We start from the raw sequence: 72,089 nt of genomic DNA, 5'->3' as shown, positions 1-72,089 counted from the left end.
TGAATTGTTGATAGGTCCTGATATTGCTGCAGCTTTGGCATCCTTGTGTTGTATCATTCCTTTTTCAATTGCTTTCCCAATGATATCTTCTAATCTGCAACTCCATTTAGTTACACTTTCATCACCTTTTCTGACTCTGTAGAACAGAGTAAGTAGGTCTTCTTTCTTTTCTTCATCTCCTTAAATGTGTCCAACTTGTGTACTAGTATAATATCTGGTAGACTGGCTTTTGGACCAAGGTGCATAGCAATAGTTCCTGCTTCTTCTTTGAGTGACTTGCGTACAGCATAGTTGATGTTATCTTTATCGTGTCCATGAGTCCACAAACTTCATATCTCAAAAAGGCATAAGTGGCTTCATGCTTGCTGTTGGATCCTGAAAACGTTGAATCTTTGGTGGATCTCTCATCTAACATGTCTAAGTATGTGTGACAGTTTCCTTGGTTTTAGATGTGTCCTTCTCTTTTGGTTCTTTTTTCGGTGTTACTATTTCTTCACAAGTGACTAAAAATTCTTTCATCCACTTTTTTAATCTTTGAACAACATCTCCTCTTTTACTTCGTTCTTGAGTAATTACAAGAGTGTGAAATCCTCAGATGATATTGCATTTTCTTTTGACATGATCATGTAGTATAAATCCAAGTATAACTAGTGTGAAATAAAGATATGTCAAGTACTTAAAGACAATCTAACTTAAGCCAATAAAACAAATCAATAAATAAAAGACAAACAAAAAGTTAAATCACAAAAATACTGAACTCAGAGGAAAATCTAATTGGAAAGTCCATAATCACATGGCAAAATCACATGACAAAACACATAAAAAACGAATGGACAAGAACTGTCATATTCCTGACTTGGTACAGACATTTTCAAATGTAGAAAATGATGGATTAAACCTGGTTTCATAGCGCTAACCCTCTCACTTTGATGACAGTCTCGTCAAATTCCATTATATTTACAATGATGCGTGAACAAAACAAACATAATAAATAAAACAGTCAAAATATGAGTACAGCAGTCATCATCGTGTAACAATTTTAAAAGGAAAATGTTTTTATCCTCATTGTTTTCAACACTTAAAATAACCAAGTTTATAAATTTATGTTATTGACACCTTGTAATTGGTCATCCACAACTCATAACTGCAGCAAGATGACAGATATCTAGCATGAGTGAAGTAGGTATGTCGCTGTGATAATTGCACGTATTGTTGGTCATCACCATAACACTATAAGTAGTTTTGAGAATAAAAATCAGGCAAGAAACGATGCTAAAGACCTTCAGAGGTCAAAAAGACCCCCTATAACATCTGCTAGGGAAAATAAAGCATAATGAAGGTTGGTCAGAAGAAAACCCATTGCAAACAATAGAGAATGATGACCATGCAGGAGACTTTAAACAAGAACTGTTCGAGATCGCCTCATCGCTATTGGTTATCGTGCGATAAAAAATTTCGGGGACCTTTGCTTACGAACAGCCACACAGATGCCCGTATCCAATATAGTGCAGGGCTCGCAAAAGTTGGAAATTAGCGTCGTGGAGGAAGATCCATTGTTCCAATGGAATTCGGTCTATCTTCCTTGGCCCAATCGTAGCCCAAATTTAAACCATATTGAGCATTTATGGGACATTATTGGGAGTAAAGTGCATGAAAGTCCGCCCCAGTCCAAACAAGTCATGAAATAAACAATACTCTTCGTCAAGAATGGTTGCTGCTAGCTTAGCAACAAATTAGTCGACTTATGGCAGGAATCAGAAGACATTAAAAAGTAAAATCACAAAAATACTGAACTTAGAGGAAGATCAATTGGGAAAGTCCATAATCACATGGCAAAATCAAATAACAAAACGCATCAAAAACGAATGGACAAGAACTGTCATATTCCTGACTTGGTACATGCATTTTCAAATGTAGAAAATGGTGGATTAAACCTGGTTCTATAGCGCTAACCCTCTCACTTTAATGACAGTCTCATCAATTTCCGATATTTTTACATTGATGCGATAAATAAACAGACACAATAAATATAATAGTCAAAATATGGGTACATCAGTCATCATCGTTTAAACCATGCGGTTATCCGTTTGAATGGAGACTATGCACAAAGTACTAATTCTTTGGCGTATAACGATCAACCATGATGTGAACAATCATCTAAAGATTAATTTTGAAATGTCTGACATTGTAAAGTTCGACTACAGTAAAAGTTGTAAAATGCATTTTTTTTGTACAAAAAAGACTTCATTTTGTTATAAAAATTTTGGTTAGATAAAGCTTCTTTTTTTCATACATTTTTTGTTCGTTTTAAAGCCAATGTTATCATTAACTCCGTTTCAATATTATTTTACAAATATTTTATCATATTCCATCCAAAATAAGAGACTGATTTTTCAAGTTTTAAAAAATCAAGGTGTTGCAATACTTTTTTCCATGTGTATATTTCAATTCACAATTTGAGTTATATCAATATGATATACAACAATGAAACAATATACAAATATTCAACATAAACACAATGTACACTAAGTATCAAAACACAAAAGTCAATATAAATGCACAGTGATAATATAATACTATACCACATTTGAGCATTTAACACAAATAGAGTTCAAGTACCCACTATAAGGTATGGGGTACTAGGTATGCTATGTGTATGTTAGTAAATCTGCACAAGAAAACAAATAACAGTTACTGTAACTGCGTATGTAATAGCTACCTTTTGTACAATCAAGCATGAGTGTATTCATTTTTGACTTTATAATGTATATCAAGACTAAGTTTAACTTGTAAAGTGTGTAAAAATATTTTAAATGTACACCCTAAGTGTATGTGTGCATGTACAAAGTCAGTTTCAGCTGTACAAAAGTACAACTACAAACACATCATATATAAATGTCTATATACAATTATCACTATTGCACACTAGCTGTATGTAACAACTATATCAGTTAAACCAAATCGTAAAATTTCAAACGAAAAAAATCATTTTTTTTTTTTTTATTAAAGTTCGATTTTTTAAAATTTAAAGTTAAAAGCTATATGACATATAGTATATGTACACATGTATGATCATGTATAGAACAAACAACAAACAAACTCAACAGTGAACAATGACAGTGATCATAGTTACCATAAAACTGCAAAATATTTTCACTGAAAATCCATGTGTTGTAGACATCCAATTCTTGACTTCCGGATATAAACAAAAAGTTTAATATACGTATGTCAACCAGTGACGTACAACTTCTGTGACTAATGTTTATTATGTAATAACGGAGATCCCTCCACATGTAATGAAAATCGTTGATCGTTGATAACACAGATGAAATCTACGTTGGGCGCCAGAATATAGTCATGTTTCCTTGTATTTGAATAAAACACTAACACGTTGTATAAGTGGTGTAAATATTCTCACAGAGTTCGCGAAATCTTTTTTCCCCTGGTGGTCATTGAAGAAAATTTGCTGGTCCCCACTATTAGTTCTATTGAAATATACTAAAATTGTGTCAGTCCTATGCTAAATTTTGGTGGTAAAATCCTGAGGACCACCACTTTTCGCGAACTCTGTATTCTAATTAAAAAATTACCTTGAAATAATAACAAATATAATTCTTATACAATTCAATCAGTAGTAATTATCAATTACTATCCATATATCTATATGCATACAAATAAACTGTAGATTTTCTTTTCTCTTTAAAATAATAGTTTTACAGGCCACAAAAACGATGTTACACCATTTCGAATTCTGTATTAAATGAGTACATTATATATTTCTCTGTATTTCGTGCATTGTTAATATGCAACGACAAACTAAGTTCACAGCTAAATACATAGCTACGCTTGAAGTATCATACTAAAATTAGCTAGTTTAAAATAATGATGACACGCAATTGTAAGCTCAAACAAGATATTACGTTTTGCAACAGTTACACAAATCAGACAATATTATATGTAGGCAAATCAACATAAAAGTAACATGAATAATAAAAACTGTACATATAAACATACCTCACATGTAGTGCAAAGCAGGTTTGACCAACTATTTGAGTTGAATCAGTTTACATTCTTTATCAATATATATAATACCTAAGACAAAATCTGGAGGACAAAATATTTAAATTTAGAAACTTTATCCATACTGCTAGATTAGATATCTAATTCTTAAATCTGATTAATCAAATATTTACTTGTATTAACTTTATAGAAGTATAAAATCTCACGCATACAAACTGTTTAAATATATTATATTACTGTTAATAGAAATTTAAGTATAAATCATACTTTTACCAGTTTTATGCAGATTTTATATAGTTAATTAAATCTTATAAATAAAACTATATTATCAAGTTTATCTTTATTACTTCGTGTGTTAAGATAAGTTTACACATAAATTTGCTATTTAATCAATCACACACACCTTTCATAATACGCTCACCAATTCATTCAATTATACACTTATACATCACTCACTTTTGGACATTAAAACTGGAATATTGTTGTAATGAATATATTTGTAATAAACTGACCTTATATAAGAATATGATAGTCCTAGACTATTTTAATTCCAAGGGATCAAAAGAAGAGCAGCACGATTCTGCACAGGGGATTATAAATCAAGAGAAGAAGGATCGGTCACCAAATGCTAATAGTACTGGAACTTGGAGGCCTACAGTCGAAAAGAAAAAGCCAAAGACTGATATTTCTGTACAAAGTGATTTAGGGTTTGGTCCCAGCTATCAAACCTGACGACTTTTTGGTAAAAAGCAAAACCAAAAGACGCTTTGTAGACTTTGAAAGCACAAATATAGCTAATAACTCTGTGAAAAACAACTCAAATGCAATCCAAACAACACACTGTAAAACTGAGCATTTGAGAACTAATTATTCGTCAAGACTGTGATTCACTGGAACATGTGGAACCAACTGGAAAAAAACTTTTTGTGTTAATGCGGCGTAAAGCAACCAACCAACAATCAATCAATCATATAAAATACTTTAGCCAACCGCCCTAAACAAATCATAATTGACTAGGGTTTTCAGTTTTTTTATCGAAGGTCGGTGGTTTTCTCCGGGCACTCCGGCTTCCTCCACCAATTAAAACTGGCCGCCACGAAATAGTCTTAATGTGGTGCTTTAAAGTTGCGTTAACACACTAAAAATTAATCAATCAAAACAAAACAAAAAGTTGAACAAAAGATTCCCGCCTAAATCATACTGACCAATAAAAAGATATAATCAATAGGTACGTAATGTTCTACCTGAATAAACAAGCAGACTACAAGTTATAATATCTGTAAATAGAATATATCCAGTATACATTATAAAAACATAAAATCTTAATTAACATAAATCATAAAAATATAGCTCTACAATACATGTACATTATAAAACATTTCCATACACAAATATAGTTGACCCAGTGTTCTCCACAGGATTTTGGGATAGCACCAGGGTAAACGCGTGTAGGTAGCCTGGTGAAATGATTCATACATTGTACTATTAGTAACAGCTAGTCGCGCCACGTCCCTCAGCTATAATCCTAGTTACTGCAGTTCGTATGTCTCTTGTTTTGTTTTAATACAGTTACTAGTAGTGTGTTATGTAGACATTGAGTCAGAAAAATAATAGTAAAAAGGAGTATTACCGGTAATGCTCTGTGTCACACTTTTTAGTTTTTGGGAATTTTTATCAAAGTTTTAGAATATCAAAATTCCACGGTTTTTTTTAATTTTGATTTGATAGTTCCAGCTAGAAGATGGCGGAAGACACTTGAATGAATATATAGGCATCGATCATTATATAAACTTTTAAAACAACTGTCAATACAAAGAGATGTACTTGACCATCATTGAAATATTAACTGAGGAGCTGTCTCCCTTTCTGATGTTTTTATTTTTGTGTGAAATTTTTATGTCCCAGGTGGAATCTATTTTGCTGGGTTTTATCCACCAGTTTCGTATAGTTTATGCAGTTGTTTAGTTAAGGTTCATCATGACAAATGGACAGAAAATTAAAGCTATGGTTAGAACTCAAAACTTCTCTGAATACAGACTAACCTGTGCTCGTTTGAAAAGTTTTAAGGCCTGGTGTCCACTAGATATATATTATAAGTTAAATGCATTTTGTATTTCAGAAAGATAAATCCTTTTTTTTTTTTTTGTTGCACATTTTTTTATTAACTAATTAAGAAGGGATACAACTTTGAGATGCTCCCTCTGAGGTAAAAACTGTATTGTATTGTATTGATTGTCCTTAATTGGCATGGAAAATAGACCAACACAATTTATATACTCAACTATAGGTGAGTTAAAGGGTGCAACTGTGTGGATAGTATCAAAAGCAATTCAGGAGTTTGTTTATGTTGACACTTTTTGCAGGAAAGAACAAAACATGCTCATCAAAGTCATTTTTTTTTCTTTCCAAATCACAAATTGCATTTTATTTTTATAGTAAAACTCAAGTATTTTTTAATTATAGTGACAAGGGACTTTCTATTCTTTAGTATAGAAAGTCCCTGTAGTGACATGTGTAATAACAGATTAATAAACTGGTCTATAAGTCACTTTTAAATCATAAAACGTATATATCAAGTGGATGCTAATAGTTATCAAAGGTACCAGGATTAAGCTAAGCCATAAAACTTTTCCTACTACACATGCTAGTGTAGGTATTTCATTCCACCGTGTTTTTCACTAGAGAGTATTGGATGTAAATAATCAATCGGCAATCCGAGCAAATCCGCTATGAAGGTACGGAATCGGCCGAGTTGGGACGAATGGTAAATAGTGTGAAAGCGTTGATCTTTATTATGTTGTTCAACTTGAATTTGTTTATATTAGACTGGTTTATTGTTTACATAAATTAATAGGTTAAAAACTTAGAATGATAATTCAAGGAACCTACAGTTTGATTAATAGATATTGTCGTAAATAAGATACTTTTTATACCAATTAAAGGGCCCATGAAGAGCAAAGTAATGTATAACACTGATTTTTATAATTGACACAATAATGTTGATATAAATCATATATAAGTATGAATATAACCATCTCATTTCTTAGATGTTAAACCACAGCCAGATATGTCATAGAAGATATGATTTTATATCGAAGACTTCCAACATGAAAATGCAAAGACTTGTTAACTTCGGCAATTCAGTATATATAAATATTACAATTAATGGCAATTTTAAAGCACATGATTTGATGAATATGCATTGAAAAATTATTAAAATTTGATTCGTAAATAAATCCCTCGTACAAAATCTTGTTAAAACCCTAGTCCTATTAGACCACGATCGCACCACGCTAATTTTCGTTGATTTCACCATGATAGTACGTCCTCATCACGCTTTTACAACGATCCCGCTACGATTATACCACATTCTTACTACTCTTTTTCTATGATTATCAAGATCTTACTACGCTCATCACGTTCTCACTTTGACCATACCACGAGTTATCCAATTGAACACGATGTTACCACGCTTCTTTTGTGATTATAACACGTTCTTACCACGATTACATGTAACGTTCATATCGCGATCTTACTAAGTTCTCATCAATAACGTCAACATCGTGTTCCTTATAAATACTGTTCTCGGAAACAACAAATTCATGCCAACAAAAATCTACCAGAACACGTGGACGTGGTGGTAGGAGTAGATGTAGAGGCAGAGGGAGCTCTGATAGTAACGAATCCTGATAAGTAGAGATGTCGGACCGACCAATCAAACCTGAATAACAACCTCTTGGTCCATCAAGTTCAAATGACGATGTTTAGTGAACGATAGCAAGGATGTTTCAATCATGGTTGAGCTGTTGGTGAAAATGGACAAGAGGTCCAAATTACATACAGAAAAACAAAACCTGGAGAGTTTTTATATATTTCAGATGGAAATAACAATGAGCACTATGGTGGAAGTATGAACGTAGTCATGTCGTAAGAAGAGCGTGATGAGGACGGCATAGGCCGATAGTCATTTTTTTTCACAGATCGTAGTGCGATCGTGGCCCAATGTGACTGCGGTATTAGGTTCCACTGAAGTCAAAATATAGGACACTTCATCAACATATAAACTTAAAATCATTATATTAGTAACATTAATTATTCTGCATAAAGGTACTGAGGGATTATAGTGAATCACAATTTATTTGAATTTGTATCCTTTTCACTATTGTGAAGAAATTATTTTTTCAAAACGTATCTTTTTATTATGTATACATATATGACGACTTTAAATTAAATTTACTTTTTTACTAACTTCTAAGACTCACTTTCTTTATAACTTCTAGCTGCAATCGCTTCGGCTTCTTTTAAAGTTCGGTGTCGGTGTCGGTCACTACCAATATCACTGCGTATCAACTATACCGACAGAAAATGTTTGGACTCGCCTGTACTGTGATGGAAAATCAAAAGACAGAGAAAAGGTAAGTTTTTGCTTATTATTTTTTTTATTATTCTTTTTATAATATCGAAGAATATATATACGTATACAACAATTTTCTATTGTGAGATGTAATATTTTCTACAACCGTTCTAGATTAACTAGAGAAATAAGTAAAAATGCACGTCAAAATGACGAATTGAGTGAACATTGAGTTTGTTTAATTTCTCGTTAAATCGTTCACATTGTACCAAAAGAAAGATACTGACAAGATTACAAAACAGGAACTGTCCGGTTTTGTCAATGTGTACCACCTGGATTTGTCCCTGTAGGTTTCACAAAGCATAACCCGGTTTGGTCAAATAAAACAAATCTTTATGGCTCGTTGAAAAACAAGTTCTTTCAGAGGACAACTTATTATATGTTTGAATATGTAAACACTTGAATTCCTACCACAAAAATAATTATTATATTATTTTGCATTCAAATTTTTTAACTGCAAAATTGAAAGAATTGAAGGTGATATTAGTAACGTAAATTGAGGTTCAAGCTCTCAATTTGTGTTTTTTTTATATATACATTATGAAAATTTAAATGTTTCAACTTGAAATTAGAGTTTACGGTCTTAAATAAACTCATCATAGATACCAGGACTAATTGGTTTTTTTTAAAAAGCCCGCACATTTGATATGCGATTTTCATGCACAATAGGATGGTTATCTTTATAAGTAATCCAATCACACTAGGGATGTAATATTTGCTATAATCGTTTAAAATAAATCTTCAGAAGGACAAATATTCATTAGAATGCATGATAATAAAACAAATGAATATGCATGCAGAATCGCCATAGAAAATGAATTTTAATGGACAAATAGGATTACAACTATCATGCATTAAAAATCAAATCTATTTATCTATTTATCACTAATGGTAACTATAATACTAAGTATGAATTAGGTCCGTTTAACACTTTTTAATTTTTTCTTCAATTTTGAAAATTTCAACAAATAAATAAAATTTTAAAATCATAAACTTCGTTTTAAACTTTTGAATAGTTTAGATATTTCAGCATTCTTTTAAAATACTAAACTGAAAGTACAGTTATGATCATTTCGCTTTTTGAAAGTGATTATTTTGATTTTTGATCGTGGAAGTGGACTAAAAAGTGGATACCTGTTTCAAGAGTGAAACGGAACAATGGTTTGAATTTGCCAGTGTACTTTATCCGGTGGATGAAAATCCCTGGTGTTTTTTTTTATCCACCTACAAATATCCACTAAGGTTTTTATCCAGTGACGTTTCGCACAATATTGCGTCTCAAATGGTAACGTCAAATGTTTACGTTTTTACGGCGTTTTAAATTCGATTAAGATTGTTGGGGATTTTTTTTTTATTTTGCTTTAAATTTTTATATTGCACATCAATATGCATACATCTTTAAAACGTTTGATTGGACTGAATATGCATGAAATATATCCTTCTGAAAGTAACGTAAGCAACAAACAACAAAATATATCGTATTTGGGTAATACATAAGTCTTTATGAAATGAGAAGAAATGAGAAGATATGTATATACGGTATGATGAGTGCCAATGAGACACCTCTCTACCAGATAACAAATTTACATTAAACATAATAAAATGCAATGTTTCCCAATTTATATCCGAAAAGGAAGATATATATTTTACATTAATTAAAACAAAATTGTCGGGACTTACAAGTTTGACGGGTCTTGCTTATAAAATTCATTTTACATTTTTTAATAACGGAACAATTAGATTAAGAAATGAAACGATTGTCAGATAAAAAAGTTAATTATAATTATTCATCTCATATGTTTACAAGCTTTGTATGATATGGAGAGGTATATATACAGATGATCCACCACAAATAGCGTCCCGAATCGACAATGTTGAAAACGAACCAAAATTGTTCAGTGGACAATCTTGCAAGACGTCTCATTTCTTTGAAAACAAAGTCGTTTTGACAACTCATCTTATCAAAAAGTATGTAGCTGTTTTGTAGAGTTAAAGTACAATTACTGAAAAGCACTATTTAGCATGCAACAAATCTAAATTTTCAATAGATAACGTCGCAAATGACAGTTTTTTTGTAAAAAGCGGCGAAATCTGACATTGGACATTTCCTGTACGAACTGGGACGCCCGTATATGACACGGAAACCAGGCGTAAAAATCATACTTTATCCTGGCGGCATTGCAGTGTTTACAAAATGCATGTCCAGGCGTCAACCAGGCGTAAACTTGGCGTAAATAAGGCGTACCTAAGGCGTAAACCAGGCGTAAAATTAGGCGTAATATTTAAATGAGTACGCCTGGTTCACAAAAAAATAGGCGTAGTATGCAAATGAGTACGCCTGGTCAATAAATAAACCAGGCGTAATATCCTTACATAATACTACACTTATTTTAGTTCAGTGAATTAACCTAAGCTGTGTACTTTTGTGTATTTAATACACACTTCTGTACTGTTGTTTTTATTTCTTATTGTTTGACAAAAAACTTGTAATATTAACCATTGAAGAAGCTAATATAGAAATAAATACATTTTATGCAGACAATGGCTCAAATAAGTTTAAGTTTAAATAAAAATTATGACCATTATTTTTTCTTGAAATAAAAGTAGCATTTTAACTAAGTTGTTTTTGAAAATTGCTGTCTTTTGAACTAAAATATGATAATACTGCAGTTGAACTTAAGGTAAAAGATTTTAATTTAAATTATGCAAGGATAAAGGTTTTGGGATTTCAAAAATTCTGATAGAACATAATACTTACTTATACTCACATTATTATTATTTACCATGTATTACTTCTTTCCTTTTATTTCACAATTTTCATTGATTTATGTAATTCAGTATTTCCAATTTCAGATTCTTCCAAAAAGCACAAAACAAGCAAATTATCCCTGAATATATGAAGCTGCCATGTGTCCAACTCTTGCAAACTAAAACCAAAGAGCCAAATTTTGAAAAAAAAATCCCATGATCCTTTAAACAAAGCTTTATGGGTATTTCTATTTACGCCATACCAACAGTTTTACGCCCGTAAGAAAATTTACGCCTTGCTTATTTCAATTTACGCCTTGCTTATTTTAATTTACGCCAGGTTTCCTGCTTTTTACTACGCCCGTAAGGACTACAAATTTACGTTTCCTGCTCCCTTACGCTTGGATCTAGACACGTAACTACCACTTACGCCTGGTTGACGCCTTATTTCCAGGCGTAATACGCCTTATAATTTCGTACGGGTTTGCAAGACATTTGCTAGAAGCCGTTGCATTTTTATATGTGGTGTGAGTGCTGCAAAAATTTAATTTTGAAATAGTCTATCTATGTACTTTTAAAAGCATAATTTTCACAAACGAATTGTCATATAATCTTATATTTTAAAACCCATAAATTTTGATAACTTAACTGGCATTTTCCTAAATCTGACCATAATGAACACTATTTGTTTTTGCCAAAAAATATCGTTGGTCGTTACAGGAACGCATATTCAGTAATATTACAATACTTTATATATAAAGCAAATCATTCATTCGAATTTTCGCGCATATAACACTGTTTGAAGAACACAAACACCCCTGCTAAAGTTATTATTCGTATAGTCTGTTACGTCTGACACGCATTTTTTTTTTACCTATTATCAATATGTTGTCCTTATTTTAGACTATTGTAAAATATGATAGAACAATTTATTTAAGTCATTATGATATATTTCTATTATAAATTACAAAATACGTTGAACCACAAAAGTCAAAATCATTCAATCGCGTAGTGGAATTAACTATTTGTGGATTCTTATAAATTCTATATATATAACTTTTGGGCTTGTTTAAATCTCGGTCTCTTTCTGAAATTTATTCTTACATACTTTTGTTTTTTAACCCTGTATGCTAACATTGCCTATGTAAATTTTAAAATTGTTTGTATGCACAATGAACGACAAATATATGTGTGACGTATAAAATTTTCTGACGTCAGACACACTAATCAATGAATGTCCTTGTAGATAGATGTATTTGTGTTCTGTTAGGGGACGACCATTTGATATTTCGGGTTGGGGTGGGGGCGGGGGAAAGGAGGATTTTGAAAATAAATAACTCAGCCTTAATAATCACAAAAAATAAATGGTTTGCTCTGTGGTAGTTTGAAAATAAATTACCTTACTTGCAATGTATTGAAAATGAATAACTCAGCAGGTCTAACCGCAAGTATGAGATGGCACCAGATTCTTCATAAATTCATCCTGATTTTTTTGGGATCAATGTTTCTTCTTTATTTGTCTTTTGTTCATTGATTGCACTTCTGTATTCTGTTAGTGTTGCATTTCTTTTGTAATCTAGTAATTTTGTTATGAACTTGACCATGAGTTAAAAAAACAGCAGCCACAGATTTAACTAGTATGTAAAATCCATTTTTGCTTTATCATGCACATTGTTCTTTTGATGTTGTCCCTAGAAACTTAAGTTAAAATTATAAAACAAAACTTGCATTTTCAGATTAAGAAAGGGTTTGGGAAACACCTACTAAAAGAGCATGATTTTGCATCATTTGTCCATAGCTTCTTGGGCCTTCAGTGTCTCCAAAACCCTTTAAAAAATTTGTTGCCTCGCTCCGCTGGGCGAAATATGTTTGCCAATACTTATAAAGAAGCTAGTTACAACCAAACTTAATTTTCTTTTTCCAAATTCTTAATAGGTGTGCAATACATGTCATGCAGTTGGGAATATAAAGATTAATTTCTGCAGATGATTATGATTAATTTTGATTAAATGGTACATAATGACTTGACTATACATGTATTAGTTATAATAAACAAATCATTTAAAAAAATTATGTTCTCGAATATCATAAATATAGTTTGAAAATGAATAATGAGTCCCTTGCTTTAATGAAAATGAAAAATCTTGCTTCAATAGTGCAGAAAATAAAACATCTGTCCTCTTAGTTTACAAAAATAAATAACCGATCAAAAACAAATCCTCCTGCCCCCTCCCCATAATATTAAATGGTCTTTACCTTATAAAAGAAAAAAATTATGTACTGGAAACCCTTTTTGATACTGGAGTTTTGGAGGAGGACTACATTCCTTAAAACTGAAAGAGTTCATTCTATGATTTTTTTCATTAATGGTTTCTGGAGAAAATATCATCAATTGTCTTATCTAAAAACTTTCCTTAGTAGGTTTGTCCGCCTTTGACAAGCACCTCGTTGTGGTCTATGATAGTGATGGTAAGGTTTTTGGTTTCTTGTCAAGATTAGAATCAATTTATTGTGTTTTATCTATATCTATAAATAAACAAGTCTAAATCGTAAACAACGTTCAAACCTATGACTGTGTTGGATAAAAACCGCAATTTTTATACCTGTGCATGTAAAACCAATTTCGTTGTACAGGACAGCACAAACAACATTTTCTAAAAGATCAAAAAAGTAAAAAAGTATATTTTACTAAAACGCATTTGACTAACAGGTCGAACAACTGAACTGTTCTTAAACGCTGCCATTGACGATTGCTAAATAAATTGATCCCATGATGTAACAAAACGGATCTTTCTATTAATGTAATACCAAACAGAAAACAATAAACTTACGACGAGATGGTAAACCAATTAATGAGGTGCTAAAATTTCTACATCATATCCGGATTTCGACAATTAATGTCTCTTCAGTGATGTAAGGAATCGAAACAGTTTTTGGAAAGCCATATAATTTACCTCAATTAAGGATAGACTCTTGAATCTTAGAGAGTCGAATTAGAATGAACGGATTATATAAACCAGAGGGAAAATATAATACAAGTTCAAACGAAAAAATATAAACAAGTCTAAATTAAAAACAACGTTCAAACCTATGATTGCGTTGGATAAAAACCGCAATTTTTATACGTGTGCATGTATAACAAATTTCGTTGTACAGGGTTCTAAATATAATTTCAACTGATTAGTCGTTTATGACAGTGAAATGCGTCAAGATTTATGACAAAATGAAACACAAGTTGTTCATTTCTGTTAATCTTTTTGTAAATATTCCAGCTATTCTAATGTTTTACATGTACTGATGACATGTTCACATAAGTTCGAGATGAATACATCATTTCATAACAATGTGAATCTTTCAGCTCAATGAATTAACCTTTGCAGCGTCATATGCGACATTACGCACGGTATTCAGTCTATGTTTCATTTGACCATTTCTTGATGCATAAAGTAGGACAAAAACAAATCAATTCTACGTTTACTAAATAATTACTTGTTTTGATTCATCATTTGAATCGAAATTAAATAAAACTTGATTTTAATAAATTTAATTTTACGTATTATTACATAATTAAGCAAAAATCCCGTGTTCATAATGCCATTTTTGACGTGTAAGACGTAACAACAATTACTAACCATCCTGAAATGTGATTTTTTTTAAAGATTCGTTTAAGCCTTCAATGCTAAGGAAACACTAAATTTTTCATCAATTTTTATCAAGTTGTCCGTGTCTCCCCAAAATGTTACCACGTTCAAATTGAATGTTTTTTGCACGGAACGTCAATGTAAAGTAATATATTATAATTTTGTTTTCCATTGACTAAAAGTGTAGCATTGTTGTATTTTTAGCATTTGACCAGAGCTCTGGCATTTGTGCAAAGATATATTTTTGGAGATATTTTCTAATAATTTCTTTTAAAAGGTAATAAATCAACAAGAAAATTTGACTCCCATCAAAGTTTTGTAAACCATGCATGTGCTGATCTTAAAGGCGTCGAAGCTTTTTATGAATAATAAGTTTTCTATAATACCGAACCTTTCGACTTTGGAACATAGTAACAAGTATGTTTCTGCTAGTACGAATGTTTGTTGTATACACGAACAGTCATTTCCACGCATCCGACAAGCAGACCCATGTTAACATACTTATTCGAATTCAAGGACTGTAGATCACTTTTTAATTTTAAATAAATGAAAAATTCCAAACAGCCGTTTTCATTTAAAAATCTGGCGATGAAATTGAAATTATAGATCAAGCAAAGAGAAGATATATAGTAGCTGCTGCTGCCATTGACCCGAACGAGGATTTGGGATGTTGATAGTACGGATAAAAATAAACCTAAATCATTCTCTAACTGTAGTTCAAAAACTACAGCTGGAGGCGGGTTTATAACATTTATACTCTTAAACCCCTAAACAGCTTCGGTACTGGCTGTTTCCACGTGATGTATATGCCCAGACTTAAATACTTATGATGACGGAATCCTGAGCATCATAGAGGATCAGCATTTTGCAACAATTGACATGATTTGGGAAGTGACAAATATTTGAAATGTATACTTTCGTTAAGTTAAGATTATGAGGAAATAAAGTATATTTAATTGTCAAAAGTATACAATCAGTCATGTAAGTCTATTTTTTTTTTAAATGAGTAGTTAAACATGAAAATGCCAGCTGTATTAAACTAGAGGATCTAAAGAGCCTGTGTCACTCACCTTGGTCTATGTGAATATTAAACAAAGGAAGCAGCTGGATTCATGACAAAATTGTGTTTTGGTGATGGTGATGTGTTTGTACGTCTTACTTTACTGAACATTCTTGCTGCTTACAGTTATCTCTATCTATAAAGAACTTTGCCCCGTAGTTTCAGTGGAAAATGTTAGTAAAAATTTACAAATTTTATAAAAATTGTTAAAAATTGACTATAAAGGACAATAACTCCTTAGGGGGTCAATTGACCATTTCAGTCATGTTGACTTATTTGTAAATCTTACTTTGTTGTACATTATTGCTGTTTAAAGTTATCTCTATCCATAATAATATTCTAGATAATAACCCAAAACAGTAAAATTTCCTTAAAATTACCAATTTAGGGGCAGCAACCCAACAACGGGTTGTCAGATTCATCTGAAAATTTCAGGGCATATAGATTTTGACCTGACAAACAATTTTACCCATGTCAGATTTGCTCTAAATGCTTTGGTTTTTTTAGTTATAAGCCAAAAACTGCATTTTACCCCTAAGTTCTATTTTTAGCCATGGTTGGATGGCCGGGTCATCGGACACATTTTTTAAACTAAATACCCCAAAGATGATTGTGGCCAAGTTTGGAATAATTTGGCCCAGTAGTTTCAGAGGAGAAGATTTTTATAAAAGATTACTAAGATTTACAAAAAATGGTTAAAAATTGACTATAAAGGGCAATAACTCCTAAAGGGGTCAACTGACCATTTCGGTTATGTTGACTTATTTGTAAATCTAACTTTGCTGAACATTATTGCTGTTAACAGTTTATCTCTATCTATAAAAATATTCAAGATAATAACCAAAATAGTAAAATTTCCTTAAAATTACCAATTTAGAGGCAGCAACCCAACAACGGGTTGTCCGATTCATCTCAAAATTTCAAGGCAGATAGATCTTGATCTGATAAACATTTTAACACACGTCAGATTTGCTCTAAATGCTTTGGTTTTTGAGTTATAAGCCAAAAACTGCATTTTACCCATATGTTCTATTTTTAGCTATGGCGGCCATCTTGGTTGGTTGGCCGGGTCACCGGACACATTTTCTAAACTAGATACCCCAATGATGATTGTGGCCAAGTTTGGTTTAATTTGGCCCAGTAGTTTCAGAGATGAAGATTTTTGTAAAAGTTAACGACGCAGGACGACGACGGACGCAAAGTGATGGGAAAAGCTCAGTTGGCCCTTTGGGCCAGGTGAGCTAAAAAGGTGCAAAGCTTTGACGTTTTGTATAGAAGTCGGTAGAAAATAATTGAAAACTACGTCGAGTAACGTTACCATTACTAAACCGATCACTGTGCGTAACGTCATGAGCCTTTCAAAAACATATGTCTAGTCAGCAGTGTTCGAAATCAGATATAGAAACCCGAATAATTAGCGTTGAACTCTCGGCAATATATGGTGTTTCATAAGTCATTTTTAAGGACTGCATATGTTTTATCTGACACCAATAATTTCACCATGATCTTAAAATGTATAAAAGATATCGTGATTAAATTAGAAGGTACGTTCATATTTACTTTTTAGAATATGTTGCTTAAATTTACAAGTAACACATATGCATTTTCCCTATGCATACCTTTGTTAACGAACATATTATGTAGCTATATGCTAAATAACAGCCCAGCAATTTGTCCTTTACTAGTGCTGGTATCTGTTGTACACATGGCTGAGTTCCTGTATGTGACTGTTACACCATTACTGGTGCATGTTGTTTTACAATCCTTCCCAAAATAAGACGTAAAGTTTATATTTTTTACCAATAATGTGTATGATGTATTAGCTTTCAATAAAAATGGAGAGGCTATTTTTACATCGTATGTTTCGCTTGGAACCGATGAATAAATTGAAGCTTTCATTTCAAAACACTTTTCGCCTGCACTATTTAGTAGTAATATGTTACTATTACTAGCAAAGGACATTGACGTGGTGCCAGGCTGAGTGCCATACCCATCATAAACTATTATCCCTTTCATCCATATTGGTTTGTCTGTTCGAATTCCTAGTGCATCAATTTGATCTGTATTTCGCCTGGAATTCCCTACTGAACGATGCCGTACTAGACGATACGATGTCCTATCAGAGACTGGAACTCGGGCAATTGGTTTAAACAATTGTTTTTTATCCGTAAATGGTGCTGTAAACATACTTATAATTTCTTCTTCTTTTAAAATGTTCAACGGCATAAAGTTCTTCACAAAGTATTCCTTTTCAACAAGCGGAAACCTAACCAAAAACAATAGGTCATTCAAAATAGAACGTAAGTTTTCTCCAGTAATTTCTTTCTCCGAGATGGTGCACTGATGCAATGCCCATTCAAGTATAAACTGGCAAACATCAGTTTCAGTGCAGCTGAGATATTCTGATTTTAAAATTTCTTCTACGCATTCAATGGATAGTTTTAACGCTAATTCTGAATATAAACATTTTTCGGCATGTTTTTCTATGTACCGAATACTCTCTGATTTTAGTTCTTCCATGTTGAATTCCATTGCAGTTTGAAGGGTCTTCAAAGGATCTGACGTGTTAACTGTTTCTTTCAATCTTTGTTCGCATTCTGATTTGACTTTGAACAACATATATTTATCAGAAGCATACAACAAATCTTGCATATTTTCAGATGTAACTTTTACTTCCTCACAGTATATGTACCTGAAATAAAGTCAGTCGATAAATTATTTATCAACAGCATTTGAATGAATGTAATATTTTAACTTCTATAATGATATAAAGCCTTAAAGTTTGGGGTAATAATTCAAAAATTAAAATCAATACTTTATAAATTGTATTCATTTGAAAAAAAAAATTATGGGTTAGCCTTCACCTAATGCTCTAAGTCGAATATTCGAAAGACAAGAAAATAGTTGAAGAGCTATATGACCAAACAGAATCTATAAAAACATTAACCAAATAATCAAATTTGCCTCAAGGAGTGACACTTAAGATTAAAAAAAATCATATTCATAAACAGACAATTTTTGAAAGTTTTGTTATAATTATGAAGGTACCGAAGTACTGAATTATTAGTCAGATTATACCCTGGGGGATTGATAGTCATCAAGCAGTGGTATCGACACAGTTGTCGATAATTAAAAGTTTATCGAAAAAATAATCAAAGTTTTAATCGAAAACTTTTCGAACTATTTCACTCGAAAAAGAACTTTAAAAAAATAATATCAATGTCATTAAAGAATTGAATATTATGACATATATCAGATTACTCACTGCAGAAGGACTCGAAACGTATTTTCATCAATATCAGGTACAGCAATTTCTCCTTTCTCTGGTAGTGAACCTTCAAACATAGTATAGAAAACAGGACTTCTGCTGGCTAAAATGACTTTATGGGCTGGTATGGCTTTTTTCTCACTTCCAACAAGAAATATGACATCACACATTATTTCATGCTTCAACATGTATGACAAACATTCACGATTAGATTTGTCGTCTCTCCAATCAGTACTATCACTGATAACTGTTTCCATCTGTAAATAAAACAGGAACAAAACCATTTTAAAAATGAAAACAAGATGTTAAATAATTGCATGCGTCTCTAGTTAACCATTTAAAAAAAATTTGAATTCTCTTGATGAAAAACAGTAAAGAGATACCAAGAGGACAATCAAAAATCGTGCGCAGAAAATTTATCTTGGCAAAATAAGGACAAACTATTATAGTAAAAGAATTAAGACCGAAAACCAAGATTACTCTATCCAGATAAGTCAATACATGACCACCCCAAAAAGTGTCTGTAACCTCAAAGCACCATACAAAAATCTAAAAATCGACCAACACCTACCTGACTTAAACACCGTTTGTAAACTCAAGAAGGGTAATACTCGTGCTCCCCTAGTGCATGGCTTTTGTAACGTTATTTTGTGTGTAATGATTGGTATTTCACAGTTGATGATGAGATTTTATGCCTTTCTGAATTGGAAGATGTATGCTGTCCTTAATAGACTATTTTCATAAAACCGAATTTTGTCTCCGGATTCTACAATTATTTGACAAAAGTCGGTTTCACAAAGAAACTTACGACTAAGATTGATCGTAAGTATACTAAATTAACAATGTCAGACTTGTGGTCGCTCTTAGTCGTAAGTAATTTTGTGAAACCGACTCTTGTATGGTGCTATACCTCATAGAAGGTACCTTGATGAAAATATATTAATTCCGGTGTCAAAAGTGGTACAAAAAAATGGACTATAACCCTGAGAAATGAAAAACAGTACATGCAAGTTTTCTTTTATGTAAACATAGCCAAGTGCCGTGAAACTTCACAATGAAAATATTGAACTTTTCACGACAAGTAATGAGCAAAGTGAAACCAATTGTCGATATTGATAACACCAACACTGACAAAAACTACAAAACACAACACAGAAATGTAAAAGGTAACCAAATCCAACAAAAGTATTTAAAAATATCACAGAATACACCGGCATAGAACATTAGCAAGTGTAACAAAATAACACAAATATATTTACAAATATCACAAACACAACACTTATATTGGAAAATATCATACAGCACAATACAGAAATTGGCAAACACCATAAATATTGACGACACAATTCACAAAACACAACAGACATTGAGAAATACCACAAAACACAACAAATAAATTGACAACACATATATTAACAATTTTTACAAAACGCAATATAAACATCCACAAATGTCAAAAGACTCTAGACATGCTAGACATTCACCTTAAAACAAACAAGAGAAGAGAAAACGAACATTTCTAAAACTCGGGTTTTGTTTGGTTAATTTATTACTGTTTTATGGTTATTTTTAGAGTATGTGAGTTGGTTCAGTTTAGTTTGTTATCTAATATCTTTCAGATAGAAGGTTAAATAATGTGATATCAAATTTAACTAAACACCGTTTTTACATAAATATACCTGTGGTCGATCACGCAGTTATTTTATCGAAATGATGAATCGGAGATAAAAACAACATGAATGGGAACGACAATGCATTATTCAATTTTGCTTAGAGATTTCGTTTACAGTTTATAGTAGAAGGGAGTTATTAGGTTTAACAAACTATTTATGTCTAAAAGTAGCAGTAAACAAAATCATCCGAAATTTTAATGCAAAATTCTCTTAAGGGGGTTCGCGGGTCTAAATCATTTATATAGGATTTCTCTATATTTTTGTATAAATGAACTTTATCTTATAGTTAATAGAAAAATTAAATAAAAAAGTGGGGTCACCGTTCATTTTCGCTCACAATCTGCCTTCGAAAGAAGCATACATTTTTGTAAAGGTGTTTTTTTTCTGTTGAAGTAATAGGAGAAATAAAGTTAATATCGAAATAAAAAAAGGAAATTTATTACAGAACTCGCTCAAATTTTACAATAATTTAGTTTAAGTGCAGCTTATATGGAAATTATATTAAAAAATATAATCACCGATGAGTTAAAAAAAAAGATATTTCAATTTTAAAGCCAAAAAATGGCATTTTTCCACCAAAGGGAGATAATTTGGAACTTTTTCAATGATGTATACATTTTAAAAGTCATCTGGGGCCAACACGAATTGATAGTTTTGAATGATTTTTGTACCATATGATAAAATAACAACTACAAAAGGTAATAAATAAAATTTGTAATGAAAAACAAATGTTTAATTTTTTTCTAACATTTTTATACCCTCGAGCCTCCTTAACAACATAAAACAACCAATCAATGCAAAAAAGTTATTTAATAATCAAATATATGCATGAAGTCAGTAGTCAAAAGATGTGAACTGTTAGAATTCGTATGGTAGCCTTCCCCTCAATTTTGTGCAAGGAAATTAATTAAAAGATTATGTGTTCCAAAATTCAAGTGTAATTTACTTTGCAAAACATACAAGTTATCATCAATTAAAACTTCAAAAGTCTATCTATATTTATCATTTTAAAATAAAATTGTGAACTTACATTTGATGTCCTGAAAAAAACCTTTAAATGGACGTCCCTTGTATTTCGAAAACAGACCAAGTGCGTCACATTAATTTGTAAAAACGCATGTGAACATAGAAAAAAGTTGCGTAAAAATGTTCCATCATGGACATATTGAGAAATGAGGATGCATTATAGGAATGGATTTTTTTGTTTTCTTGTTTTGTTACCTTCTTAAATTTGATCTCGGAAATAGTACCACAGGAAATTATATTTTTTTTTCTTTCGGCTGGTGACTTTTGCAAATAGTATACTCGAAAAATTATATTTAGTGTGCTTCGCATACCCTGTTATCGGTTTTCAGCGCGGCAGATACAAATGGATGTTTTAACCCGATTGCTATTTAAAAGTAAAATCACAAAAATACTGAACTCCAAGGAAAATTCAAGACGGAAAGTCCCCAATCAAATGGCAAAATCAAATGAAAAAAAAACCACATCAAACGAATGGACAACTGTCATATTACTGACTTGGTACAGGCATTTTCAAATGTAGAAAATGGTGGATTGAACCTGGTTTTATAGCTAGCTAAACCTCCCACTTGTATGACAGTTGCAACAAATTCCATTATATTTACAACAATGCGTAAACAAAACAGACATAATAGGTAAAATTGTCAAAATAGGGGTACATCAGTCATCACCGCCTTACAATCTCGTTGATATTTGTTTACTTATCATGTACAGCATATTGTTGTATGAGTGTCCGATTGCCATTATAATACAATATATGTTGCCATTATGTACATTACCTGATGATCTGTGGAACATATCCCATCTGTTTTTCCGATAGCCAATACGAGGGTGTGTTTCAGAAATGTTAAAATGTTAACACCAGGCTACCAAACGAAGACGCTGATACTGACAACGTAATTGATGAAGACTGAATTGGATTTCTTAAAAAAAAAACTATGCTGAAATGATTCAAATATGTCTGGCTTTTTTTTAATTAGGTTTTCCACTTTTCTGTCGGATATTTTGTATATGACATCGAACAGTAATACGCTTTTAAAACTGACACCAATAAACCGAAGACTTTACGTTGTAAGAGTTTTCTTCCACAACACTGTTTTTCTTGTGTTCACTACTCCTTCGCAACCGTCAAAGAATACGACAAACTTATTTTACCAAATTGCTCGTAAAGTCTTCAGGATTAGGGTGGATATTGAACTGAAGCTATCCGGTGACTCCATATGAGAGTTATTCTCCTTTATGCATTTGGCATAAGAGATATGCATTTCTAACTGATAAACCATAAGTAATATAGGCCAAGGGTCTTTTGATTTCAGGTCCTTGGTAAAAAAAAATGAAAATTAGGTCAAGGTCATATTCAATTTTTTTTTATTTTAGCTTATTTTCACTTATTTTAAGAACCGTAAAAAATATCGACAAATTAATTCTAATAAATTGTTGGTTGCTAAAATTTTGATAACAAAGGTACGTTGACCGCAAAGGGGAGTTTTCTCCCTTTTTATATATAAAATTAAATGTATGGTGGTCTAACTCACTTACCAAGTATAATAAAGACCTAGGGTCATTTGATTAAAGGTCCTTGGTTTATGACCTTGAAATTGAGCTCAAGGTGAAAGTAGAATTTGATGTTTAAGATTTTGACCTTTGCTTTAACTATAAATTTAAACACGATAAGGCATGGGACTTTTTACATTGAGTTGCAATTTACATGACCTTGAAAATCAAACCGGAAATGACTAAGTGGAAACCGGAAGTAGCTTGGTTTTGTACTTATTTGATGTATCAAACTATCAAATTAGACTGGAAGTGACATTTTCTGACCGAAAGTAACAAATTATCTCCCTTATTTCAACAAAATTATAAAGAAACCATATATTTTTGAAATCAGCGTACATTAAGGTGACATTTGACATTGTCGATGACATTTTAACCCGTCTTTTAATATTTTCATTCTATTAATTATTATTATTATTATCATTATTATAATCATTATTATTTCTTATATATTATCATACAGTTTATGCGCTTTTTATTTTTGCCAATTCTAAGCCAAACAATTTTCTTTGTAAGTGTTATCTCCCTATTTACTGTTTATCATATGTTTGCATCTATCTCCTATGTAACAAAAAAAGATTTCGACAAAATTTCTTTTACAATTTGTTAGTTACATCCTCATGAATTTTTGACTAATTTTAATCGAAGCGATATGATGAAATTTAATATGAGTTTTCTACCTTTATGAAATAAATTCGACGTTATGTGTTATTAACTCATAAACCGTTAACCGTATAAACCTGAACTATTTTTATTTGAGACCCCTAGGTCCTAACGTAGAAAATTAGACCTAATTCAAAGGTCAGGGTCAAGTTCTCAGTTGTGATTTGTTTTTGCTTTTAGATTTTCTCCAATACTTAAAAAAATATGTATAAAAAAACAAGTGCAAAATGATTGCACTAAAACTTAGAGGGGACTTTCGTTAAACCGGAAGTGGCCAATTATCTCCTGGTTTACAGGCAAAAGTACATAAAAACTATATATATTTTGAATCAGTGTGAAAGAATCTATCAAATTACACCAGAAGTGACATTTACTTCACCGGAAGAAGCTTATTATCTTCCTTATTTCACTCAAAAGTAAATAAAAACTACTTATTTATCATGTCAGTATGAAGAAACTAATGATTGAATGCTATTTTAACTTTGAGTAGACATGAACTAACTTCTTTTCAATAACTTTGAAAATTGATTTGGAAAGACCTTCAATTGTTCTCTGAAAAATTGGTTTTTAATTATAATTTAGAATCTTCTTTGAAGGTGGAGCACGAATGCAGAGTTAATTAAATACATTGATGTGCCATTTGTATGCAAGAGTGATATTCCTTTGAATTATCTGCCTATTCGCAAAAAAAGTTATTCGATTATTGTCTCCTTTAACAGGTTCATTATTTATAATTAAGTATAGGTTTTTGCTATAATTTTGAATAATTACAAAATGAATCAATTCAATATGTTTTAGTTTTTGTTATTGGTAAATATAATTTCATAAATTTGAAACGTTTAAAATGATTACATACCAATATAAAGAACCGTTCGTCATTTTTGTAAAAGACTATAAATGAAAGAGTGTGGATTTGTTTATATTTAGTGGGTACCATTTTAATGGATTGAGTCTTTTACACATGAGATTTTGTCTGGGGTAAAAACAAAATTTTATCCTGGTATCTATGAGTGGGAAATTTCAAGGATGATTGTTTTAGTGGTTTTGCCAATGTGAGCATGCATTACAAGCATATAGAAAATTAGTACTCTATTTAACATTTAGATTCATAGATCAAGTCTCAAATCGGGCATAGATTCAGTTCTAAAAAAAAAGGTTCAAATCAAGCATGGATTCAGACATAAAAAAAATAGGATTAACATCAGGCATGGATTCAGATCTAGAAAAAAAGGGTTGAAATCCGACATGGATTTTATAGCTATTGCATGTACATGCATCACCACTTATTTTTGTGAAAGTTCAAGCTAAGTCGTTTCAAATGTGATGTTGAAGATAAAATGATGTGGTTTTTTTTTGTATTTGCAGACATAAAGATTCATTTGCAGAATTAGAAAAAGTTAAGAATGAGAATAACATGTTGAAGGTAGAGAACAGAAATCTTAACCAGCGAGTCATAGATTTGGGCAAGGTTGGTATTGTAAGTACTACTAGTAAGATTGTCAATAAAAAGTAGGTAATATCAAACAGGTAATTTCATGGACCTTCTTCAGAGGTAGAACAATGGATTAATAGTTGCACATTATTTATATAATGTCTGAAATTATCTGTTTCTAGTTAATTTGTCAGCTAAATGGCAACACTTACTTATAGATGATTATCATGAAAGAAGACTGTTTTATGCCAAGTGGCAAAGGAAGACGGTTTTATGCCAAGTGGCAAATTAACTTCAAATTCAGGATGTTAACATGTAAATGTGATATGATAATGAATCCTAAACAGGAACTATGTCACCCTTCCAAGACACATTATGCATATGCCCATGTTGCTCTTACGATAGAAGCAGCACAAACCAATTTCAAATTTGGTTTGATCCAGCAATGATTTAAACCCTAAAGCTCATGCATTTGAAGCCAACATACTTCGACTATACCAATGAGGCAGATGACCCTGCTTTTAACCCCATTAATTTCATCAATTAATGATAGTACAATTATATCTCATATACAAAATGATTGAGAGGTGTACATGTCCACAAGAAAGGATTTATCTCACCTTGAAGTGATTTTCATGGTAGTATTGAGTTTAATACCTCTTTCTTTAAGACTTTCAACATAAAATCAATCATTATCAGTTTATGATATGGAAGATCATTCCTGTATCTGCACTTTTTTGTGTGATATATTCGTTGTAAATAATCAAATCTTACTTTCATTTCAGCTCATATATTTATGCACCAGAAGACCTATAAGATAATTAACAGTATAACATAATATAGAAAACTAAAGACTGAACAATGTAAACCCAACCAAAATTTATTCAGAACTATTTTGAAAATTTAGAAAATATCATTTACCAATGTAAACATAGTTTTTTTGCAGGAATGTTTACATTTAACATTATTAGCTATTGAATATACATTGATGAGGGGCATAATGGGATGGTACTTCTCGATTTATTTCACTTGACTGGGCGGAGTTTAACTGGTTCGCTCATAATAAACCAGTCCATCTATAGTAAGGTGTTTTACGATAAACTCAACAATGAAGTGTTTAGTCATTGTTTAGTAAATTCCTTTGATGATACTGATAGGTGATTAGAAATCAGTTAAAATTATAACAGCAATCATCCTTATCACACACATCTTCAAATAGACTGTCCTTATGCAAGTTAAAAAAATAAGCTCCGCCCAATCAGTTGAAATAACATTGGTAATACCTGCATGGAAGAATGGGAAATAAAATTGCCATCTCACTATGAACAAACAATTAAAAATGTCTTGCATGTTTATCTTTTTACCGATTTCACAAAACATGTTGAATAGCTAACTTTTTTCACGGCTACACGTGAAATAAAAATGACAAAACATATTGCACCAAAATATCCCTTTACCACCCTCATTGATGAGACAGCAACACAAAAAAGGGAGGTCAATAATGACCAGTATCAACACAAAAAAGGGAGGTCAATAATGACCAGTATCAACACAAAAAAGAGAGGTCAGTTATGACCAGTAATAACACAAAAAAGAGAGGTCAATAATGACCAGTATCAATGCAGTATACCAAGCCCCAAATTGTCCCCTCCTAACATAGTTGTGAATAAAAGTAACAGAATCAGTGGTAGATCCAGGAGGGGTGGTTCCGGGGGTTGGAACCCCCTTGTGTTGGCCAATCACTGCATTTGAATAGGAGCATATAGTTGGGAACCCCCCTTTTTAAAATGGCTGGATCCACCACTGGGTTTACAATTTATTCAATTATTTTGGATACCAATTTTCAAGGGTTGAGGAAAAATTGTTATTGTGTGGATATTTAATTTTGTGTTTTTGCCAAAATTTACATAATTTTAAGCGTGAAGAAATTTTTATTTTGGGCATTTGAATTTGTGCCCCACAAAATACAAGAAAATAAATATCCAATGAAAAGTTATAGATTCATGGTAGAAAAATTTGTCCAAGATCAACTTTGCTGAAAAGATTCACTTCATTTGATATAGATAAATTTACATTTTAGGAGTCCGAGATTCCACAGTGCAGTATATGCATGGAAAGAGAACGAAATACATATTTAGACCCATGTGGTCACACGTGAAATACAAATGACAAAACATATTGCACCAAAATATCCCTTTACCACCATCATTGATGAGACAGCAACACAAAAAAGGGAGGTCAATAATGACCAGTATCAACACAAAAAAGGGAGGTCAATAATGACCAGTATCAACACAAAAAAGAAAGGCCAGTTATGACCAGTAACAACACAAAAAAGAGAGGTCAATAATGACCAGTATCAATGCAGTATACCAAACCCCAAATTGTCCCCTCCTAACATAGTTGTGAATAAAAGTAACAGAATAAGTGGTAGATCCAGGAGGGGTGGTTCCGGGGGTTGGAACCCCCTTTTTTTGGCCAATCAATGCATTTGAAAAGGAGCATATAGTTGGGAACCCCCCTTTTTAAAATGGCTGGATCCGCCACTGGGTTTACAATTTATTCAATTATTTTGGATACTAATTTTCAAGGGTTGAGGAAAAATTGTAATTGTGTGGATATTTAATTTTGTGTTTTTGCCAAAATTTACATAATTTTAAGCGTGAAGAAATTTTAATTTTGGGCATTTGAATTTGTGCCCCACAAAATACAAGAAAATAAATATCCAATGAAAAGTTATAGATTCATGGTAGAAAAATTTGTCCAAGATCAACTTTGCTGAAAAGATTCACTTCATTTGATATAGATAAAATTATATTTTAGGAGTCCGAGATTCCACAGTGCAGTATATGCATGGAAAGAGAACGAAATACATATTTAGACCCATGTGGTCACACTCTATGTATGGTGTGTGCCACAGAAGTAATGTCTCGCAACAGAAAATGTCCAGTGTGTAGAAAACACTTAAATAAAACAGGAGAACTTTATTTTAGTTAATAAAGGAGAAAAGGTATATTTTGAGGTAAAAACATTAAAATTTATAATATCTTACATCTAAACATGACTAAAAGGAGATTTGGACGGATATTAGGCAATCACTAGATGAAGTCAAAACACTTCAGGGAGTCTAATTGGGAAAAAGGGGGGGGATTCTGAACTGAATCCCGATTTTTGTTTTGTAAGAATCATGTATATCAATTGATCTTTTAATAGAAGTGCTTGTAATTTATGTATTCCGCCTGACTTTCTTCTCGGTTTTTATGCAAAATATTGACTTTTACACAAAAAATTGCCAAATTCTGCATCATAATATGATCTGTCCTACAATAGGATCTAGCAGTCTACAATGTCTTTATTTTCAGCTCAAATGTTATTCTATTACAAGTACAGATAAGCTGACCAGACGTATTTTACATTATCATAGTTTTGACTTTCTAAAAATTGAAAAAAAGATTTTCTCTTTATTTTATCAAAATTTTATCTAGAATTAAGCAAACAAGCTAATAAATGTTGTTTTGAATTTTGAGAGAAATGGTATAGTGCTCATGCATTAATTACCAAGAAATGGCAAAAATGTGACAGTAACAGGTTCACAATAAATAAAATCTTTCATTCATTATTATTTCAGTAGTGATTTTCCTTGATAAAGTTTTGCAAACGCATCAATAAGATCTCGCATTTTTACATGTATTCAGGGATTTACTAGAATAAATGAATGCATAAATTTACAGTATATAGTTTTGTGTTCTTCTCCCAATGTTTGTAGTAAATGAAGAGAATACAGTGTGCCAACAAAAAACTTCTCTTGACTATTGGCTAAACCTTTACTTAAATGCACAAAAAAGCAGATTTCAAATTTTAGAATTTAATATTGTTTTACATTGTATTTGATTTTGTTTAAATATTTACAGGGCCAAATATGACTTTATCTGATCCTTCTTCTGGTGTGTGTGTTGTCTTCATAGTGAACATATTACCATACCAAACGATTGGATGCACAAAGTATGAATGTGTGAAGATATCAGAAGAAAGAAGCCAACGCTATGGTTGTACTCTACGTAGCTGAATAACAAAGTTATTCCAAAGCAGGGCAGATCTGCTGTATCTAAATTATCTTCTACGTAGCTGAATAACAAAGTTATTCCAAAGCAGGGCAGATCTGCTGTATCTAAATTATCTTCAAGACATGTTTGATATTTTGTATGTTGTCTGTCTAGAATTTAACTTATCATTTTGGAATGAAAAACTTGCAGTCTTTATGTATATTGGATAAAAACATAAATCTAAAGCAGGGTTTAAAGATGAGACAAAAATGAATTATCATTGAGACATTTTTTTATCTTTTTGATATTGTCTGTCTAAAATATGGCTGATCCAGTTTACATGAGGATAAGTATGAAGTAATATTCATAATCTAATTAGATATCACAGTCATTCAAAATGTTTGTTGCTGTTCATAAAATATCAAATAGGTGATTATTTTACTGTGCAAAAATTGCAGAGGAATCAGATAATTTTTTACCAGACAAAAATTGCAGTAGAAAAGTGTGGATTTCTTACTAGGCCAAAATTGCAGTCAAAATCTGACGGATTTCTTTAAAACAAGACCAAAAGTGCAGTAAAACTGTAATGGTTTCTTATCAGACCAAAATTCCAGTAGAAATCTGATATATTATAAATCACTGTTAATAGGAAAATGTCTAGAAAAAAGAATGAGGCACAAGAGATTGAGGTCCAAGTAATCTCTTCTCGCTACATTGAATGCCCATTAGTGGCCTCGGCTATTGTCTGCTCTATGGTTAGGTTGTTGTCGCTTTGACTTTCCCATTTCCATTCTCAATTTTACTTTTTAATCACAAAATTGTTTGTCAATATAATCACATAATCAATTGTTATTTTCTAAACAAGATAATGAAATAATCAAAACGACAGTTCTAGATATTCAAATAATCATGAAATATTCAGTCTGGTATTAAATCAACACCATAAGGAGGCTGACGAATGCAGTGTGAAAGGTAAATATATATTGTGAATTCCTTATAACTCACAAAATACAAATTTTTTGGAGGAATTTGACTGTATATGTTTTAAAACCACAAAGTGAAGTATTTAACGAAAATGTCGGTTATTGATTTGGGGATTTACGACGGGCGGGCGGCAACCAAATATTGTCCGTGCATTTACTCATGAAGCGTTCAACCAAACCTTTTAAAATTTAATATGTTGTTACTGACAACAAAATGGAGGTCAAGTTCAATAATGACGATTTTGACTTTTACCGCTCAGGAGTTACGGTTCTTGAAAGTTTAAAAAATGTTGTGTCCGTGCATTTACTCATGAACCGTTCAACCAAACCTTTTAAAATTTTAATATGTTGTTACTGACAACATAACAGAGGTCAAGTTCAATAATGACGATTTTTACTTTTACCGTTCAGGAGTTACGGTTCTTGAAAGTTTAAAAAATGTTGTGTCCGTGCATTTACTCATGAACCAGTCAACCAAACCTTTTAAAATTTTAATATGTTGTTACTGACAACAAAATGGAGGTAAAGTTCAATAATGACGATTTTGACTTTTACCGTTCCGGAGTTACGGTTCTTGAAAGTTTAAAAAATGTTGTGTCCGTGCATTTACTCATGAACCGTTCAACCAAACCTTTTAAAATTTTAATATGTTGTTACTGACAACAAAATGGAGGTCAAGTTCAATAATGACGATTTTGACTTTTATTAAATATTTATATGTTGTTACTGATGACAAAATGGAGGTCAAATTTGATATCATCAGTTATTGTCCTTGTGAAATTGAAAAAGACCAGGACACAAATGAATGTTAATAAATCCGGTTTGCTGTCTCTCTGACAGCCTCTTGTCTTTATATCTGTCTAAAAACTAGTTAAAAGAATGAAATAAGTTATCCATGAAAATAAAAGTTTCCTTTTTATTTTGTAAGGAAGAGATTAGATATGTAAGACAAACATTAATTACTTTCTTCAAGCTACATAGCCAAAAAAATTATAAAATGTATTTTTCAATTGTTAATCACAAAAATATGATTTGATAAACAACAATCAAATATGAAACATAATTCTATATAACTGAGGCGATTCTATCCATTTTCAAAAGGACAGTTCCCAATTCAGGATAAAGGGGGGTTCCAACCATACATGTCCCCATTCAAATGCATTGATCATCCTAAAAAAGAAGGGGTTCCATGATCGTCCCCATAAAAGGGGGGTTTCAACCCCCTGAACCCCTTCTACATCTGCCACTGTATACTACAGACCAAGAAAGAATAAAGAAAAATGGGTAAAAGAATAATGTTGGTAAAATATAAAGAATAGAGAATATAATGGTCTGAAGAATACAAAGACTACAGAAAGGAAGTACCCCTTCTATGCCCTCATATGTCACTCAAACTATAGCTTAACATATAACTACATTGATCACATAATTAAAAAAAAAACATTCCTGTTAAAAAGTTAAAAGTATTTGGTTGAAGTTTAATGTTACATTGGTTGCATGCATGCTGTTTTGAGAAGTTGAAAAAAATGTTGCTTATTTATTTATTTTTTTATTTTTTTAGATATTCTTAACTTTAAAATTAGAATATTTATTTTATAAAATACATTTGTCTTTTTATAATGGAATTTGTGTTGGCCATTTTTGTTTTTGTATAATATTATTAAGAACCATAGGGACCAACACATTTGAAATTTAAAACTTCTTTATTTTATGATTATTACATCAATAGAAACAATTGTTGGGTTATGTCAGTAAAACAGCAATCTTACAAAAAAAACGCAAAAAAAATGAAAAATGAAAACAAATTTGCAATAAAAAGTCTTTTTAAGGATGTACTTAGGTGAGGTTTTGGAATAAGTGCCAAATGTTCGGACGCCTTGGTGTTTTTCCATACAATACAATGTAAAATATTTTGCCCCATAACACCTAATTATCTTTTAACATAAGACCAAATAGGTCGTAAAAGGTCTTTTTACAAAATTTAAGCAAATTCTTGATTTTCATTCTTTTGATTAGAGACCCAAATAATACCAATGCAAAAATGAGGTAAAAGTCCGATTAAGCCTTTTCCCGCCATATTTTAAAAAAGTCGAATATCTCGAAAAGGAGCTGCATGACCTATCAATATTTTTCGCTTATTTTTATCCTCAACCAATACTCTTCCAGCTTAAAGTATCAAATTTTAATTCTTGATTTATTTGATTTGACCTTATATCACCTTAGTATATCCTTAAGGTATAAAAAAAACTTAATTATACTAATATGCTATATTTTGCTTCATTTCTAAAAAAAAATACAAAAAAAACATTCCCATGCATTATGTAGAAAAGTATCTGCTTCTTTGTTGTGAGGACATTCAACTGTTTATTGTTGATTATGTTTATGTTAAATGCTATGCATCAGAGATCAGGGATATTGTGCACCAAATTCTTATTTTTTTCTAAAATCTGAAAATAACACATTTTACATTATTTCAGTTTTGAAACTTATATTGCCAGACAGACAAAAAATTCATAAATTGACATAATACTACCATTTATTTTCAGTGATAAAGTATTATTAATTAAAAAATGGAGACTAACTGGTACCCTGTTTTATAAATTTCCGGATACAAAACTTTGAATTTTTCGAAAAACTAAGGATTTTCTTGTCCCAGGAATAGATTACCTTAGCCGTATTTTGCACAACTTTTTGGAATTTTGGATCCTCTATGCTCTTCAACTTTGTATTGTTTGGCTATATAACTATTTTGATATGAGCGTCACTGGTGAGTCTTATGTAGACGAAACGCGTGTCTGGCATAATAAATTATAATCCTGGTACTTTTGATAACTATTTACCTGTGTCCGTGATAAGTTATTTGTTTAAAGATATGATAGACTGTCTGGTTCCCTGATATATTGTTGTAGAAGTGTCTTCATAAAAAATATATGACATTCTCCCAATATTTTGTAATAGAACTGAAAAATCTTTCCCTGAAAACCAGTCTTCCAACAATAAGATAAATTCTCAAATTTTGGAGAGACAAAAAGTTACTTTATTTTGTGCCATTAAATCATTACAAGAAGTAGATGATTTATTGTGAAATCAAATGTTTGTTATAAAATGTTTTAACTATGTAGAGTTCTGTATCTATCTGCCTTTACTTTGACTTAATCAAATTTGTCCCATGGGGGACATGGGGCAAAATCTATCTGACATGTGGTTATTATTATTACTATGGGTACATTATTGTTCATGAGATACCAATTTCCATGGATTTGTTTGGTACATGCAAACCATGAATTTAATTGTTTGAAGAAGAACACATTAATTATAGGTTTTTTTCTTTGCTGACTTTTGCAAAACAATGAACTCAAATATCCATGTAAACATGTTTTTTTTAACAATCCATGAAAATTGGTATCAATGTAAATAAATATGTCTACAGTAATTTATTTATTATTTGTTCATTCAAGGAATTACTTTATATTTGTCTGTCTAGGAATAAATAACACCAAAATTGTGGTGCACACTGAATAACCTGCTTAGCATGTTTTGTGCTATTTCGAATAGACAGAAAAAAGATTACAGCATGCATTCTTTATGATTTAATTCTAAATTCCAATGTAAAGTAGTTTATCATGAAAAAAAAACCATTGATGACTGTTATGTCACAGTCACGTGACAATTTTTTTCTGTGTGGTGATTGATCAAAATTTTTAGCCAATCATAAGACATGTTACATCCAATATTAAATTATTTGATGACAATTATAAAAATATGTAATGTATAAATGGTTACAAAATACACCATTTCCCATTTCCGTTCTCAATTTTAATAAAATGTGAAGAGAAAAAAAAAACAATGAAAGCCCGGAATCGTCTTTTGTCAGAAGAAGATCTCCTACGTTGGAGGATTAAAAGGTTGAGTTCTTTGCTGCTGTATTATGTTTTAATCAATTATTACTTTAAACTGTGATGTTTATATTTATACTTTATTTTTGTACAAAAAGCAATAAATTATTATATTTTTTTAAGAATTGTATTGTTATATCTTGTATCCTATTTCCTGTGAGATTAATGTAAGTTGACATAATTATCTAAGTTTATTAATAGAAATAAGAAAATCTGGTATGAGTGCAAATGCATCAACCACAATGTGTAAAAAGTAACAAGGTCATTACGGAAGAGGTATGATTTATAGAGCCCTCTTTTTGCCCTTGAATTGCATAAAATGTAATATCTACAAAACTTTCAAAAACTAATAGTATGTTAGTCAATTGATAGATTGAGTCTAATGAGTCTATCCTATGAAAAACCAAGCATTTTACAAGAATTTACATCTAATTTACATCTTGGGGGGTGGGGTGTCAGACTTTTATCAGGATTTCTAGGATTGCTACATTCAGGATTTCAGCATTTAAAATTCTTTAAATTCGGGACCTCAGGAATTCTTGTTTTTATGCCAGAATTCTTCTGACCCCCAAATATGGTTGGTTGAGGTCTTGACTCTTTCAGTGCACGTGGCTTTAACATCGTCAAATCAACCCTGAAATCTTGGTGGTTGGCGTTTGACCTTTGGATCTGACATCTCTTTTAAGATTATCCGTGACCTTGTCAACTGACCAGAAGTCATATCATCAACCTTGTATACAACCAGCATTATGGAGGGCAATCCTTATTGAAAATGCACCTTTGTTCAAGTACCAGATAACCATGTTAAAACATTTTTTTCTTTATTAAAATAAAGATGTGGTTTGATTGCCGATGAGACAACTTTTTTGCAATGATCAAAACGACACAAACATTAGCAACTACAATTTGCTGTACAGTTTTCAATAATGAATAAAACCTTAACCTATGAGCTATTGTTATAATAAAAATCCCCTAAAATGATATTATAAACAGTTCAATTGAGAAACAGACAACCTGATTTTAGCTACTAGTTTATAAAAGGCAGAGTATTATGTTACCACTCTTCATTAACAAGATAAATAATCAAAGTTCGATGAAGTATTTGTAAGTTGTTCCCTACAGACAAAAAAATGTTTAAGAGCTAAGAATATTTGGTTTATATGAAAACCAAATGAGGAGTACAAGCTGACGGGAATTTTAAGGTAAAACTTTAGATGTCAATCTTGTCGTATCAAAAAAAAAACGAGAGGACCATGCCACTTTAAGTACTAAAAGCGAGTTCCTTTTGTTTTGTCCTTGTGTTTTGTTGCATCTTTTGTTGTTGTTACCTTGTTCATATTTTATACATTTTCACAAGTATCTTATTGAATCCTATTGTGCTAACATCATTGTCCAAAAAAATGAATATTTACAATAAGGAATATTTCATCAAGAATTATAATTATAATTACGGTTTACAGGGTATGTATGTTAAATTGCTTAGGCAGCACCCATTTGATTTTCTGGGGGAGGGGGAGGGGGGGCTATGGATTTTTTTTCTGGACAAACTTTTTTTTTCGCCTGTGTCGAAAAACAGTCTATTTTTTTCACGACAAGTCGAAAACAAATTTTTTTCTTTCAATTTTAGCATTACATATAGTGGCAGATGAGCGGGAAACAAACAATTTCTTTTTCTCAGAATCAAAAACAAATTATTTTTTTCTCCAAAAACTGGAAAAAACTTTTTTTCCCAAAAAAAACCATAGCCCCCCCCCCCCCCCCCCCCCCAGAAAATAAGTTTTTTTCTATGTTGTGATGTTGCACTAATGTTTCAGATAAGGGTGAAGGTTGGTACCTATTGAAATGTTTAAACCCGCTGCATTTGTTTTCACCTGTCCTATGTCAGGATTCTGATGTTCAGCAGTTGTCGTTTGTTGATGTGGTTCATAAGTGTTTCTCGTTTCTCTTTTCTTATAAGATTATACCATTGGTTTTCCCCTTTGAATGGTTTTACACTTGTCATTTTTGGGGCAATTTATAGCTTGCTGTTTGATGTGAGCCAAGGCTCTGTGTTGAAGACCATACTTTATCCTTTGATGGTTTACTTTTATAAATTGTGACTTAGATGGAGAGTTGTCTCATTGGCACTCATACCATATCTTCTTATATCTATATATCCTTAGTAAACTGTGAAAGAGATATTCAATAACCAACTGGTCGGTTAAATTCTCAAAGGGATGATTTCTACTTCACCTCTTGATACCGGTATGTGGTTTAATAGCTTCCTTGGAAGAAGCAGATGTAGATCAAGGAAAACTGTACCAACTCCGGGATATATTCTATATTCAGGTGCTGCTGGAATGGTTTTACATAGAAATACATAATTAAACAGATTTTATAAAAATTTGACAAGCAGGTTTACCAAAGGTAAAGCGGTGTGGTGTGATTGCCAATGGGACAACTATCTCTTAGTTCAAATGCTGGAATGGTTCTACATAGAAATGCACAATTAAACAGATTTTATGGAAATCTGGAAAGCAACTTAACTTGAACGTAAAGAGGTGTAGTTTGCCAATGGGACAACTATCCCTTAGTTCAAATGAAAAGGATGTAAGCCATTACAGGAATAAGAATAGAATAAACCTGATGTTGGGTAGACTTGAAATAAAATAATTTGACTTTTAATAAATATTTCTGAAAATCATGTCCTATGAATTTGGTATAAATTTGATAAGTTAATATAACAGAGATATATCGTATCCCAATTTTAGGAAACCAGATTTCTTATCTTTCACAGACAGCAACCAAACATTTTGAATGATGGTGGTCTAGTTGCGGGCGGTGTTGAGATCCCAATCGGTGTAAAGGGCATCGTATGCCTCTCTTTGATCATTTTCTTTGCATTCTTTTTTCATTTTGGCATTATGCCAATTGTCTTATAATATTCTGTTTTTCCTGCAATTACGCTCTTCATTTAAATACCCCGATTCCGCCTATGAACTGGATCTGTTATATTCAAAACAGTCAATCTAAAACTATCAATTTGTCTTGTAGATAATTTCAATTTTGAATATGTCTGCCCTCAAAAATCCTGCTTTTGGGATGACTTTGACATCCAAATACATAAAGACTATAAGACTACTAAGAATATAGTGCTTATATCTTTTTCTGTTCAAACTGTGGTCATCTTCACACATTGGTACTTAGTGATTCAATCTTTTTATCATCTTGATAGTATCACAATTAAGAAAATAAAAATCAGGAGGAAGTTTGGCCCTGTAAATAAAAAAAAATCAAATTTGAAATGTAAACTTTAAAACCATGCTTTCCACTTCAAGATATGATATTAGAAAAAAAGCTTAAAATTTCTCCCACAGTTCCATATATTTTATATGGTAAGGGCAATTATTGAAAAAAATAAATGGATAATTTGCCAATGGCAAACAGATAATGCTCCAATTTGCAAATAACATTATACAGTGACATAACTAGAGAACTGTAATAAAGCATATTGCGCATAAATTTAACGTTAGAGAACAGAAACCAATTTCTGGACATACCTATGGACGGATAAGGGTAAACATTAATGCTTCTTTCGCTATGGCTGAGATATTAAAATATGTTGGTTCTTTTAAACTTTTTTTGTAAAAATTCTTCAAGCAATGTAGCAATGAGATTACTATTACAAGGTCATTTCCCATACAATTTCCAGGTTACATAACTCCAGACCTGTTAATGTTTAGCCTATTGTGTGTGCAAAAAATAAACTTTTTTTGTTTCAATGAATTATATTAACATTGTCAATTTAAAAGAGTAAGTAAAATAACAGAAGTATATAGTTGAATTATTAAAAACAAGAGATGAAAGTGAAAATTTCTATTCAGAATTTTCGAAAGTAAATGCTTGACCACTGTACCATTTCTCTCTAGATAATCAAGAAAATGAGGGAACTCACTTTTTCTACATAAGGAAGCAGTGGCAGACCAGGAACTCCTAATAAGGGGAAGCTCACTGACAGACATAAGGTGGGGTGCTGCTGCAGGCATGCTTCAGTGATTCCCTATATAATCAACCAAATTTATCTCACAAAAGGAGGGCCCCCTCCCCTGGATCTGCCTATGGGAAATGTCTGTATGAAGTCAGGAATATGAAAAGGTTTGTTTTTTATTAGATGACTTTCCATTCTGAATTTTTCTTCATGTTTGATATTTTTGTTACTTTGCATTTTCTGTACATGTTTATGAAAAATTCTTAGAAAAACTATTGATTTTGCAGGAGATAGGTGTGTATGCTTCATCTTGTAAATGTAACCAGTATTAAAACACATGTGCGGCCAAATTGAACTCTGGAGAAGACCCAAAGTCCAGGGATAGTAGTGCAGAATTTTTGTATAAGTTATAAAATCCAAAATATATTTTTTTAGGAAACTTCATAATAATTGACAAAAGTGGCAAAGTTTTAGCCATTAAAGAAGATCCTATATGGGAAATTGCTTTGTCAATATTTACAGAAGTATAACCTATATTTTACAGAGTTATAAGAGAAACGCTTACATAGTAATTTTACTACTGAAATATATTTCAATAATTTAGTTTTGGATGAAACACATCTTCTGATTGGCTGACGACGTTTTGTTTATCATATCATAGACACAATTTTTGTCATGTGACCATGACGTCATCAACGTTTTTTTTCCATGATTTACGCCGGTTCAAAATGGAATTTAGAATTAAATTATAAGAAATTACTGTGATATTTTGTCAGTCTATTGGAAATAATGTAAAAAATGTGGTGCACACTGAATAACGCATGTACTTTTTACCCCTCAACATACCTTCTCCTTTTTCAATTGAGATAAAGTTGACCAGTTTTAGACATGTATTTTCGACACACTGGACATTGTCTATTGCGACACATTACTTCTGTGGCACACACCATACAAAATGTGTGACCACATGGGTCAATATAAGTATTGCGTTCTCTTTCCATACATATACTACAAGTTGGAAGCTCAGGTTTCTAAAATAAAAAAAAAAGCTGCATATTGAACGAAGGAAATCTTTTCAGCAAAGCAGTAGGTTCAGTAAGACCCCTTTTTGGCCCCAAAATATAGCAGTTTTACAAAATTGTTAAAATATAAACTTTTTGTTTTTCATTGGAAAGTAGAATGCTTCTGTTTCATAAATATAGGTTGTTTTCGACAATACAATGCACATATATCGGGTACTAACATCATTAGGTCATGCTAAATTACTGAAATCTTCACAATTTTAGCATTTTAGTTAAATTTTAGACGGTTTTCGTCTTAAATGGAAGTGGCCGCATTAGTTACGTAGTAGATATAGTAAGATGTGGTGTGAGTGCCAATGAGACAACTCTCCATCCAAATAACAATTTTAAAAAAGTAAACCATTATAGGTCAATGTACGGCCTTCAACATGGAGCCTTGGCTTACACCGAACAACAAGCTATATAAAAGGGCCCCAAAATTACCAGTGTAAAACCATTCAAACGGGAAAACCAACGGTCTAAAAGCATTAGTGTTCATTTTAATTTTTAACTGTAAGTTGTAAAGGTTGAGGATAAACACGGATGCTGCCACTTTCATTTTTGATAAAAAAAAAAAAAAAACATCTGAAAAGTTACATTTTTTGGCATTTTTGATAGATTTTTCATATTTTAGCTAGAGTCGGAGCATTTTTAATGAGTTTTTTTAGTTAAAATCTTTCACATAAACTAATTGAATCAACTGCAATAGACACTTAAGTGTTTCAAAAGTGTCTAAAATCTTTGTCCGATGAACCTGACATTTGATTGGTCAGTTTTGCATATTCTGTTTTGGTTGATTAATCATGTTAATTGATTTTTGGTGTCTAACACATCAGCAATATTGGCTTTAACTTGGCCGTAAGTTGTTTATTAGTGAAAGATCCCAGAGTGTCCTTAGAACATTTTAACACAGACCTCAGACACGAAAACTGACAATCCAAGTCAATAGATTGGAGTTGAAAACACCAGACACTTGGAGGGATCGAGCTCACATTTGTGTTGACAAGCTATTGCTATAGAAGATGAACAACTTAGACCACTCAGGCACCAATATCCCTGGTTAGAGGTCATCCATAATTGTCAACCATTTTCCAAAGTGTACAAATGATACACTTTTTCAGACCCCCTACCCTCCCTTAAAAAGTGTACATCAACCATTTTCAGATTTCAAACAAGATTCAATCATTCTTAAAAAAAAATGAGATCAAGTCTATTACAGTTTAGTTTAATATAGATATAAAAATAACTGAAACATATCTGACGGTTTTATTTGATAAATAAAAAAAAGCGTACTTTAAAAATGTTGATTTTATTACCGCCTCCCCCCAAGTGTACGTTTTGTACACTTTGGAAAATGGTTGAAAATTATGGATGACTCCTTATTTTCTAGATCATTTTAATGTTCTACTCTGCAGTATGCATGAATCTGTGTATTGTTTTGATTTTTCCACATTTTCGGTCTTAAGATATTTAAATGAAAGTTATCCCAGAAACATGTGGGCAACTTAGTATCATAGATTTATCAATACAAGGTTCAGATATATATATAAAATGTATGTGATATTTAATTTCATTATGGCTCCCAATTTCAATCTATTCACAGTTAAATGTTCAAGATGTTTCTTTTTAAAAAAAAAAATAATTCACAACTACCGGTATATTATGCAATTATTTTGCCATTTCCCACTTAACATTAAAGGACCATCAATTATTATTCTGTTACACCGTTCCGTAATTTATGTAGTTCGTTTGATTATATTCTTAATCTATTTATGTGTTCCAGTCTAGGAGGATTATTCATCTTTAACGTTAAAACATCGTACCGTCGCTACTTTCCCCTCTCTCACACGTATCCGTAACATGAAAACTGCAAGGTCATAACGATCACGAGGAACATTTCGTCGAGACGTCATCTTGGACACAATTCGTGGCTAACCACAGAGTGAGTTAATTCTACAACATTATATTTGAACCCTTCAAATTGCTCTTTAAATATTTTAACCTTTTCTCCGTGAAATACCTGAAATTTAACCCTTCTTGAAAGTACAACATTTTCTCGCTTCAACGGACTGTGCTATCTATTACTTTTGACATTTCGTTTTAATAACATTTATTGAACACATAGTAAAATTGTATTTTATTTGTTTTTCAGCTTTTTACCATTTGTTAGATTGGTTTGAGAATAAATTATCAGCACCTGATAGTCTTATTGCTTGAGGCCAATCGTCGGTTAAACTTAATGGTCAGGCCATTACAATTATGATAATCATTTTAGATGAGAAATTGTGTCATTTAGTGGGAAAACAAAAGACATATTATCACTTGTTGATGACCAGTTGAATTTATGTATAGCGGCGAGTGTGAATACCATCCACTCAACTTTATTTGTTCAAAATTATTTTGTTTTACCTCTTTTGTTTGATTTTCATAAAATATATCTGTTAATATCATTCAGGTCTACAAACATAAAACAAATCTACCGAAAAACAAAAAAGTTATGACTATTTATATCTCATCCGGTCAACTGTCCTGTCACTATCCGGGCAATCGTCCTGTCAGTAGTGCTTCCCTCATTTAGTTGACAAATTTACTAGTACAATATACCAACCTTCTTCAATTCTACGACTCTCTTATTTAGATTTTTGTTCTCTAACTTCATCGAATTATTCTCATTATTCGTCTTTTCTAATTCTACTAAGCATGTTTGAAGAATTCTTTCTGAGTCGACTTCATATCTGCAATTACAACAATATCATCAATAAATTTTAATCTAAGTGCTTGTAAGCACTGAAGGGTAAAAATGGCTTTAATTTATCAGTGGGAAGTATACTTAATTATTGCATAAGCTTTGGTTGATTCAACTACAATCTTGGACAATGGGAGATAACTCTAATTTTTAAAGATGACTTAAACAATGACATTATTTATAGTTTGAATGGAAAGTTTTCTCATTGGCACTCATCCCACATCTTCTTATATATATATATAGGATTGTCAGTTCTCCTTGTGGTTTTCTGTAATTTTATCAGGCAATCTCAATGAGGTTTCCTCTGCAAAAAAAACTGACCCCCACTTTATTGTCAATATTACTGAAACTGGCATTTAACACCAACAATTTTAAGTTAAAAGAATCAAACATATGATACTAAAGAAGCTTGCTGTCATTTTGATTCTAATCATGGAAAACTATTGATTGCACAAGACAAAAATGCAAATTCAGCTTGTCTTATTATAATCTAAATGTTAATTACTATATTAAGGTATGGGGAAAATCTGGATTCAGATTTTTTTTTGTCATCTACTTGGGCATAATTTTTTCTTCTGCATCAAATTGGAGGGGAAACACATCTGCACCCCCACCCTTTGAAGTTAAATGATCATTCCCTAAATCCACGAAACTTGGTACCCACTGGATTAAACCATCCACAGTTATTTTATCATCTTTTAATTGACTTACGTATTTGCAATTTCTCTTTGTTTCTGAAGCAACTCCTTGTAATTGTTATTTTCCATTTCCAATGTGTAAATTTTTTTCTTGGATGACTTTTCATACTCTTCATATGTTTCATGGTTTTTCTGCATTTCTATCCTGATTTTTTGTAATTGAGTTTCCATTGAGTCAAATCTTTTCCTGGATGACTTTTTATACTCTTCATACTCTTCATGTTCTTTCTGAAATTCTCTCCCAGCTGTTGTTAATTGAGTTTCCATTGTGTCAATTTTTCTCTTGGATGACGTTTCATACTGATCATATTTTTCACATTGTTTCTGAAATTCTATCTTTGCTGTTTGTAACTTAGTTACCATAGTGTCATATCTTTTCTGCGAGGACATTTTATTCTCTTCATATTCTTCACGTTCTTTCTGAAAATTTATCCAAGCTATTTGTAACTGAGTTTTCATTGCGTCTAATCTTTTCTTTGATGACTTTTTATACTGTTCAAATGCTTCATGTTTTTGCTGAATTTCTATCTTAGCTGATTGTAACTGAGTTTCTATTGAATATCCTTCCGTCATAGCTGTCCTTAAATGTTCTGTTAGACTAATACATCTATCCTTATACATTTGACTTTCCAACTCGTGTTGACTGACCAGAGCTGTTTTGATATTTTCGATCTCTAAATTACTCCTGATGAAAATAAATTGTATTATATGTTAAGTTTTCCTTTTGAAATACGTGATATTTAAAATATAAGGACATTACTCGCTTCTTGGGAAAATTATTTATTATATAAGGTTGCAATGAAATTACATGAATTCTCAGAATTTTAGATGTGAAATAAATTTTGATGACTTCAGATATGAAATAAATTTCGATAATTTCACTCCTTTGAAGTTGTACAACTATTCAATGGGTGTTGTCAAGACATTATTGATGTCATTACATTAAAGTGAAATTGAAATTGGCAGCATGGAATAAGTAGAATTAATAATTATAAATAATGAAAAGAATGACCATATCAATTAATGTGGTCACTTATATACAGGTCTCACACTACTTCAGAATTATAGGGAGAAGTGACTTCTCTTTTTGAAACTGATAGGGAGAAGCGGTGAGATTTGAAAGAGAAGTGCTCATTTGCACGGTGCGCTACAATGTTTGGATTTTACTATAGTATAAAGGGTCATATAATGTTCTTTTTATATTGTTCAATTTATATCTGAGTATACAATTAAAGTAACATTTCAAATTAAAAGTTGTTTAAGTTTTACTTAAAGGTTCTTGTGAGAAACTACCAACTAAATATTTAATATCTATAGCACTTAAAAAAAAAATATTTTAAAAAATGTAAAGAAATTATAATATATCAATTACAATTTAGTTCAAAACTATCTTGTGTATGAAATTCACTGTTTCTCATAAAAAAAATATAAAAGTTATTAAGCTGGGCCATAATATATTGATATTAGTATAATAGTCTCAGAGTTAAGCAACTTTAATCAATAGTTTGAAACAATCCATAAAAAATATAGGTAATTATATACACCAATCAATTAGATGTAACCAGAAGTCTCTTAATGCGTGTGGAATACGTAATTTTTCCCTTTGGGATCAATATTCTTCTGTCAGCTGTTCCATCCGTGCGTCCGTAGTAATTATTGTAAAAGTACGGATTTTGGTCTTAGCTGGTCCGGTTCAGATCCGTTGTTTAGAAATCGGTCAATGACGGACGAATGCAAGAAAATTTACAAAAATAAACGATGTTTGACAAGTTATTTGGAAAGGAACATGACATTTTTAATGCAATAAATGGATTAAACATTTACTGAAGGCAACTTTTACCACGTTAAATGAAGTAACAAACTTATTTTACCGCCGAAATTTAGGTTGATGTACGTTTTCAAGTAACAAGTACCGGTCGGGAACTTGCGGAAATGCACGAAGTGATAAAAAGTTGTATTTTTATCAAGTAACCTGCTACACACTGCAAAGACAATGCTTCAACATTTTTTCTTAAGATAATGAATCGTTTATGTCTAATTTTCTTTAATTATCAATAAAAAAATTCATCAACTTGGTAAAGATTGAAAATGTCCTATGACGGAAGCGACTGAAAGCGAGTACCGTCAAGAACAGAAAAATTTAAATTTATATTATGAATTTTTCTAAATCAAATTCTTGAATTAGTTATTCTCTAACTACTGTTCATGAATAAATTATGTTTTCATTTAGGTAAAGATAACTTCAAACAAGCAATATTAAACTTCAATATCATCATGATTATATTGTACTGTTCAGTCTTACATGGAATAGCAGGTTCCTGTGTATTATGGAGATGTACTAGTATATCATATTAAAGTATTTATACACATACTCAAGATATTTAGAGTATTTCAAATGAATGATAGAGGAGACCAGAAATTTGTATTCGGAGTAATTGTAAGATAACATTACGAGTTATCTAATTTTTTACTGAATACATTTGGGTCATTTTTGAGGCCCTTTATAGCTTGCTGTTCAGTGTGAGCCAAGGCTCTGTGTTGCTGGCCTTTCTTTGACCTACAATGGTTTGCTTTAACAAATTGTGACTTGGATGGAGAGTTGTCGCATTGGCACTCATACCACATCTTCTTACATCTATATAAAGTACTAACATGAGCAACAGGTGCCACATGTGAACAGGATCTGAATATCACACCATAGCACATGAGATCAACTCTAGGTTTTGGTGGGGTTTGTTTGCCCATCTTTAGCTTTTTGTGTTGAGTTTTATCACTTTTGTGTACTTTTTTCGTCTCTTGATATTTTCTGTTTTTAATTGCCTCTTTTTTTTTTTTAGATATATTGAATAGGATCACTATCAAAAACCTCTCAGTTGTGAGTATATCCAGGTGAGAGGTTCTTTGATAGTGATCATATTAAATATATCTCAAAAAGAGAGGCAATTAAAAAATACCAAATGGATATTCAAACTCTTTAAGTCGAAAATAAACTGACAACGCGATGGCTAAAACAATATATCAACAATGAAAGTGTTATCAAACCCCTTGACAAAAATTAATCAGACTGACGATTAATTTTCATAAAATTTTGACAAAATATTTACTTTTAGGTCATTTGAAAAAAAATCAAAATTTCAAAATACTTGAACCACATACTTTGTTGGAAAAAATTTCATTGCATATATAGCAGTTTGACAAACACTTATTTTTTGCATTAAGAAGCTTAATATTTCCTTAACAATAGAACGTGATTAAAATATCCAGCTGATTTTAAGAGAGTTATCTCCCTGTTGTATTATGGACACCTTTAATGGACTTGATTGTGTGTCCTTACCTTGTGATAAATTGTTCCATTTCTCTTTCAACTTCTTCACACTTTTGTTTACTTTTGTGATTTTCCTCACGCGACTTGTTTTCAGATTCAAGTTGTTTGAGTTGATGCTGTGCCAACTTCTCGTCTTGTTCTGCAAGATTTGATTTCAAACACTCATTTTCTCTATGTATCTTGTCTATCACCATGTTTAATTGTTGTGTTGCATTATATCTGTAAAATTTAGAATTAAATAGTACATCAACATATTACTACATATATATTAGTGTACTACAATTTACAACCCGTAAAAGGGAAATTCACAATTCAAATAGTCATCGTGCTAGTTGTGAAATTCTGTACTGAACCCTTTGTTTTCTTGTTTGAATAGTTTTACACTTGTCATTTTTGGGGCCCTTTATAGCTTGCTCAGTTAGGTGTGAGCCAAGGCTCTGTGTTGAAGGCCGTAATTTGACCTACAAGTTTCGAATCTTACAAATTGTGTAACTTGCATCGAGAGTTGTCTCATTGGCACTCATACCACATCACATCGTTTTTGGTTGGTCATAGCTACTTACATGTACTGCAAAATTTATACAAGTATAGATTTTCATCATAGAATATCAAAAATGCTGCCCTCAAGTTTTCAAAAGTCCTTATTTCTAAGTTAAACTGTGACATTATTATATCAAATCTCTACATGTATAACACTATAATAGAAAGGGTGAATATCCAGAATTGTCAACCATTAAAGGTTATTTCTCTGAGGACGCATTTCTTACGGTTAACAACCTTGAATATGCAACTCTCTTTTGCACCACATTTTTTTAATTACTAGTATACTAAAACGCCCTTTGAACATAAATAAATACATGTAAAAGAAGCTCTTGTATATGTCTTTTTGAAGAGGGGAAGGGGGGGTGGTGTAATACCTTTTTATGTTAACCCGTTTGGACTTTTTCCAGGTGTTGTTAATTATTATCTGAGATAAATTTAAACTGTTAAATGTCAACACTGTGTTAACTGTAATTAGCATTTTTGCATTTGTTGTTATAAAACTGTTTTTGCCAAAATCAAGGTGTTGTTAATATGTTATTAATGGACACCCTATTGACCCCTCATTGAAGAAACATATTGTCAAAACACTTAGAATTCACATGTACATCAGAGAATTGTTAGCTGATCATATAGCTATTAGGTGATTGACAGATAATTGATCATGCAAAATAATTAAAATTACCTTTCCCAACTTGATATGATCCAGCAGGAGCATGCTATAATAATTCCTACAGGAACCTTGACAGAGCTGCCAAACAGAGACTCTCCAGCATGTGTTAAGATGAAAAAGGTGCTAACCCCACACTGAAAATAAAGATGATAGATAACTTTTGAGATGGAGAAGTATTTTTTTGTAAGTTTAACTACTCCATATTTGGAAGTTTATTAAATATACTACAGGGATAAGCATCAATCTTTTCTATGTAAATGAAAGGGATAGTATTCAGTTTAGTACGGTAATGTTATTTAAAAAGCTAACAATTTAAGGAATTGTCTTCATTTTTTCTTTTTGTCTTAATTGACTAATCTAAATGTAATACTTTTACTGTAAGTTGTTTAATCATTACCAGTTGGTTTGTTTGACTTTTTGGAGCCAGGGTAATAAGTTAATAATAAGTTCTCTGACAAAAAATATTTGATAGTAAAATTAATGGTGATAATCTAATAAATTAAGGAATTATTTAAAAGCACTGAAAGATAATTATAATAGAAAACCACAGGATATGATGTAACCATCTATGACAAAAAAAACGGTATTATGCACAGTAATAAACATCAAATAAGCAAAGGAACAGCATATTTGTTGCTGATTTTCATCTCAAAGTCACAGTGAGGCCTTCAACAAAGGGGCAAAAAATACTCTCACCTCAATGCAAGTTTAATTAAGACAGCTCCTAGTATGTAGTGCCAGTTTGAGCAAAATTCTTTGCAAAATAATTTGGATACATTTGTAATAGTATGACCGAGCTGGATCGTATGTCAATATGTGGGGGTACTAGCTGACATTCTGCGACCCAGTTCTGATCATATTATTTTGTAGGGGAACTAACTTTTAACAAGTAAGTGATGGTAGAGCATAGGTAACGCATTGTCTGGTTTCCTTAAGTATAGAGCACAAGAAGTCAATAAATCACTTAGTTTAATGGTTGTATATTAATTATTTTCAAATAGATATTGCATTCATATTTACAACACAATTAAGTCATATATGAATTTGTGACTTAGTCACTATAATGAGCACAAAACCTGAAATTATCCAATCTTCCAATTATCCAAAGTAAGATATCCCCAGTCCCTTTCTAAAACTGATTCTTCCCTCAATCTGAACAATCATTTAAAGCATTATTAAAATTATGTAAGTAAAATATAACACTTTTTCTATTGTATCTTTTCTTAAATAGGAAATAGCTAATTGCAGTCTTATTGTAATATTTTGAAGGTGCTAATTTTAAGCTTTATCTTAAGTTTACCTTAATGTCTATTTATGTTATCTTTGAATATATGAATTATTTGTAACAAGCCCTATTCAGTTTTGACATAATGATTTTCTAACATTTAAACTCATCATTATAAGTACTAGAACACACCCTTGATATCGCGGGTCCGTGACTGAATTAAAGTATATAACTATGCGCAAGCCTTATTTTAGTATTATTTTTTATCTGATAAAGTCATGCCGATTATAAGATACACAGTTTTCTCTGCTTTCAAATCTTTCTGTTTGAACCCGTCGAACTGGAACTTATCAATTATTGGTAATATTAATTATTTGGATAACAAAAGGTCCTGGAATGGAGTACTTTTTAATCAACAGCATTGTCCTATGTTAGATTTAAATAAAGTTGAATTCTTTGATTCAATGTTTTATGTCATGCCGCTAACAAATTGAAAATGGTTCCTATATACACCTTATTTTTAGTCCAGATTTTTAGTATTCGTATTGTTATCTTAGAAAGTCTTACTGATTAAAATACTACAATAGGTAACAATTTGACAATGTTTGAATTTAGTAGTGTCAACCCTGTGATTATGACCCGTGTATATAGCAAAATCCGAAATACTACGTTAGGTGGTGCACCTGTTAGATAAGGAACGTACAGATAAGGTAATAGGTAACAGGTGAATATACTATTGGTATCGGTATCGGACTCGACCCGGAACTTCTTTATTATTGGCAATATTAATTACGTGGAAAACAAAAGGGCCTGGAGTGGTGTAATTTTTAATCTACACCTTTGTACTATATTAGTTATATATAAAGCTGAATTCTTTGATTCGTCGTTTTTACGTGATGACGGCTGACAAATTGGACCTCGTAATTTTAGTATTATAGATATTATAAAGGAAGTAGAGATTTATTTTAAACAAAAGTTTCAAAAATACTGCCAAGGAAAAATATCTCATTTTTTCTTGGTGATAACACCACCAAATCAAGGCTGGTAAAAAAGAACACACAAGCAAGTAAAATTAAGACACAGAAATGGGAAATATGTCAAAGAGACAACAACCCGACTAAAGAGAAGATAATAGCCAATTGCCATCAATGGGTCTTCAACGCAGCTAGAAAATCCTGCATACAGAGGTGTGTCTCAGCTGGCTCCTAAATAAAAATATATAAGGGTTTCAGTGTAAATGGACTTCTTACTAAACTCCAAAACATATAAATGAACTAAATTAAAAAATATATGATACAAGACTTACAAAGGCCAGAGGCTCCTGACATGGGACAGGAGCAATAAACTGCTACACTAAGCACAGCTTGATACGACCGCAGGGGTTTAACCCTAAACCATAACCTTCTACTTGAGGTATTGAACCTTTTCATACAATTTCAGAGCAATCAATATACCCTTACACAATTATTGTCCTGAAACTAGAAAAATGCTTGTAGTGGGCCCCTTTTTCTCAAAGTTGGGACCATCACCCCCAAAAACAATTCCCAACCTTCCTTTTGAGGTATTGAACCTTATTGAGGTCTTATAAAATTGCAGCGGGCGTCAAGCATGTTTTGTGAGATCTCAACTCCCCCCCCCTTATGCATGCTATACCACTTAAGCCAATGTAGAATAAATATACACAAAATAGTATACTTACTACAAGTATCAAACCATCTTTCCTTGAAAACTTTGAATACATGATTTCATACTGTTTATCCGTTGAACATGTTGAAGGCATTCCTCTCTTAACATTTGATCATATGCATTGCATGTTTCTTTCGTTTTCCAGGCCAGTAATAAAAAAAAGTCCTATCTCTACAAAAACAAAATGGTTATTTTTTACTTATTTTGATACAAACATAACGATATGGTTGAGAGCTTTATAGAACTTATAATTCATTGTAATTAGCATGATTATATATAAAGTGCTTTGAACAATTGTCTTTATCCAATCTGTGAATACAAAATTTACAGACTTAGAATGTAGGTACAATAAAATATATCAAAATGGACTAGTATAAGAAATTACTGGTATATATATTTAAATTGTCATACAAAGTGGCTTGCTGGAAATACTTATAATGACTTACTGTAAACCAGGAAATTTTCGCACCGTCTTTATTTCGCGATTTACTAACACAATCCAAATTCGCGCGGTTTTGAATTCGCGATTTCCAAGTGGCCTTTATAAATATTTTCATAAATGATTTGCAAAGTGAACAGCTTTACATGTATCTTAAATCAAGTGATAAAATCAATCAGAAATCTTTTGTTTTTGATTCATTAATGATTAAAAGTTTGGCATGTTTCAATGCTTGTAAAAACACATACACAATAATAGAAAAGTAGACCTAATTAGGAATGAATTAAAATAAAATGCGAGGTGATACTTTTATTACTGATTGACAGGTGTCATTAGCATAATTGTAATGAGTGTTGTTTACATAACAATATCCGTAATGTTGTAATGTTGGCTTCAATGCTTAAATATTGTTAAAGAACAACATGAAGAGTATGTTTTTTAAATGCATTATTTACTTCATGTACTTAGTCAATATACCGTATGTTCAAAATATGATATAAAACAAAAATTTGAAACATCAAACAAATAGTTAAATATATATGATAATTATATCCTTTTTGCTCATGTGGAAAACTGATTTCATTACTCATATGTTACTATAGTAGATAATTACTTCCAAGTCAATTATACATCCTCAATATGCCCAACAATGCCTTGAGCCAGAGGCTTCACGATCAATCACCTGTCACATGCCAAAGGATGCAGCAAGGCACGATTTCTGTTGGCCCAGTTTAGGTAGAATACGGCTTTGAACTTCATTGTAAAATATCAAAATAGCAATAGTCTGGTTCTTGAATGGATCTTTTTCAAAAGTTATACTACAAGGTTAAACTAATCTCTTCATAAAAATACATTTGAGGCTTCAAAGTGATCACATTGGGTTCATTGTCAAAAAACAATGATGCATTTATCAAATCAAGAAGCTTGGACTCATACATGTAGTTCAAATCATGTGTTGTCTCCATGCAGTCGATAGTCAATGTAGGCCTTGTGTAAGTTAAATGTACACAAAACTATGCATTTATAACATCAATTTTAACATGTATATTTAAAGAAGAAACGATTTTTGAATAAAATTGATATTTATAACAATTATTAATAAAGTTCTTTACAGACATATTTGTATTAACTTGATATATGTATTTGTTATAAAAACACTTAACGTAGATTTATTAACCCCTTATCAAGACTCAAAGCATCATCATTTCCGAACAAATAATTCAATGGAAAACGTCTTCCCGAATTGACTGGACGTACAAAGAAATATTTGCCACTGGACTTTACTCAAACATCGATTCACTTATAAATGCATTACTAAAAAATGTGTGGGCTAAAACTTCTTGTTTGTCTAGTATCTCAGATCCGTTAAAATACAAGAAATATAAATAAAAAAAAATATTACCCCCTCCTTTTGCCAAATACTCCTTTGAGAAAAAAAAAGAAAAAGAAACATACAGAAAAGATAGAAATGTAGTGATCCTTAACATCTCAATCTTTTTTCTTCGTCTTAAAGCAAACTGATGCAGCCTAATGCGTAATTGAGACATCTTTAGTATCTTTGAAATAATGCAAATCATCAAAATGGCTTTCATAAAGGAGCAACCACTTAACTTCAAAAAGGGGTGGGGTGTTCTGAGTCTGATTTTGTTCTCGCGCAGGAACGTTTTTATTCATTATTTTCGATGCTAGCAATCAAATTTTTTTTTCTCAATATTTAACACTTCAATGTGTGGGAAAGCTCTGGATTCAGAATGGTTTTTTTTAATCATCTATATTACCAGTATATTTTTTTTTATCAAATTGGGGATCAGTCTCCCCCCCTCTTTTTGAAGTCAAATGGTCGTTTCCTAACTGCTAGAAAAGTTGTCCGAAAATTTTGCATTCCGTTCTACGTAATGAACATTTAAATGACATATAGTTTACTTATAGGTTAGACAATACTTGGTCATGTTTATGAAGACTTAAGCCCAAGGCGAAGCCGAGGGCTTAAATCTTCATAAAACATGACCAAGTATTGTCTGACCAATTTAGAACATATTCACACTTTCGAGTGACCTTACAAAACTATCCTTTCCCATTGTAATATTCAAACCCAAATAAGAGTTCACTTTTTATAATGAACTTAAAAAAAACATAGGTAATGATCATTTCAATGGATGAAATGAAATAGCACAGACATAGTTTGTGAAGGATAAAAAAAAATTCTTCTGCTTCAGGTAAAATTTAATACTAATATATCTTTAGATTTTTTTCTAATTTTAAAAAGCAACACAATGTTATATTAATCCCCTTTTCGAAATTTGATTTTTTTTATAAATATAAAACTCTCTGTATGAATATTTGAATTCAGACCATTCAACATTAAATGCTAACTTTTTATTGATAAATTTAAATGTAACGTATTTCTCCGAAAACAATCCTTTGCTTTATATATCAGCAGTCTGGCATTGTGTTTTTTTGAAAGAAAAAGAAAATAATTCCCTCAATGTAAGGTATATAAATTAAATAAATATCATTTTATTCATCCTTACCAATTTTTTTTTAGTGTATTCTATATATGTGTACCATTAGAAAATGCATGAAATTTTGCAAAATTCAAAATGTTTTTATTGTAATCTTTGCTCTTTCATCTTTTATCAGTAGGCTATTTTCTCAAGGAAATGCCTTAGGGGATTGTACACTTCGTTAGTGCAGCTACTAAGAGTTCACTTTTATAATAACTGACAATAAAAAGTCATTCATGTATAGCATTTCATAGTGTATGGAAAACCATGTACTATGAAAATTATAGGGCAAAAAACTGACTTTTCATTGGACGAGAAGGGGTGAGTATGTTCTGAAAGTGTGAACAAATCTTATGTACAGGTAATTAAACAAGGTGTAAAAATGCGATCAAATTAAATGTGAAACCAGTGTACATTACATTAAACTAGTTGTAAACATGTTTACTGTACATGGCGTTTGGTGTGAACACGGCCTAACTGATTGGTTTGAATCAAGTTTACATTCTTTATCAATATATGTTATATCTGAAGACAAAATATTAAAATCATTGAAACTATTTATACTGCTAGATAAGAATAATCCGAGTTATCTCTTCTTAAATCTCGTTTATCAAATGTTTACTTTTATTAACTTTATAGTATAAAATCATTTAACGCTCACTCATACAAACTGTTAAATATATATTTTATATATTTCTGTTAATAGAAATTTAAGTATAATTCATACTTTTATCCGTTTTATGCAGAGTCTATGTAGTTTGGTAACTCTTACAAATAGAACTATATCATCAAGTTTAAATTTATAATTTCATGAGTTAAATTAGGTAGCATATAAGTCCAGTCAATCTGGCAAAAATTTGACCCTAATCTGGAAGTAATTGCAACAGAAGATTTTTTTATTCTCATGCAATTAGTTTGTAACCATAATTTTCATTGGACGTGGACGAATATTTTTAGATTGCACGTTCTACCAGTCCGTAACTAAGAAAGCCACCATTTTGAATTCCGATTTTTTTGGGGTATGTAATTTCTCAAAAAATAAACAAGATAGTCACATTTTGAGCATCAAAATGTTCTTTTTGTCTATATTGAAACCATTCTGAAGCGTACGAAAATTAAAAATACGTTTATTATTCATGTTTGACATCCAGAGTATACATATGACGTCACATTGTTTTGATGCTAAAGAGGATGCAACAGTTTCGCGGACTGTTTCATTTATGCCATTTTTAAGCCAAAATATTTATTAAATGACATTTATTTTAATACCTTGCATTAGAATTGAGATAACTGTTTTGTATCTTAAGCTTGGCCTTCGTAAAACTTGATTTTACTGTCGCAAATATCGCGTCGCTAGGTAAACTCAATTTGCGACAGTAAAATCTACGTTTTACGAAGACGAAGCTTAAAATACAATACAGTTATCTCCTAAGTTTAAATCTTTAGTATTATACCCCAAATATACACAGAAAAAAGTCCCATAAAATCTAACTTGAGGAAAACTAAAAAATAATTATTTAAAATTCTAATATGACGTGCTTCTTTTGCTTTATGTATAAACCCATGCTCAAAATCTAATAAAATGAGTTTGCACATGCTTATATTGGCTACTGAAGAATAATGAATTTTATCAAATTTGCAAACATTTAAAATATAACTTAAAACACTTCCAAACTTTTATATGATGCACATGCTGTTACTAAATCATTTATAATGACTGTAATGTGTTGCAACTCGAAATTGACATATTTGACCTAGATACGACAACCGTTCATGCTGGCTGTTAAAAAGTTATCCCTCTGGCAAATCACATTGCCAATCGTTTGCTTGTTTACAAACAAAAACGGGAGGTTCATGGAAGAGCCTACACAACCCTCTACACTAATACACATCGAAAATAAAAATTACTTGAATTGTCCTGATCAGAATCGAAATAATTGATGCAAGCTATACTTTTTTGTAGTTTTAACATGGGTAGGCATTATATTTGTGTAATTTTAGCCCTCACTATCGCTCGAGCAAAAATAATCACGAATATAATGTCTACCCATGTTAAAACTACAAAAAAGTATAGCTTGAATCAATTATTTCTTAATTCCTATGGAGATTTGCATTGATATGGGAGATAACTCTGCAAAAAAAGGCAGAAATTTCAATAAAAATTGATACAAAATTATACTCAAATTGAATATGTGAGCAAGTCACTTATGATTCCGGAATTTATTCATGTGTAACCGGTAATTTTCTATTTTTATTGTAACCGGAACCACCGTTTTGAGGACGTATTAATATGCACTTATGATAACGCTGGAATGAATGAAAGAAACATCTTAAAATAAGCCTTTTTATACCATCTACAGGACTACCTGCCACCTTTGTTAACTAGTAAAACAATAAAGATCTTATCATCAAATATGTCACTTTCTATCAGCCTCACTATACACCTGGCTACAAATACAACTAATTAAGCATATATATGCTCTTCTTTTTGTGGTTTAAAGTTTCTTTTAACAAGGTAGATGTTGAACACATAATTTACAGATATAAACAATACCAAATATTCACTTTATTTTTTTAAAATGGTCACAAAGCCATAAATTTGCAATTTCTTAAATAAAAAATGTGCAAAAAAAATACACATAACACTTTGGTTTTGTACATTTCATGAGCAGAAGATTATATAATATAGTCAAATACGAACTTATAACCCCATCAACGTACCATATTTTACAAGAATTTTAAGAAAATCAACGAAAAATTTACAAAAAAGACTCAATTTTGCGGAGTAATCTCCCTTTCCAATGTTAATTTCCATAAGAAATTGGAAATGCAAAATTTGAGTTTTCCTCAAGTTAGATTTTATGGGATTTTTTCAAATCAATCAAATTTCACATTTTCTACTACTTTTTAAAAAAAAATTCTGGCTAACGGCTAAACAAAAAAACCAGCGATAGTTGATTACTAAAAAGGAATCAAATATGAAGGCGAAACATAATGTAAAAATGTCACATCATTAACTAAAAATTCTCCTGTGCCAAAGACGTACAAATTACCAAGATATTCAGGACTTGGTTGATGCGCTCAAAAAGTGCTTCTGGGTTTTACTGACCTAATTGGATCCAAAACTTCCCTTATTTATGGTCAGAGTTTTAAGTAAAAAAAAACAACAATCATAAGTACGAAAAATAGATAAAATTTCAAAAAAAAAACTATTTCTAGGAAAAAGCCAATAGAGAAACAAAATCTGACCCAGTGACAACCAAACAAAATAAATATAGCGATCACAGTGTAACATCTAAAACGAACGATATTTTATCAACACTGACCCCGTACAACTGTAGTGCTAAGCAATTTCCCCTTCTTGTAAGAAACCTAAAGGTAATTTCGAGAACGTTGGAAGGACTCTACAACAAATGGACAATGTATGTTGTTTTTCGGTACACGGACAACCATATCGGTCAATCCGTTCGTTAGGACGACCATATATAATTGAATGAAGGATAATGTAAGTCTGGGACTCCAAACCCCTGTTTAGCACTGTCCAAAAAGATTTTGCAATGACAACAAGCTCTGTGGTAACTAACAAATTGGAATATAAATTCCATACGCAGATGTGTACTGCTTAAATGGTGTTACCTGACATTTCCCCCAATTTATGAAGGAAAAACAAGGTATCTTAAAGCGGCATAGTCCCTCGTTGATAAAAATTGCGATGTGAACTTTTCCTTCGACCTTTGAAATCAACATGCTTTATCCCTCTTCCCAAAATTGAATATGTACATCAGGTAAGGGGAAGACCGCCTGAAAAACACCAACTCGACCGTGTTTACAAGTCTGTAACTGACGGACTGTCCAGTTATTACGTTTTATAAATTTCGATAATTTTATAAACGTTTTTGTACAGAAACGAATTAAACGTTAATGGCATGCGGCAGGTCTTTCATAGAAGACTCGCATAATCTATAGAATTGAAGAAAAAGCTAGCTGATCAGGATGCGGAATGATTTGCAGTATTTTTTTTGACAAATTATACGTCAAATACCGTGTAAATATATATGTAATAAAAATAATATATGACTAAGAAATGTATTTATTTACTTATCTGTTTGATATATCTTCTTTATCTTTATGGTCAAGACAGAATATAAACGCCAAAATCGAATATGTATATGTAATGATATTCATGACTGTTATTTTTTTGAGACGACCCCTCTATTTTACCAGTAAACTGTAGGGGTAATTAGTCGGTGTCGAGAGTTGTTGAAAAGGAATAATATGGTATAACAGCTAGGTTAACAGCAAGACTGTCAATGTATGCTCCTGGAAGAATATAATTACAGATGGTCTTCAAAGATTATATGGAGATAGTCTTTCTGTTGGTAGAATCTTTATCAGCTAGTTGTGGTATACGACTAAGTCCATCTGCATCACTATTTTTCTTTCCTGAACGGTAAACTATGTTTAAGGTGGCTAAAGCGGCCAACCATCTGTGTCCAGTGGCTTCAAGTTTTTCTGTTGACTTGTATGCACATAGGTCATGGGGTTGTAATCTGTAATTACTGTGAAGTTGCTTCCATATAAATAATCTTTGAACTTGTCGCTTACTGCTCACTTCATTGCCAGAAATTCCAGTTTGTGCGGTCAACCCAAATGACACCCAGTTGTATTCAAAGAATCCTAGAGAACCAACTGTAAATGCAGTACTTTCTTTTTGCTCTTCCATGATCTCCACCTGATGATATCCACTTTTCATGTCTACGCAGGTAAAAAATGTACTTCCAGCTAGTGAACCAAGCAGATCTTCTATTCTCGGCAAAACATAGCTGTCTCTTAATATTATTAAGTTGTTAAATTCGCGATAATCCACGCACAATCTCAGTTTCCCATTCTTCTTACGTACCACAATATATGCGTATTGACTGTGTGATGGTCTGATGGTACCATTTGACTATAGTTGTCGAAAATTTGACTTGCCATCATCGTACATAGCTGGTGAAGTTCGTCTATATCGTTGCTTGCATGGTCAGTTATCAATCAAATCAATGTGGTGTTTAACTTCTGTGTTTTCAATATCTTAATCATTCTTGGCAAATATATCTTCAAATGATATGATGAAATATATCCCTCTTTCTAGTTAGATTAAGTCACTTTCTGTAATTTCCACTTGTTCAAGTATTGATGATGTTGATGAAGTGTTTTTGGTTGTTGTTCAATGTTAACTGGTTGTATTGCACATAAATTATCTTTTGTCGGATGGTTATAGTCCTTGTGGTAACATTAGCAATATGAACGTCTAACTTTCTGTTGTTCTTGTATCTATAATAAAAAAAAGTATAGGTTCTATATATTACTAAATCTTTCCAGTTTGGTTGAAATTCAGATGTAACATTGCTGCAGTTGTACTGTGTGATATCTCTTTATCAGTGTATCCTTCTATCTTTATGGTTGAATTTGGTTTGATGGTAACATGTTTGTTCACAGCATTTCTGACTATAATTAATGCGTTGTTATTGCAGCTAAGTTCCTTTTCTCTAAGTGTGATGGCTCGAAAAGTCAAGTACCAAGGTGTTGTTAAGTTGCATGACTAGAAATCTTGTCCCCTGTTGATCTTTCAATGACTCCGTGATTGGTTGAAGAGTGTTTGTTCCAAGAAGCAATGGTATATGAGTGTTATAGTTGCTCGTTGATGTGTAATAAAGGTATATCTGCTAGGTTGTTGCGGTAATATGTATAACTGATAGTAGACACTGTATCCTGTGTCAAGTAAAGTTTTCACTGTTTTTCCATAGATTACAACTTCAGTTTCTGTTGGCTTTCCATACGTAGATTTTCTTTTCTCTTTTCCATCCTGGTGTTAAACTATTAGGACATGATGTTGTTCATGATGTACATAAGTCTATTGATGGTCCTGCTCCATAGACTTCTTGACGTTGAAAGGTTTTCCGTCTTATTCCAATTTCTCAATACGTCACAACTTTAAGTGACCTGGTTTCCTACTTCTAAAACATCTCCATTCATCCTAGTTGGCTGATGAAGCTTGTAGTTTAGATCAGTCTTGCCATTTTTGTTGTCGTCTGTTATATCGGTTCTCACCTCTGTAGTTATTATAGTGTATGCCTCGTCCTCTATAATTGGTCTCCATTCTATCAAACCTTGTGGTGAGTTTTTGAATAAGTCCTTTCACTTCTTCAAATTCAGATGAATTGTTGATAGGTCCTGATATTGCTGCAGCTTTGTGTTGTATCATTCTTTTTTCAATTGCTTTCCCAATAATATCTTCTAATCTGCAACTCCATTTATTTACACTTTCATCACCTTGTCTGACTCTGTAGAACAGAGTAAGTAGGTCTTCTTTCTTCTCTTCATCTCCCTAAATCAGTGTCCAACTTGTGTATAATATCTGGTAGACTGGCTTTTGGACCAAGGTGCATAGCAATAGTTCCTGCTTCTCCTTTGAATGACTTGCGTACAGCATAGTTGATGTTATCTTTATCGTGTCTTCTATCTTCCATGAGTCCACAAACTTCATATCTCCAAAAGGCATAAGTGGCTTCATCCTTGCTGTTGGATCCTGAAAACGTTGATTCTTTGGTGGATCTCTCATCTAACATGTCTAAGTATGTGTGACAGTTTCCTTGGTTTTAGATGTGTCCTTCTCTTTTGGTTCTTCTTTCGGTGTTACTATTTCTTTACTAGTGACTAAAAATTCTTTTATCCACTTTTTTAATCTTTGAACAACATCTCCTCTTTTACTTCTTCTTGAGTAATTACAAGAGTGTGAAATCCTCAGATGATATTGTATTTTTCTTTTGACATGATCATGTAGTATAAATCCAAGTATAACTAGTGTGAAATAAAGATATGTCAAGTATTTAACGACAATATAACTTAAGCCAATAAAAAAAATCAATAAATAAAAGACAAACAAAAAGTTAAATCACAAAAATACTGAACTCAGAGGAAAATCTAATTGGAAAATCACATAACAAAACACATCAAAAACGAATGGACAAGAACTGTCATATTCCTGACTTGGTACAGGCATTTTCAAATGTAGAAAATGGTGGATTAAACCTGGTTTCATAGCGCTAACCCTCTCACTTTGATGACAGTCTCGTCAAATTCCGTTATATTTACAATGATGCGTGAACTAAACAAGCATAATAAATAAAACAGTCAAAATATGAGTACAGCAGTCATCATCGTGTAATAATTTTAAAAGGAAAATGTTTTTATCCTCATTGTTTTCAACACTTAAAATAACCAAGTTTATAAATTTATGTTATTGACACCTTGTAATTGGTCATCCACAACTCATAACTGCAGCAAGATGACAGATATCCAGCATGAGTGAAGGAGGTATGTCGCTGTGATAATTGCACGTATTGTTGGTCATCACCATAACACTATAAGTCGTTTTGAGAATAAAAATCAGGCAAGAAACGATGTTAAAGACCTTCAGAGGTCAAAAAGACCCTCTATAACATCTGCTAGGGAAAATAAAGCATAATGAAGGTTGGTCAGAAGGAAACCCATTGCAAACAATACAATCCTAAAAAGAGAATGATGACCATGCAGGAGCCTTTAAACAAGAACTGTTCGTGGATCGCCTCATCGCTACTGGTTATCGTGCGATAAAACATTTCGGAGACCTTTGCCTACGAACAGACACACAGATGCCCGTATCGAATATAGTGCAGAGCTCGCAAGAGTTGGAAATTAGCGTCGTGGAGGAAGATCCATTGTTCCAATGGAATTCGTTCTATCTTCCTTGGCCCAATCGTAGCCCAAATTTGAACCATATTGAGCATATATGGGACATTATTGGGAGTAAAGTGCATGAAAGGACACCCCAGTCCAAACAAGTCATGAAATAAACAATACCCTTCGCCAAGAATGGTTGCTGCTAGCTTAGCAACAAATTAGTCGACTTATGGCAGGAATCAGACGACATTAAGATGCGGTTATCCGTTTGAATGGAGGCTATGCACAACGTACTAATTCTTTGGCGTATAACGATCAACCATGATGTGAACAATCATCTAAAGATTAATTTTGAAATGTCTGACATTGTAAAGTTCGACTACAGTAAAAGTTGTAAAATGCATTTTTTTTGTACAAAAAACACTTCATTTTGTTTTAAAAATTTTGGTTAGATAAAGCTTCTTTTTTTCATACATTTTTTGTTCGTTTTAAAGCCAATGTTATCATTAACTCCGTTTCAATATTATTTTACAAATATTTTATCATATTCCATCCAAAATAAGAGACTGATTTTTCAAGTTTTAAAAAATCAAGGTGTTGCAATACTTTTTTCCATGTGTATATTTCAATTCACAATTTGAGTTATATCAATATGATATACAACAATGAAACAATATACAAATATTCAACATAAACACAATGTACACTAAGTATCAAAACACAAAAGTCAATATAAATGCACAGTGATAATATAATACTATACCACATTTAACACAAATAGAGTTCAAGTACCCACTATAAGGTACTAGGTATGCTATGTGTATGTTAGTAAATCTGCACAAGAAAACAAGTAACAGTTACTGTAACTGCGTATGTAATAGCTACCTTTTGTACAATCAAGCATGAGTGTATTCAACTTTGACTTTATAATGTATATCAAGACTAAGTTTAACTTGTCAAGTGTGTACAAATATTTTAAATGTACACCATAAGTGTATGTGTGCATGTACAAAGTCAGTTTCAGCTGTACAAAAGTACAACTACAAACACATCATATATAAATGTCTATATACAATTATCACTATTACACACTAGTATGTAACAACTATATCAGTTAAACCAAATCGTAAAATTTCATTATTAAAGTTCGATTTTTAAAAATTTTAAGTTAAAAGCTATATGACATATAGTATATGTACACATGTGTAGAACAAACAACAAACAAACTCAACAGTGAACAATGACAGTGATCATAGTTACCATAAAACTGCAAAATCTTTTCACTGAAAAATCCATGTGTTGCAGATATCCAATTCTTGACTTCCGGATATAAACAAAAAGTTTAATATACGTATGTCAACCAGTGACGTACAACTTCTTCTGACTAATGTTTATTATGTAATAACGGAGCTCCCTCCACAGGTAATGAAAATCGTTGATCGTTGATAACACAGATGAAATCTACGTTGGGCGCCAGAATATAGTCATGTTTCCTTGTATTTGAATAAAGCACTAACACGTTGTATAAGTGGTGTAAATATTCTAATTAAAAAATGACCCTGAAATAATAACAAATATAATTCTTATACAATTCAATCAGTAGTAATTATCAATTACTATCGATATATCTATATGCATACAAATAAACTGTAGATTTTCTTTTCTCTTTAAAATAATAGATTTACAGGCCACAAAAACGATATTACACCATTTCGAATTCTGTATTAAATGAGTACATTATATATTTCTCTGTATTTCGTGCATTGTTAATATGCAACGACAAACTAAGTTCACAGCTAAATACATAGCTACGCTTAAAGTATCATACCAAAATTAGCTAGTTTAAAATAATGATAACACGCAATTGTAAGTGCAAACAAGATATTACGTTTTGCAACAGTTACACAAATCAGACAATATTATTTGAAAGCAAATCAACATAAAAGTAACATGAATAATAAAAACTGTACAATATATAAACATACCTCACATGTAGTGCAAAGGTCGTTGTTTGACCAACTATTTGGGTTGAATCAGTTTACATTCTTTATCAATATATATAATACCTAAGACAAAATATTTAGATTATAGACTGGAAACTTTATCCATACTGCTAGATTAGATATCTAATTCTTAAATCTGATTAATCAAATATTTACTTGTATTAACTTTATAGAAGTATAAAATCTCACGCATACAAACTGTTTAAATATATTATATTACTGTTAATAGAAATTTAAGTATAAATCATACTTTTACCAGTTTTATGCATATTTTATATAGCCTATTAAATCTTACAAGTAGAACTATATTATCAAGTTTATCTTTATTACTTCATCACTGTGTCTAAACCACACCGGCAAAATTTGTTCGGACTCGATGGTATCTAGGTTTATTATTTACTGAGCATTTAAGCTATTGATAATATGGGAAAAAAACAGTTGCTAAAGCCGCTAGTTGATCGTTGGGTCTGTTGATATCTAAATGTAAGGCTAACGGTGGTTTTCAATATTATACATTTATACAATTATTTGATACACTTGTATGGTCTGTAGTATATAGATTATGATTCCTCTATATATATGGGGAACACGAGATTTTTCATGTATAAATAGTATTAAAAATGGAGCCATGCGTTTTTTCATGGGTGTAGATAAATACACACCTAATATGTATTTGTATGCTGGAATGGGCTGGATGTGGACTAGTGTTTTTAGAAACTGGACACGTTTTAAGAAAATGAATGATGATAGAGTAAATAAAAAAGTGTATATATGGGGTAACACATGTAAAAAAGTAAAAACATGGCATTTTTGAGTAAAAAATAAGTTCCAAGAAATTGATATGGAATATTTGTGCATTGGTGCTATTTTGAACAAGGATTTAATTAAGAATATTGAAAATGTATGTTTTTAATTTAAGGAAGAATGGAATGACAAGATTATGTCAGATGATAAAAATAAATTACGTACATATAGAATGTTAAAAAATGTATATGGCGTAGAAAATTATTTAATTTTTAATATACCAGGTAGATACAGGAGTGCTTTAGCAAAATTTAGATGTGGTGTAGCACCCATCACAATTGAAACTGGTCGTTATGAAAATATTGATATTGAAAATAGATTATGTTTTAACTGTACTGATGACGATGGGGTTGAAAAATATGTTTTGTTAACTGTCCTGTATATATATATTTCTTTTACAAATGAAAATATGGTGTTTTATACTGCCAAATCTGCTATGAAATTTTAATAAAGCGAAAATGTATTTTATACTCATGATAGTTGACTTGTATTTGTATTATAATTTAAGAAAAATTGTTTTATAGTCTCTCATAACTCTTTATAGAGTGGCTCTTGTTGTTAACTTGTGTTTCGGAAAGCTGTATATTTTATATGTAACGAGAGGTGATACTTAAATAAAGTCTTGTCTTGTCTTGTCTTGTCTTGTAATATTCATATATACTGGATTACCAAAGTTTGTCTATGTCAATATCTATTAATACTCAATTTGAAAGTATATTAACAAACTGGTTTCTTGAAAACTTTTCTAATTGTAACCTATTAATTCATGTAAACAATAAACTGGTCTACTATAACCAAAACAATTATATAAGATCAACGCGTTAACACTTAATTGTATTTACATCCAATATTCTCCAGTGAAAAAACAGTTACCCGGAATAAAAACAGGGTGAAAAGAAATTACGCTTACACAATCAAGGTTGGTTTAATTTTGCTCACCTGGCCTAACGGGAAAAGTGAGCTTTTTTCATCACTTCTTCTTACTGGAACGAGAAAAACTCCGTTGCCGGAGTGTGAAATATCCTGGAACTGTGGCGCTATGTACATGCAAATGGAGGCCCCAGTCGTCCGTCGTCTCCTAATATTTTTTAACATAAATTATCTCCTGTAAAATTACTGGGCTACATCTAACAAACCTTATCCACAATCATATGTCTGTTTTAAAATGTCTAACGAACTTAATAAAAATATGCTTGACTGTTCCATATCACATCCTCTTATTTTTACATCTTTACATACCAGTATAGACATTACTACATGCTATTAATTATATATATTCCATTTAAACTAAGTTCGAAGATAAGCGCAATAAGGGATACACCTAGCGATAGAAAAATGTGTATTACCTAGCTATGTCGAAAAGTGTCCATTTAAAATATAAATAAATTCCTCCGGGTGCGGGAATTTCTCGCTGCATTGAAGAACTGTTGGTGACCTTCTGCTGTTGTCTGTTCTATGGTCGGGTTGTTGTCTCTTTGGCACATTCCCCATTTCCATTCTCAATTTTATTAACACGACAGGTTTATTTTACAATAAGGTATATCATTGAAATTCTTTCGATAGAAAGTGTTCAGATCCGTGTTGAAGTTGCTTTTCCAAAAATATTGGTTTAAAAAACAAAACGGAAAAAACCGGGTGATACATAGACAAAACCAGGTGATTGTGTAGTAAACAACATTGACAAACCGGTTAGTTCCATTTAGTCATGGCCCATCGTTCCATACACAGAAATGCAAGTACTGAGCTGCTCAAAGTGACTAGTTTTGCAATCTCCTTGTCAGTATCTATCTTTCCGTACGATTCTTTCCCTACAATTTAAACAACTTAACGAGAAAATAAACAAACTCGAAGCAAGGTTCACTCAATTCGTCATTTTGACGTGCATTTTTCTTATTTCTCCGTTAATCTAGAACGGTTGTAGAAAACATTAGAAAATTGTTGTACATGAAGGTATATACTTTGATATCATAATTTTTTTTTGCAGAAACCTAACTTTTTCTCTGTCAACTGATGTTCCGTCACCGTGCCGGATGTTTGATACCATTGAGTCCAAACATTTTTTGCCGGTGTGGTTTGACACAGTGGTTATATCCTATCTAGTATTTTTTATCGAACTATGCGTTTGTGCTCTGTGGATTGATTTGTTTGACATTTTTTATTGGTGTTTATTGGATTAAACTTTGTTTTATGTAGCTTTGATGTATCTTTTCCTCTATAGTTGTCTGTGTATATTGAAAATATCATTAAAATGTTAATATATTTGTTAAATTGATGAGTGTGCCTCCGTTTTAAAAACATCCAAAAAAGTATGAAATTTGTTGTCAAACAGACAATTTATAACATAACTGTATTTATAATGGAAATGGAAAATGTGTCAAAGAGACAACAACCCGTGGACAAGGAGCTTAGCCGGGCGATATCTTTTTGCGCCAAAAAGTAACTCATTTGCGCCACAACTTAATTGCGCCAATACTTCTTTTGCGCCAACTTATTTTCAAAACTATAGGTATCATTTGCGCCAATAAAGTAATCATCCTCATAAAATTATCCCGCTTTCTGGCTCGTTACACAATACAAAGTCATCCAATATTCTGTGAAATTCTGCTCGACTTTTAGGTTGAGCCCGATGCAGTTTTATTCTCTTCATATACATTGACTGACGCACATATCTTAAATCTTTCTTTTCTAAATTTTCTTCTTCAATTTTGCAGAGCTCTGATTTTTTTTAATTTTAGAAGGTCGCTATCGGTTGCTTTTCTTTTGCACGCAGTTCTCAAAATTTGACGTTCTTGTTTCTGGACTTTTGTTTCATGACATATAATCTAATTCTCCATTCGAAATAATTGTACACGATTCATCTGTGAATAACCTAGCACAACACGACTTAACTGTACATCTCCACCTTATTTCTCCAGTATTCCTTAACTGTTACATCTCCACCTTATTTCTCCAGTTTTCTGTACAAATGCCTGACGGAATTTTGTGTTCTTCAACAATGATGACCGGTTTTTCCTCTATCAGACTCTATTTTCTTGAATGGTATATCAGACACTCTTGACTCGTGAAAAAATATTCTATTACTAAACAATTTATTTTTTGGTGATTTTTTTTTTAATTTGATGAGTGTTCAATTAAGTCTTTAGTGGAAATTTTAATAATAGTACATGTATGCTATAGGTAAAACATGTGCAGGTATGATATAAGTAAAAAAATATTTACAGGTAAATGTGGCACAATTTCATTTCATTTATTGGCGCAATTAATACCATCAAAATAAAAGAGAGTGGCGCAATTAATACCTTTTCAAAACTGCCATTGGCGCAAATTGATTCTGCCCGCTTAGCCCAAGGCTACCAATTAATGGGTCTTCAACACGGCGACATAATCCAGCACCAGAGGCGGGCTTCATACTCATCTATTTTTTTGAAAGTCTTTTGTTTGGCCTGCTACCACACGACCAAAATTTCTTTTTTATATTATCTTTATCGACCCTATAGTAAGATCATTGTATGTACCGATCTATTGAGTATGGAGTTATACCAAGTTTTCTTACATTTACTGCCCTGTAGCTGATTTTTTTCTCTTTTTTTTTCTTTTGTCTGTAGATTTTTACATAGCATTCTTTGCAAGATTTCGTTATCGTTACTTTGTTAGAGTTTCATATTTATTATTGTGTATATCGTATGACCAAAATTATCGGTCAGCTACTTAGACCTTCCCTCTCCATCAGACAGCCTTATTTTTACCATGATGATTTTGTAAAATGGAAAGCAAATGCAGTCACTGAATCATGTCAATGAGGCAAAGGATATAGATTGACGTCAGACTTTAATTTAATACAACAAGACATCTATATGCAATTACGGATTCTAACAGTTCTTCTTTCTTCTTAAGGACTGATGCACTTAGTTGAGGTTTTGGAATTTGTGTCAAATGTTCGGATTCCTTGGTATTTTTCCATACTACTAGAACACACCCGTGATATCACGGGTCCGTGACTGAATTAAAGTATATATAACTATGCGCAAGCCTTATTTTAGTATTAGTATTGTCATCTGATAAAGTTATGCCGATTATAAGATACACAGTTTTTCTCTGCTTTCAAGTCTTTCTGTTTGAACCCGTCGAACTGAAACAATAATATTAATTATTTGGAAAACAAAAGGTCCTGGAATGGAGTATTTTTTAATCAACAGCATTGTCCTATATAAGTTATAAATAAAGTTGAATTCTTTGCTTCGCTGTTTTACGTCATGCCCACTAACCAATTGAAAACTGTACGGCTATACGCCTTATTTTTAGTCCAGATTTTTAGTATTCGTATTGTTATCTTAGAAAGTCTTACTGATTAAAATACTACAATAGGTAACAATTTGACAATTTAGTAGTGTCAACCCTGTGGTTATGACCCGTGTATATAGCATATTAATCCTGAATACAACGTTTGGTGGTGCGCCTGTCAGATGCGGAACGTACAGATAAGGTAATAGGTAACAGGTGAATATACTATTGGTATCGGTAGCGGACTCGACCCGGAACTTCTTAATTATTGGCAATATTAATTACGTGGAAAACAAAAGGGCCTGGAGTGGTGTAATTTTTAATCTACACCTTTGTACTATATTAGTTATATATAAAGTTGAATTCTGTGTTTCGTCGTTTTTACGTGATGACGGCTGACAAATTGGACCTCGTAATTTTAGTATTATAGATACAAGTTTAAAATTTTTGCCCCATAACACCCATTTATCTTTTCATATAAGACTTAATAGCTTTTAACAGGTCATTTGCCGAAATTTAAGCAGATTCTTCATTTTTTTTATTTGGGACCCAAATAATAACAATGCAAATATAAGGTAAAAGTCCGAGTCAGCCTTCTCCTCTTCTTTTAAAAAATACCATATTTCTAAAAGGAACTCCATGACCTATGAATATTTTTAGCTTAATTTGTTCCTTTACAAATGCTCTTCCAACTTATAGTATCAATTTTAATTTCTTGATTTTTTTTAGAATTTCGCCTAAATACACCCTCAAAACATTTATACCACTGCCTGTATAACCTACCTCGTGAGAAACTTAAAGATAGCCTGTGTGCAAGTTATTAAGGTCTTTCCTTTATCTATAAGGAAAGACCTTACTGTATTTCTTCTGATTATTATTCTTCTTGTTCCGCCAAACTTTGACAAAATTTCCCTCCGTAACCGTAAACCAAGTCGCTTTCATGTTCAAACTTTGTATTGGTTTCATGAATACCTATCCGGAACTCACCCTGTGAGTCGAAATATTTTGTCGGTTCGGAGTAATCCCTCCGAAACCAAAAAACCTTGTTATCGTTCCAACACCGTAACCGTAATAGGTAGAAAAAAAACGAAGGGTGAAATTTGTTCAGGACCAGACCCCGGTTCTTCGTTACATTTGGATCGAAAAGATTCAACGACTCATTGGTAGGGTTATGCCCCTATCAAAATTAACCGGTGTCGGTTGGCCACCAAAACTCAGAAACCGTAAGTCTTAGACACCTAGGATCTTCACCAATCATCATCAATTCATGTATCTTTAAAAAATACCTCAAGGTCAAATTTGTATGTTGACCTTGACCTTTGACCTAACACCTTGTTATGGGATAATCTCAAAAACCATTATAATTACAGAAGTTTTAAATAGTGGAAAATGTTTGGGTCATTATGGCGCAACTTTGTTACATTTTGACCAAAGAGATTTGACCTTTCTATAAGGGGCATAACCCCTGTTTTAGGTTTCTGAAAAGACAAAATCAGCTTTTACTATATAACCAAAGGTCCTAGACCATTGGGGTCTTCAGTAATGGCATTGGGGACTAATGACCTTGACAAAGGTCAAAAGGTCAAAGGTCAAGGTCATGTCCCATATAGCGAATTTTGTGTTTTTGACCTTATTTAAAGGATTTTCAGTGTGTTTTAAAGCTTTTTAAGGTTGACCTTGACCTTTGACCTTACAACTTTTTAGTCGATATCTCAAAAACGATTGTACTTACAGAAATAGTAAATAGTGAAAAACGTTGCGGTGGATGAGGCGCAACTTTTTTACATTTTGACCAAAGAGAATTGACCTTTCTGTAAGGGGCATAACCTGTGTAAGAACTTTTCAATACATTCTACATCTATTGGAACATGTATTTTACATTACAAAAGGAAAGACCTCTCAATTGTTCAAGAACAATTGACATTTTAATTCTTTTTGTTTCTGGTCAATTTTTAAGGTTTATGTACCCTTCTGTAGCCATTTTTGTACGAACTTTTCAAACTTCAATTGTATCAAAACTACAGATATAATGAATAATAGAGATAGGCCGTTTTGTACATATTCCAAGGGAAACTTGATGCAAAGCATTATTTTTTACTGTTCCATTGCATTTAATAGAAAAAGAGGACTTTGTGGCAAATAAATCAAGATTTTTATAGAAAATCCACAGCCTTTAAGGGGGTAGACCTTCGTTCAGGGAGATAACTCTTTAAATCAGTTAAGCGTTTGTAAAAGTCAAGTTCATCAAAGTATTTTAAGCATTCACCTGAAACAGATTGAAAATAATCTATGTTACCTAGAATCTCGCGTCTTACGCTTTGTATAGCAGCACGAAGTTTTTGCACAGATCACAGATCCAAATACGGAGAGTTTATAAGTCTTTATTTGCACTTGTTTCCTCACAATTTAATCTTATAGGTCACTATACCTTGTTTAAATAATTATTTCAGGCATTTTTGTATATTGCACGGTGTTCTGTACAAATCTATTTTGCTGGCCTTGCCGGACGGCCATCAAAATTTTCAGCGCCATTTTTGAATTCTGAAATTTTGATAAATAAATTTTATTTTTCATATAGTAAGTCTAAGTATTTCTGTGACTTATAAATAATTAGAACAAATAAATTCATACTCTTGGTTAATAATTTTGATCAACTAAATAAATTTTTCTATACCAATAGTTGACTTTAAAATATTTGACCATATATAGTCTTTTGTTTAGACCCCTTCCCCTTTTATTTTCCAAATAAATTTTTTACTGCATAGATAAATAGTTAAATTTAACCTTTAAACACACTGTACTTGTGTTTCAACTTATATCCTGTGTTGGACTGATATAAAACCTAGTATTCTGTTCCTCAAAAGATTGATACATGTCTGAGAATAAAATTATAAAGTCAAGCAGATACTTCAGAGTAAATAAGAGAGATATTCAGGATAAAACAGCCCAAAGCCAACCCATTATTATATCTGATAGTAAAGGAAACTACATAAAGAGAGCTATAACAACTGAAGATTTCCTAAACATAAAATTCATCACCAAAAAAGGACAAAAAGTACAGCAAGCTATTGATTGGCCCGAAAAAGAATTACCATCAATCTGTCATCAACACAAAAACATCACATTTTATATTTGGCTAGGAACTTGTAATTTAACTGAACTTAACAGAACTACCAGATACATCTCTCTTGTGAACCAAAACGACTCAAACGTCAGATATCTAAGAAGAAAATTCATCGAACTTAAGGAACTCATCACTAAAATAAAACCAAAATCAAAAATCATCTTCTTAGAAATACCGCCATACTCTATTCAGCGTTGGAACAGATCTCAAGGCCACAAAAACCCGGACATTTTCAGTGAAGACGACCAAACACTTCAAAACCAGTTATACCTTTTAAAGGGGTACTAGCTACGAGATATATAAAAAATCTAAAGTAAGATTTTTTTTGTTAAATCAATAATGAAAGTGAAATAGTGAAATAATAATTCGCTTTTAGCAGCCAAAATAGTTCAATTTTATCAAATTAAGCGAAGAAACATTGATATTTGCTAATTCACTTGCAAGTGAATCAGTCGACCTCATTAAATCCGTATTCATGTGAACTTCAGTTTAACCCCTAGATAGAGATTGACAACGCATGCATTGTACGTGTACTGGTTATTTTTAAAGAAAAAGAATTTCAACAATGAAAGTGAAACTAAGGTAAACCATTTGATAACTTATTCGATCCATATAAAATCATTCTAATACGGTTAAAACAATGAGAAACATATATGTTTAATCTATAAAATAAAATCAAACAGACCTATAAAAATCTAATTGCACGTGTTGGTTTAATCTATTCATATCTTTATTATGTTTACATCGCTTATATGGTCATTTGAGGTCAAATCGATAGTTAACTAGATGGCGTGTGGACTAAAATTCACACGAAACGAACCTACATATTCTCTACCCCATGCTCTGTAAACTGTTTCTTTTGGACTTTTGGTAGTTTGGATAAATTTTTTA

The 72,089-nt window shown here is 31.8% G+C and overlaps 3 protein-coding genes across 3 annotated transcripts in view; all 3 read right to left on the bottom strand.

The window, feature by feature from the left end:
* LOC139503828 (uncharacterized protein MCAP_0864-like) overlaps window positions 1-3,600 on the bottom strand; it is a gene marked incomplete in the record, with an annotated part of 20,878 nt that extends 17,278 nt beyond the window's left edge. The window contains 1 exon segment of the mRNA XM_071293763.1: window positions 3,134-3,600.
* Window positions 3,601-16,444: 12,844 nt separating this feature from the next.
* LOC139502807 (BTB/POZ domain-containing protein 6-like) lies at window positions 16,445-21,932 on the bottom strand. The gene is made up of 3 exons (XM_071292390.1): window positions 21,855-21,932; window positions 19,149-19,408; window positions 16,445-18,575 (listed from the first exon to the last, which is right to left on the bottom strand). The coding sequence occupies exons 2-3, from the start codon at window positions 19,406-19,408 to the stop codon at window positions 17,528-17,530; spliced, it is 1,308 nt and encodes a 435-aa protein (XP_071148491.1). The 5' UTR covers window positions 21,855-21,932; the 3' UTR covers window positions 16,445-17,527.
* Window positions 21,933-37,066: 15,134 nt separating this feature from the next.
* Window positions 37,067-62,536, bottom strand: LOC139503829 (uncharacterized). Its single transcript, XM_071293764.1, has 8 exons — window positions 62,247-62,536; window positions 50,353-50,510; window positions 47,441-47,562; window positions 46,225-46,434; window positions 42,904-43,575; window positions 42,055-42,181; window positions 39,232-39,416; window positions 37,067-37,673 (listed from the first exon to the last, which is right to left on the bottom strand). Exons 2-7 carry the CDS (start codon window positions 50,431-50,433, stop codon window positions 39,243-39,245), a joined length of 1,386 nt encoding a protein of 461 aa, XP_071149865.1. The 5' UTR covers window positions 50,434-50,510; window positions 62,247-62,536; the 3' UTR covers window positions 37,067-37,673; window positions 39,232-39,242.
* Between the last annotated feature and the right edge of the window lie 9,553 nt (window positions 62,537-72,089).

This window comes from Mytilus edulis, chromosome 14 (genome assembly GCF_963676685.1).
Source record: "Mytilus edulis chromosome 14, xbMytEdul2.2, whole genome shotgun sequence".
In the NCBI taxonomy this organism is placed as follows: domain Eukaryota; kingdom Metazoa; phylum Mollusca; class Bivalvia; order Mytilida; family Mytilidae; genus Mytilus; species Mytilus edulis.
The sequence above is the reverse complement of the archived record's forward strand: the minus strand, read 5'-3'. Positions and strand labels throughout refer to the sequence as shown.

Excerpts from the sequence above, each read along its gene's own strand:
- LOC139503829 (XM_071293764.1), bottom strand. The coding sequence starts at position 50,433 with ATGCCTTCAACATGTTCAACGGATAAACAGTATGAAATCATGTATTCA. Across the intron at positions 43,576-46,224 it reads ATGGAACAATTTATCACAAG|GAGTAATTTAGAGATCGAAA; the intron begins GTAAGGACACAC and ends TATTTTCATCAG. Across the intron at positions 39,417-42,054 it reads GAGTCGTAGAATTGAAGAAG|AAACCTGAGCTTCCAACTTG; the intron begins GTTGGTATATTG and ends TTTTTATTTTAG.
- LOC139502807 (XM_071292390.1), bottom strand. The coding sequence starts at position 19,408 with ATGGAAACAGTTATCAGTGATAGTACTGATTGGAGAGACGACAAATCT. Across the intron at positions 18,576-19,148 it reads ACGTTTCGAGTCCTTCTGCA|GTACATATACTGTGAGGAAG; the intron begins GTGAGTAATCTG and ends ACTTTATTTCAG.